Raw genomic sequence first — 72,089 nt, 5'->3', positions numbered from 1 at the left:
GATCGCAGGCGAAGAAGACGGTTGGGGATAGAAACGGGTCAACAAAGCATTAGCTATGATGAGGAAAAAGGGGAATGCAGAAAGAAAGATGAAGAGACCATTACCATTTTTAGTATAAGGCGAAACTTGTGTTTTCCAAGAGAGCGTTCTAACTGCTAATATAAGTTCAAAAATTTATTGCTAGTCCGCGAATAGGAAACGAATGTGAGATGAGAATGAGATGTGTCGTCGGAGCGACAGGATGAATGAAAAACACGAGAGAATGAGAAAGAAAGAGAGAAAAGCGAGACAAAGTAAGAGAAAGAACGAGGCGTGCCTGAAAGAATAATGAATAAGAAAAGAATATGTTTGAGAGAGAGAGAGAGAGAGAGAGAGAGAGAGAGAGAGAGAGAGAAAGAAAGAAAGAGAGAGAGAATCCATAGAAGAGAACACTTTAATGAAGAAAAAAGAAAAAAAACAAGAAAAACGTCATCTTTTGCCTAACTTTAGTCTTTCCTAAAAAGAAGAAAAAAAGAAGTCTAGTCTAACATATTATAATCGTATATCTAAGCTTACTACAATACTTACATACGTCTTACCTCGAGTAAACCCTTTGATTATTAATTTACACGCAATTTGTATAAATTATCTAGGATTTAAGCGCGCGTCGCCTCCCAACGACGTAGGACGAAGAATTAAAGGCGAATGCTATTAATTAAGCTCGTTGCAAGAAAATTATATCGAAGAGAAATGGAGTGAGAATTTACTTTTTAAAATCAGTGAAAAAATTTTAATCTTGTCTCCATCTATTAGCATATATTACTTTCCCGGCTCTGTTTAATTCAAGAATCAGAAAATCAAGTTTTTGTTCAGAATCGAGATACATATAATATTAGGATAAATTTCGAAGAGAACAGAAAGAAAAACAGAGATCAGATGATTTTTCGAAGAAACGAGTTCTCCTCTCGATCGACTTTACAATTCGTCCAATTTCTTGCAAGACTTCGGAGATAGGCGGGAGACGACGCGAGGTAAGATTTCGTTTTCGTGTACATATCTTCGGTGTTTCGAGACAAACCGTTTCTCCGTACGTACGTGCACAAGTCCGTTGTGCTTCTCTGTCCGCTAGTGTGTTCCGCGCGATGAATCGAGGATAGCCTTCGATACTCCCGAGTAATTAAGGTCGGGAGGATGTGCGACCGCGTGTCTCCGATACGAGCGAATGCATGAGCGATTATGTATTCATCACGAGTGAAGCTTCAATTTGTCCGGGTCAAGATATAATTTAAGATAACTGAGAATACGCGTTGTAGATCGAAGTGATTCTTCTTTTAATTTCTAAATTTTATTTTTTTATTTTAATACATCCACCTACATCTTATCCACGTTATTAATTCGGAAAGATCGATCATCATGCGCGCGCGCGTCGCAAAGTAATCCGCGAAATATCCCAAAGTATCAAAGAGGCGCGACACGCGACTGCGATAAAACGCGGAAAGCCATAACGCGGAATGCTTATCGATTGCGCATTGCGGAACAATCAAGTATAAAATGCTACCAGAAGTAGTCGGTTTATTGCGAGACGCGCAATTTGAGTCACGCAGCAGACGCTTTTATTATACAAATAACTTTTGTTACGTCATGTACTTTACGAATATGTGTCTGCAGAAGCAGGAAGTATTATATCTTCGCGTTGCGTTGTTGATTGCTATGCTATTGTTTCGTTCATAACGGAGACACGCGTCGTGCATACTATTCGACATTCGATCGTGCATCTTCCAGGCGGGCGTCGATGCGTCGCGACGCATCGTCGCTCGAACGTTGGGCAAAGTCGTTGGCAGGTACGACGACCGCCCCCCGCGATCGCTTTCGCGAAATATTTCTTCTCGTGTCTATACTTACTTTCGTCCAGCTGCTCCGCCACTTTTACTACTTCGTTATAGGACGTATCGTTCGCATTTCCGTGTGCGGAAATCGTCCCGCGGCTCTCGAGTCGCTCAACATTCCGCGTCCCTTTCCCACGTGAACGACGAATTCGATAATGAAACGACAACGGGGAGGATTCAGGGTGTTGACGATCGACAGATTACAAATTTCTAACAAAATTGTTTTACAACATTATATTATAATTAGATTACGATTATCGTGCAGTAAAATGTTAGGGAATTTTCAGGGAAATCAAGGAAAAGTCAGGGAATTTTGCAAAATTTTCTAGAAAATTAGTGTGGTTTTAAAGAAGTTTAATATCACACATCTTCGCAATTTTGAGATACTATCAACTTAAAAATTAAAAGCATCAGTAACATTAATTTATATTATTATATAAAATTCATGTTTTAACAAATTATGTAATGATTTCCAAATCAAAACGAAGATACGAAACATTTCTAAATATTATTAAAGTTAGGAAAAATCGTGAAATTTTTTTTGGAAATCAAAAAAGGTTATAAAATTTTATGATAAAAAATTGTGATAATTCTGAAAAGAGAAAAAACAAACAGGAAAAACAAAAAATTCTGTCACTTATGTGCATGTGCAAGCGATATCCTTATTACATAAATTTGTTTAATTTTTATTACATAAATTTGCGTAATTTATACAATATGGCTCATTTATCGCACCAAGGGCAAAGTTCAAAGCCGATCGTTTACCCTGATCCCCCTTTAGTTTAGTGTGCATGGGTCTCTCAGCGGAACCGATAGGATCCTGATTAATGTCGCGAGGAAAGAGGAAAAATATTATATATATATATACACACACGTATATTCTCTGTGATCGAAACACTGTACATCTCTAATGACGACGATAAATTCGTCGATCGTTTCGCGTTCCAAGCGTAAAATTGATTCGAGGATCGAAAGGGGAGATACTCGACACGCTACAGGGGCAGGTCGAGAGCTTAGTTCTCGCTTTTTATTCTCTACATATCGATCGGAGTGATCTTTTCACACATATCAGTCCTGCACACATTCGCGGAAATGTCGCGTGATCGCGAAGTTAGCCTACGCCGCCGCGTACGTCGACGACGCACGTTCCGCAGAATACGTGCAGCACTTTGTTATACGTAGAATACTTTGTACACGAAACTGTTCGATTTTTTAGGTGATACATATCAGGGTGGTCATAAATTCGCTACGCGATCACGATGATTAATATTAGTTTGCAGTTCGTTATCTGAAATGAAAAAAAATCGTACTTTAGCTCTTTCATCTGAATTCAAAACTTCATCTAAATTCTACGGACTCAAATTAAACTCTTTAGTAAAATTTTGACCTAATTAAATGGAGTTTTGACGCGCGCGTAAGTTAAATATTAAAATATGTAATACTTAAGAATTTGCGCGAGAATTGCGTCTGAAATTAAAATTACAGTTGCATTAAGAGAAAACTAAATAGCCAAACGCATATATTGGTCCGATTTTACTAAACGGAGCGCAAGCGCAAATTTTGCATTTGCTATGTATCCGTTTCTTTTCTTTTCTTATCTTGATCCTCTACCCCTGTAATAATGTCGCGGATATCTCAGAGAACTGCTTAATTGCACTGAGCTTACGTCACCGTGAAACGTTCTGCGAAAACTTGGATCATAAATCTTATATGATTTATAATTCATTTAATATATTTACACGACACTTTCCTGAAAGGAAGCACAAACTTTTGCCGTTATGTATATACCTACTTTGTACACGTATAATGAATTGAAAAATATTGCTAAGCAACTTCGAGGATATTCATTCAATATACTCTAAAAGAGACTTGCTTCTGAAATAAAATGAGCGATTAAGAGATAAGATCGCACGCCGTCTCTCAGTGACGTAACTCGTATTGCGATCTGCGAGCAAAATTATAGTGCTCTGGATATCCGTTCTGTCAATCGTAGAATCGCATTATCGCGATCCTCGACGGACAGGAGTTTACTCTGTGAAAGAACAGTGCCTGTATACATCTCTCCAGACGTTAGACGAGACGTTAGAGATCCCTTCCTTAAAACGGACAAAAATACATGGTGGTTGAAAGGGCGAAGTTAACGAAGGAGTTATGTCGCATTTTTGGAAAATTTATTCTTTAATTTAATTTCTTTAATTCTTATTTAATTTATTAATTAATTTAATTTAACACATTGAAACTCATTCAAAGTTTACGGCTCATTTTTGTAAAAATTACATTCCGAAAATGGAAAAGAATTTGTTTTTAAAGAACAAATTAGGAAGTAACATATAAAAATATAATTACATTTTCATAAATCTGTTCAATCGAACTTAAAAATCGTTAACGTTAAAATTTTGCATACGACATAGCTTCCTCGTATTCTTTAGCCTGTCAAATCAAGTATGCTACTTATACGAATAATATTGTTAGAAAGCAGATTCATTGAGATTACGTCTCGATGTATCTCAGGAGAATAGAACTACACGCGAGACAAATAGCAGAACGACGAGGAGGACGCGGCGTTTTACTCTTTGCTCTTTTAGTTAGTCTTTCGTATTCTTAGATAGGAGAAAATGGCCTATTGCACAATGTGACGGGACGATGTCGGTCGAGGTACAAATTGCAAAGTGAAATTTAAGTCAGAGAGTCTCCAGTAAACAAATTTCTGTTTCTTAATGGCAGAGCTGAAAGTGGAAGAGCTGAAGCAAGCCTGAACAGTCTGAGAAATATCCGTGAGAACATTCGCAGGATATCCGAGGAATACCTATCGTTTTTCGTGAGACTTTTAATTCGATTAGGTTTTGCATCAAGACCGGCAGATCCCGCGCAGATGTCACGTGTGTACCTTGAAGTCGCAGTAAACTCGCTGCGAATATCTTGAGAGTTTCGACGGCTGTAAGTTGAAAGTATTAGCTCTCCCGCGAGGAGACACAACGCGGAGAAATATCGCACTTTCAGTCGAGGAAAGTGACAACTGCGAAAGCGCTGCGAAATCGCCATTAGTTCTTTTTTTTTTAAACAGGAGACAAATATCTTCAGGGCTTCAAATTTCCACCTGAGTGTCCAGGTATCATTTTATTCTTGTTCACCAAATGTTAAACAAGAATAAAATATCTGGGGAGCACTCGTGTGTGGGATTCTGAACGCGCTCCAATGTGTGGTATGAAATGTGAAAACAATGTAAACGGTGGCATTATCGTTGTGCGTATACTTGGCAATAATATAAACAATTTAGGTAATTATTTTCTTCCCTTTACGATTTGCGAAAAATCGACTTGTGATACTCGCGATAATTCGTCTTCTTCTTTTCCGTTGGAAGTGCGATATATGTAACGATAGGATAAGCGATCAGCAACTGCTGAAGAGCAATTCGTCTCTGGATCATAATTGCGAGCGCATACTCGTTTAAATGTACGAATGTAAGGCTAACGAAGATGAACGTTCCCCATAGAAGTGAAGCATTAAGAATGACAGGAATGTAAGGGTCTTGTCTTATAACAAAATTAATTTAATAGAATACAATAGAATATTACAATTCTACGAGTGTCGAGCATACAGCATTGCAACGAGTGAATTTTGGTGCAAAAAAAAAGAAGTTATTTATTTTCTATTTTCTCTTCATTAAAACCCCCCTCTCTACGAACAGATGAAAATATAAGAAGAGTGTATCATGTTCTCGTCATTCTAAAAGTATGCGATTATCTCGTACGTGTGCAGCGATATATGACGGTGTCGATGGAATTTGAGGCTGCATCTGCGTGACGCGCTGAGCATTGTTAATATCTTCGACATGAATTTACGGCGAATATTGCGAAGAGCGAGCGTTATTAATATTAAATTAACTGGTAGCGATTTCAATCTCCTACGTAAGCAATTTCACGAGACGGCGTGTAACACGCGCTTCGCACAAGTCCACGTCGCCTTTAACGCGACTCAACATCGGATTAACAAGAGTGCAGTTTTCCTGCGTCACTTCGGGCGGATTGATCCGCACTCGCGTGGGAGGACGTGCGAACGACCCGAGTAGATGTGAGATTACGAGTCTCTGAGGAAGAATGTCGCACCGACGATTAAGGTGCGTCGTCCGAAAAATGGTAATGTAAAAGCGTCCTTCAACGTCGGAAATTCCACGAGAACGCCATTTTTCTCGTTTGCCGGGAAAGAACCAGACATAAAAGAAGAATGTTGCTTGTCCTTAATAGAAGCTAATAGAAAGAGGAAAGCGATGGAGAGAGAGCACGAGGGAATGAGAATGAAAAGACGAGTGTGAGAAAGAAAGAAATAAAGAGAGAGAGAGAGAGAGGGAGAGAAAGAATGAGAGTGAATGTCATGTGCGTGACGATATACTTTTTTCTCTCGGGACAGTCGGGTGGTGGGCACTCGAGGTATCTCGGGAAGATATATGCGCACGAGGACAGAATTTTCCATGTAATATATATACCCTTACGTAACTATATACGTTGTTTAATATTGATAAGGATAAAAAATAAAAGTGATTATTCAAAAGCTAAAGCAGTAGGGTACATTGTCATTTATTATTACCTAAATCGTGTATAAAATGTAACGATTCAACGATCCTCGTCGTCATCGATATAAATCATTTCTCTATCTGAATTGAGAAGACTCGCATAATTTTTATTCTTTTATTGTTATTTCTTCTCTTAGGTTTTTTTCGCGAATTTATCGCGTGATACATTATTTAAATGTTTTCATGTATTTTCTTTGCCACATGCGGTAGTAAATATTTAACTGCATTAATGAATACAAAATTAGAAATAAAAAGAAAATAAAGGCTATAACGTACAGAATAAACGCATGTTACAGGCATGATAAAAACAAATACTTCGATCAACAACAGAGAAGGCAAGTACAGCATATATATATATATAATCTATACGACATATTCAACTAAGAAAACAATCTATTTTTAATCTCGTGGCGCTTGCATGGAAAATTATGAAAGAGTTATATTACACAATATTCCGAAAGAACCGTGGGATGTTCGATCTATACACTAGATATCAACATAAAATGCATAAATTGAGATTAAGTGTAAATAATATAATACAATTTTTTTTGCTTTGAATATATTGAAACTATTCCGATATCTCTGGTTTAATTCACTAAATCAACGTAAGTATGAAAAAAACAATATAGATAAAGCAAAGTAGTAGTGTCTGCTAGTTGTCAGACAATCCAGTAGTTACTGGCTATTATTAGACGGACGATATTTCTAAAGCTTTCATTTTAGATTTAATATACATATAACTTATAATAAATTTACATGTTTATTATTTGAGTTAGATTTTTATTCTAAATTCTGACCCGATTTATAGACATTATTTAAAATTGCAGTTGTAAATATGTGAAATAAAATAATATAAAAATCTGTAAATAAATCAAGTTAGATTTTTATTTTATTTAATGTGACACGGTTTATTTATAGCTTTTTGTATTTTATTTTATTTCATTTACTTCATTTTCCTAAAACCTCCTATATCGTGAATTTTAACTATACTACATATTTTTTAATATTTTATATTCGCGTATATTCTGATTCTTTGAATTTGGTGATTGAAGAGAATACATAAAATTGGAATAAATTATAGTTGTAACGTTATAAACTCTGAATTATAAATTGTCTAAAATAGACGTCACACTGAACTCTTTCCACAATCAAACATCAATCTTTACTCCTTTGTTGACTAATTGATTTTGCTAAAAGAACGTTTTCTCAAGCAATTCTGACTCATCAAATCTAATGCATGTTATATTTTGCAATATGCGGAATTATCGCACAAAGACACGTAAAGTATTCAGGGAATTACCAACAGTATTTTGACGTGATGTAATCAGATGTTGGTTGCGCGTGCAGTATGAGGTAAAAGACCATCAGACGTCCACCTTCCATATTTGAGGTGACTTGTTCTCGGTACGAGGAAAATGTCAAGGCTCCATTCTCGGAGCGACATTATACTCGTCTTCTGAGATAGGCAAACATTCGTATTTTTTGTCTGTTTTTATGACCCCAAGCAGGAAACAAAAGAGAAATTAAGAGAACATTTAAATAAAATGTTATTCTGTTCTTTCACAGGAAAAATTTCATTTGATTTTTTAGAAATAAAAATGTATAAAGAAAAGTAATTAAGACGTATATCAAAAATATATTTTTAATAATTATAATTAATAATAGTAATAAATCCTCGATTGTATTGTAAAGATTAGAATTCAATTTTGCTATTTTCTTTTTGCATAAAAAGATAATTTGGATCACAACAAAAAGTATCATACTCGAATTACGTATTCATGTTATGATCTCATTGAAGTATAATAGCACACTCAATAATTCTTTATGTAAATTACACTAATCTGAGCAATTATTGCTTATGAATTATGTAAAAAAACGCAGTATGCCCGTGAACGAAATGTTTAAATGCGACGTGCGTTGCTCTTTATTGAATATAAAAGAAACTTCTCGGCGATTGCCATTCTCGTTTCGAGAAGGACAAGACTAGTTACAGATGACATTTATCTCCCTTTATTCTGACATTCAAACTCAAGCTGGCGCGTCTCTAGTTCCAAGATATTGTAAACGGTTACAATATATCGATTATTAAAGTACTAAACAGAAAAATGAAAGTATTTAGAAAACGATTAATTTTTATATGTGTCTACGCGTCGATCTTCTTTCCTAAAAAATTATATATATAACTTATATACGTTTAAATTCATATTATATATAATTTTTATTATCAGAATTTTATTTTGACTCGTCATAGGTATGGCGCGATTAATTAATTAAAAACGACGGATCACGCAATGATGAACAGTATCGTGATTGTTTTCTAATTCGGTGTTAAATATATAATACATGCCAAGTTTAGACAGTCTAGTCAAAAATGATAATGAAATTGAGAGAGACGTTGATTCAATGTCGAAATCATCAAACGGACATTGAATCGATGTCGATTCCATTATCATTTCTGCCTGGGAGACGACACGCAAGATGAATGAAATGGAGCGATGTGTTGGTTTTTCGGCTATGACGGTCACGATCCTTTTACTTCGAGAAGAAGACGATTGCCATCGGCGAATGAAGACGCAGTTATCTTCTCCCGCTCTCATCCTCGCACGAAGATGATAAAAGCATGCCGGGCAGCGGCAGCACGTCGTAGTCTTCCTTTCGGGATCGGACCATAAGGAACGTGGATTTCAATGATGACGATGGCCTCGAGACCAATCGTCCATCTGCTAATTGCCTGCGGCATTCTCGCCGCGACGATGTGTGAGTAAAACATTTACTGCCGTGTTCTTTCGCATGTTGAAGAAAGTGAAATAGTCGTCCGTTCGCCAATCACTAAGAGCGGATAAGGATTATCATTATTGATGTGCCACTTTGATTCTAGAAACAGTGATGTGATTTTTCTGACGGTACAAATGTGCTTCTCTCAAATTCTCTATGTGTACGATAAAAAAGTCTCGACTCGACGTAAATTTTCTTCTGTGTGCGACACGAATTTTTGGGTAACACTATAATTCTTTTGCCTTTTCTTCTTGTTGTGTGTTAACAGATCAATCGTTTAAAAAATATTTGGCTGATATTGTTTCAAAGCAATTTAAACAATTTGAACAAACGCTGGCAGAAGAAAGTCAAAGTAATTACAAAATAAAAGGCACACGTTAAATTTTTGTATTAAATTATAATCAATGTTCAAATTTGTTTCTTATATTTAAACTTCTAATATAGTATTGGTTAAATTTCTGTTAACGGAAATTGAATTGCCTGTACGAAATGAGTACATATTTCCAAGCTACGTTATGTAACATTATGTAATATTACACAAGTAAAAGTAATTACGATACGTAATTCAAAGAGCTTAACAAGGTTGGCTAAACTCCAAGGTGCTTAGGAAATTTGTGTACATTCAATTTTATAAATGCAACGCGGTTTGAATAGCAGTTTACTCTCATATATTACTATACGTATGCTTAGTCACGAGCGCATAGGTAATTTGCATGCGATTCGCTGGTAAACTGCCAGAGAAATGAATTTTTGAGCTTAAAACTTAGATATACGCGTGAATATTAATTCTTGGCTGTCGTTAGATTTATAACGGCCATTATTTGATACAATCATGTTATAAGTTAACAAAAAAATAGGTATTCTTATCCTCCCGCTTTTATTGCGAGAATAGCTCGATTAATGCACAATGCGCATTCCAGTGCCTCTTAACCAGAGAAACTCTTTTGACCTTCGGACAAGGACTCAATAGGTGGGATTAACGCTCAGCCTAACGACAGATAATCGAGTTTGTAATCAGCGAAACTTTCTCTCTTGTTGTTTGCACTCATTACCTTGCGCAATTTCTGCCCCGCGGAAATGTCTCGGGAAACATCTCTGGGAATAGCCGCTGGTTTTCGTGCGCAGAAGTATCGTTACACAGAAAGAACGATTTTGCTGAAGAATCTAAAAAATTAGCTAGATGCAAATCTAAAATTAATTTTGTTAAATTATCAAAGTAATCATGTAGAAATCTTAAGTTGATGAACATTTCTGTAAAAATGTTTACGCTTTAATAACCAGAGCGTTTTGTATGACTATTTTGTGTGATGGACCAAAAAGTTATTTTCAAATCTGTGAAAAAAATGTTTTATATAATATGAGACTTAAAAACTCAAATTTGGCAAAGCCGTTCGATTCATATATCATTCCTCAGTTTTTTGTAACGTCCTGGAATTTAATTATTATAGTCAAGTCAGCTTTTCTGGGTTTCGGCCAAATATATTTTATTTTATTAATGTTAAGAAAGGATACAGCATTGAAAAACATTCTTCGCACATTTATGTCTATTTCTCGTTATGTTTTTTTTTAAATCTTAGAACTAGAAAAATATGCAAAGTAAGTTAAATCGAGAGTTCATTTATGGTATATTCATTGAACATCAGTCTTATTTGTAGCGCGATTATTTCTATTCTATTCTTTGGAAATCCTCGTATTTTATTTATTGAAAAACGTTCTCAGACCAGCTGGGTCAAATTCGATATTGCCTGGAAATCGTGGTTGCAAACGCGTTGCGCAAGTGATGCGCATGTAACATTATATATGCAATATCTTTGTAGAGGTCGAACATCGGCAATCGACGAACTTTCGCCGTGCGATAATCACATACACTGCATTAACGTTACTTATTAATACTGTCTGGACGGACTCGTTTGACGAGTTTTATGCGCAATATTAAATTATATTGATATCTTGGAATCGTTTATTCCGCGAATTTGGTAGCCAGATTTTTATAGAAGAGAAAAAGTTCTCTCTACAACTAATCATTAATCAAGCTCGATACATGCAAACGCAGTTAAAGAAACTAATAGTCAATAATATGAGTTAGTTAAGACTGATAAGAAGTTAATTAAACAATATATATTTATTATAATGTCATAATAATAAATTGATATATTAATAATTAATGTAACGTGAATTTCAGTTGTACTATAATCTTCCTCGGCATGAAAATTTTCGAAATAACAAAATAAAATTATAAATTAGATTAGAATATAAGTTAAAATAATGTGTCATTAAAAAAAATCTCTTTATAACATTTTTTGTTTGCATATAATCGATATGAAAATATTTTTATTACAGTTATTTGTATTAAAGTAAATAATAGTTTAATTTATATTCATTGCAGTTTAATTTATGCTTGATAGGAATTACGATGATTGTTCAATAGATGCGAATTACTATGCGATAAAAAATGTACTCTGTATTTAAAAGTAAAAATTTTCTTAAAACGATAATTATTATTTCAGCGCTTAATCAAAACAGCAGATTCTCGAATCAACTTTTTGACAATCAGCTCAATCGCGGTCTGCAACAATTCTCGCCGAAACGTGGCTCATCCGCGTCATGTCCGGAGAAGAACGGCCGTTTTCCGGTACAGAATCAGTGCGACGCTTACATTGAGTGCATCGATGGAATTGCCGAGGAAAAGTTATGTCCCGAAGGTCTATTCTTCAATCCTGAAGCTCGTTTCAACTATCCCTGTGGATATCCGATCGACATAGACTGTGCAGGCAGGCCGAATTTGCGTGAGTTTCTCGCAATACTTCGTTATTATAAATTTTTATTAGAAATATTCTATCATATAAGATTTTAACAAAAAAAACATTGAATAGTTATGCCTATTGTACAATGTGCTTTTTCTTTCCTATTTCTTTCTTTTTATCTCTTGCTTTCTTCCCTCTTTGCAACCGTTTTATTGATAATTATATTTCTATTTTCTGGTTTTTTTTATCTTGGGCGGCACAAAACGAAAAACGAGATGAGAGACAAAAAGACAAGATGTAAAAAGTACCAAAAAAGGAAGAAACAAGAAACAAAATGCACATTGTACAACAGGCTTTAGAATCATCTTGCCCTTTATTTATTTAAAATTGTTGGAGATTCAATGAAAAGAAATTCTGGTAAATTAGGTCAATCACAAACGAGAAAGAAAGATAAAATAACTAAATAAATTAAAATATATATAACTAAAAACTTTATTGATGCAGCAAATCTACAGACGTAGGTAATAGGTATATAAATAAGTTCTCCCTGATAAAAGTTGTACTTTTGCGTACTTTTGCTGCTGTAATGAAGAAAATTTGTTGCATTAGCAATTTTCATTAAAGAGTTAGCTGAGTTGACGTACTAATAATTATTGCTTACAGATATAATTTCTTTGTTGAACTTTCAAATATTTTGAGTTGTAAATGTAATTGAATTTGTACAGCAAGCTATATAGCTTTACCAAATTATACAATCTACTTTTTTCGTGCGTCAAGACACGATTAAGTGATAAAATAAATCATTAAATTTTCTTTAGAACCGGCAAACCCGTCCAACGATTGTCCTCATCAATACGGTTACTTTAAGATCGGTGATCATCAACACTGCGGGCAGTTTATGAATTGCGTGGACGGCAGGGGTTATGTGTTTGACTGTCCGGAAGGTTTGGCCTTCAATCCGCAGACCTATCGATGTGATTGGCCGGATCAAGTGCCTGACTGCGACGCCGAGACCTTCCTTGGCTTCCGTTGTCCGGAGGTAAGGAACGACTTCTTCTTGGATGCTGAGATTAAATTTTATCGTAGCCCCGCTGACTGCCATCATTATTATATTTGTGTAAACGGCCGTCCGAGACTGCAAAATTGCGGCATTGGAAATGCCTTCAACGAGCTCATCGACACTTGCGACGCTGCGGAAAATGTCACCGGCTGGTGAGTAATATTTCAAAACGTTTTTACCACAGGATGTATTTTGTTTACTCATATTTATTATACAAATAATATTTGTAAATAAATAAATATATACATATATATATGCTTTAATAAATACTTAAAAAATATTAAAATAAAAAATCTACGAAAAATGTAAAGTACCTATACTTGTTAATTAAAAAATAAGCTAATTTATTGTCATATGTACTGTAAAATTCTTATCCTTTTCTTGATGTTATCTTATTAAATAGAGAATATATGTTTAATTTAATTTCATGTACATTTTTTAGCGAACACGAAGCAATAGCGAGAACCACTCCATCTTACAAACAGGCTAGGCTGTTTTAAATTCTGGTAGAATTGAAGAATGAAAATAAAAATTGACGGCATAGTAATTGCGAAAGAACTGCAATCAAGAATTTTAAACTTCAAAATATATAGTACAATTTATTTTTGACATGAGAAAATGCCAATAAATGCAAATAATAATCATGTATAATAATGATTTAAAACATTAAAACTGTTATGTTATAATGAGAATAAAATAAAAATCGAATTACGATGCCGTGCGCTGATGCCATAAATAATGTATGTATATACTATTGCTTAAGTTGCCTTAAGAATATGTATTTAATATAGGATTGTAGAAAACTTTTAATAAAAATGTAAAAAAATAAATACCCATTTCCCAGTGGACACCCTATGATATGTTTTACAATTAGGAAGGTCAAGATTACAAATTGGCATAGTTTTATAGCATTGAATTCTGCAATTGACAATTTATTTTAGTAAACTTTATCCAATAATAATTTTATTAAAAGTTTTCCTAATAATGAATTTCTATTTACGAGATTTATTTGCTACATTCAGCACAGAAGAGTAATGAAGCATTTAACGACTGCAGATAAGTTTGCACTTTAATATATACTGCTTAATTTTATCAAATGGTATTGTTTCAAGACGTTTAGTAACTGAAGGTAATGTCATCAAGTTAGTATAATTTTTCCAAGGTTGTGCTGTATATTTCAAGATTATGTAAAATTTTTACCTATTTTTTTCATAATAATGATAAAAACAATGTAAAATATGTAAATTATTATTAATTAAACAACACACATTACAAACAAAAATAATTAAGTTTTATGGCCGTTAATTTATATTATATCTGACATTAATATTGATAAAGATATACAATAAGCAAGAAAAAAGCTTTAGTACAGTTTAGTGCAACGGACAAAAAACATAAGTTTCGATGCTAATCTAAAGCTTGTTTACATAGACGACATGTGAAATGATTTATATAGTTTACATTATGTATACATGTAGATTATCAGACATATTTTATGCGTAAACGCATAACTTTAGTTTCTCCTTTCAAGAAAGAAAAGAAATATTAGAAGAAAGTTACCTGGAAAGTTAATTTCAGTTCATTAAATAAAATTATGTTTTTAATAAAACATATAAACACAAATTATAAAGAAGGCATGTAGTTTAGTTTTAAATGTACACGTAAAGATGAGGATAAGCGTAAGGAAATTTTTAAAAGATAAAATAAATGTACGTGTACATATAGAATATACAATTATTATTGACATGGTACAGTTACTTAAAAAATTTATAATAGATACAGATTTGGACGTGCGTGTGTGTGCACGTTGTTGAAACGTATACGCGCAACGTAAATACACACGCGGTAATTTTATTAACGAGTTACACGCACATTTGGCGGCACGTACGAATTTCCTAGATTCTATCTAAACTAAATCGCTAGACAGATATTTCGGAGAAAGAGAGTTCGCAAAAATATATGTCTACGCTCTATCTACGGCTGACTCAAAGGCGCACTCGTTTCCGCTCGTAATTAAAGCGCGCTAATTAGTAGTAGGAAATTAAGAGCATTTACGAGATGTAACGCGAATTATTCGACCGGCATTACGTTATGGATATGCCGCCTGTCGCACCTGATAGCAGAATGCGTATAATTGTACATACGAAACAAATTATGCAAACAGTAAGCCGCGATCTCTCTTCCTTCGGCTTTCTCGCATATATCATTGTAACGCATCCGTTAAATCGACTATATGTCTTGCACGTTACTTCGAGATATCTACATTTTATCGAGCTACCTTCGTATCTAGATATTTGAGCAATGACGTTTCATCTAATTGCACTTTTTGATATTATGACGAATTAATTTGACGAATGTCTTAAACAATACGATCATCTGTGCAATATTCACTTCAACATACTCCAATATATACACGATAATTAGAATTATTTAAATTAAAAGAGAATAATTTCGAAAAATTCTTTATTAAAAAAACATTTTATACGAAATTCTAAGATTTTTCTATTAAAAATATTTTTAGATATACTTCACTGACGTGAGTGAAATTTATAGTCGTAAATATTTTATTAAAGATATATTCGACTTCATCTCGATAACATTATTAGTTCGACATACTTCGATATGTACTTGTCAATTAAAATTATTTAAATTTGTAAAAAATACAGTTTCGAAAAATTGCTTTATCAAAAATATTTTATACGAAATTCTGAGAAGATTCTTGTATTAAAAATATTTTTAGATATTCTGTACTGTGAGTACAATGCATAGTCGCAAATATTTTATCAAAAATATACCTATTCGACTTTATCTCGATAAAATTATTTATTCGGTCAAAAAGACGGCTAATTCATTATCGCGCTGCGTACGAGCAAGATGCCAAGAGCACGGATAAACCATAGGGCGTAGTTTCTTCGGCAATATTCGGCAACGTTCAGAAATTCGCGTTTGGCGGATCTGAATCATTCGCTCGACGAGTGATTGCGATATATAATAAATCGCTTCACAGTCACGCGACTTCACTATCTTCGCTTAATGTCTCTCGCGCCAATATGTCCCGAGGACACAACGTAGGAACCGACTTTTTCGCTTTCTTACTTAACGCTAACGATAAGTGTGACTTCTTTTCTCAAACGAAACTGCGCCAACGATGTTTCCTCGCTTCCCTCTTTGATCCAATCGATGATCGCGAGTCGATTAGAACGCATTAACTTTAATAAGTGTGAATCCAGCGCGAAGCGCTATGGCAATGGGCTTAGGAGAAGAAGGGAGCCCTCTTCTTCGGGTATTTCTTACGTATTGAGTGTTAAAAAAAGGAAGGAAGAAAATATAAATACACTAAAGAGTCCTAAAGGATTCACGAATTACCAAAATCAACGGAATCGAGGAAACACGAGATTCGAAGAAAACGAAACGGTGGAGCATCCTTCATTTCTCCTCGTGGACGCTCACCAGGAGCGATTTCGGCACTTCCGGTTACGCACTTCATGACGGCAACTCTGCGTCACTTCGTCAAACGCCGTGCCCTCCTCGCACACGAACCGGAAGTCCAGCACCTGTCGCGAGGTAAAACCGGGCGAACAATAATGGAACAATCGACAGTCCCTGAAGTCACCATAGAAGCGATACATTTCTTTCTCGAGGCAATTAAAGCTCGGGTGCTTCCGCGGTTTTACGAGTTTCCGGCTGTTTGATCTGAGGATCGCAGTTTCCATCGACGCACCGGGATCGGAGTCCTCCGCTTTAGGCAAGATGGTCGTCAAGACCGAGACCGACGTCGCACGTTCGGGAATCGGAGGGACCGAAGAAACCAAAGAAGTTTTCTCCTCATAGATTTTAGAAGTGGGAGCTGCGGTGGTCTCCGTTATTTCGAAATATTTCTCAGTACTCGGCGTAATCTCAGCATACTCGGATTTTTCGGACAGCAACGTCGTCGGTGGAATAGTCGTCGGTACGAGAGTATCGATGTCCTCCGTCGTTTCCTGCGGTTTAACATCTACTTCCTTCGTGGTCGGCTCAATGGAAGGCGCAAGAGTGAACAATTTAGATAGAGGATAAGGAGTGGAAGCTTCGATTTTCGTGGTCGTCATTTCTGGATCAGCGTTTTTCGAAGAGTTGGTCGAAGTATTTTGCTCAGACGGGTTTGGAAGTTGATCCTCCTTGTTTGTTTGATCATTATTTGCTGAAAAGAGAGATATACGTTCGTTCGTTTCCAGTTTACTCTCGAGACCGTTCTCCTCGCTTCTACTCAACTCCGTCGTCGTCGTCGTCGCTGCTGCGGTCATTGTTGTTGCCTCCGTTGTTGTTGTTGTCGTTGTTGTTGTTGCCACTGTTGACGTCGTTGCAGCTGTTGTCGTTGAGGTTGCTGCCGTCGTTATCGCTGCCGTCGTCGTCGTTGCTGCTGCCGTCGTCGATACCGCCGTTATTGTCACAGGTTCCGTCGTCATTTCCGGATTCTCCGTATTCAACATTTCTATTGTAGTAGTAGTAGCTTCGGTAGTGGTAGTGGTGGTGGTAGATTTTCGTGTAGGTAAAATTAGCTTCCTGATAGTTGGTTTTGGCACCAAGTCATTATAAGATTTAATCGGTTTCGCCGGCTTCGGATTATATAGACCCAATCTCGGTTTGATCACAACCGGATTCGGAGTCGTCGAAGGAGGATTGTAAGCATAAATCCTTTTATTCCCAGTAGGCTTAAATAGTTTCGGTGGCGTGGCACGAGGAGTGGTAGTCTTTGGTCGACGAGTGGTCGTCGTTCGAGGAGTTGTGATCGCAGTTGTGATCGGAGTCGAGCTCGATATCGATGTGGTCGACTCTATTGTGGTTGAGGTTGCCGCGGTCGACGCCGTTGTGCTGGACGCTGTCGTAGTCGATGCCGCTGTGTTTGATATCGTCGTAGTTAATGCCGGCGTTGTAGTCGACAAAGTCGTAGTTAAACTTGTGATTTCCTGGAGATCCTTGATCTTCGTGACACCGGCCACGTGATCCGTCTGCGTTTCTACTTCGATGCTATCATCATTCTTCTCTATATTCTTCGTACGATTAGGATCTTTCGCTGACGTATCTTCCTTCTCTCCATCGTTTTTGTCCTCACTCTTGTCCTCTTCAAATTCTTTCGAATTTGTGGTAATTTCTGTTTTGTAATTTTCGGGCTCGTAATTGTCGTCGACGTAATCATGCGCGCCGCTTTCGTTAGATGCTGACGATTCTTCCGTTGTTTCCTCGTCCTCATTATTATCCGATACTGGCAATTCGTCTGTAAATTTCAGGACACCCTCAGTACTACCCTCGCCATCTTCGGTCGAAGCCGTGATATCTTCCTGGGAATCGGTGTACTCCTCGGTATTCGTATAATCCATCGTGGAACCCTCAGTACTTTCTGAATACTCTCTGTAATCTTCCTGAATGCTATGCGTACTCTCCACGGACGATTCCGTTATATCCTGATAATCGTTCAATTCTTCGGAATTTACCTCTTCATTGTAATTTGCCGTTGAACTCTGCTCTTCGTCTGACATATCAGTGCTCGATTTCTTGCTTACATCTTCGCGATAAGCTGATTCTTTCTCCAAGTTACCTTCATTAGAAATTGTAACTTCGTCGGAAGAAATTTTGCTAGATCGGTTCTGCGAGTTCTCTTCGAGTTCTCCTTCATTTGTGTCAACTTCATCATCATCCGGAAATTCGTACTCCTTGTAAGAATCTTCCTCTTCGGTGGAAGACTTGTTCTCTTCAGAGACGTGTGTAACTTCTGTCGATTTCACTTCTTTTGCACTACTCGGATTTTCAGTGATGGTTGTATCTTCTTCTTCAGTATTCTGCGTATAATCTGGCACTTCAGTTTCCTGTTTTTCTTCCTCTAGTTTATCAGTACGTAGCTCCGAGCTCTTTGTATGATCTTCCACAATCTGGCGATTAAACGATCGTTCTATGTTCTTACTTCTACTGGCATCGTAACTTTTATCGTTCTGTAAGCTCTTCGAGTATATCGCGTCTCGTTGACCAATCGCCCTTGTATCAAGTTCTTTAAAAGTGTGTGACTCTGAGTCTCCGAAAATGTTACTATCAATTTGTTCCGCAATTTTCTTCTCAAAAGCTGCGATGGATGGAGTCATGGTGGTAGTAGAAGTAGAAGTAGTTGTAGTAGTAGAAGTAGAAATAACAGCATCAATAATAGCAGTAGTAGTAGTTCTTTCCATTTGCTGAATTGTCTCTGGTTCGATGTTTTCCATTCTTTGCTGCCTTATTCTCGAAGATATACGTCTTTTCGATGATCTCGGTCGAGAACTCTTCCTTCTCGGACCAGACTTTCGTTCTCCGTCATCTTTGGCACCATCATTTTGTTTAATTGTTTCATGCGGAACCGCGAATTGTCTTCTCTCGCCGGTGACGGAGTTCGATCGCTTCTCCGGATCATCTTTTATCAGGGATTCTGCGATTTGTCCTCTGTGCGCAACTTTCCCATCAGTCTTCGAGTCGTTGTGCGTGCCAGATTTTGTTTCCTCCTTGATGATAATCTCGATAGATGCGTCAGTCTTGGCGGACGTGGCTTTCACTTTAGAATCATTGTCGGAATCGAGTATTATTAAGTCTATAACGTCTCCTTGAGATTCATTCTTTCGAGGATGAGCAGTCGTAGATTCGAAGTGAATTTCAAGTTCTGACGTATCCTTAATGTGTTTTTTCTCATCAAGCGGTTTTTCAGCTTTAACTTTAATATTTGGAGATGAATAATCATTTATTTTCTCATCTTCTTCTTCCTCATCTTTATCCGCATTTTTATTTAAATTAAAGTGTTTAGAGGCTTCTGTCTTCAAGTCTTCTAAATAGTCTACTTTTTTTATCGCATTGTCTTTCACTTGCTTTATAGGTATTGTATCAAAAGCCTTGCTGTCTATCCCAACACGTTCGGTATTATTTTTATTTTCTTCAGCATTATTATGAAAAGAATCTTCGTTTACATTGTCGCTAAATAAAATGTCTCTAAATTTTATTAGACTTTCTTTAAGAGCTCGGAAATCTTTGAGGTTAATCTGGACATGCGTATTTTCTTTATTTATCGCATTACCTTCATTCTTACGCGGCTCGTCCTCTCGTACCATTTTGAAATTCTGACGATTGTCAACTCCGTAAACGAAGTGATAGGGTTGCTCGAGTGATCGTTTCGCGCGCAAGAATCTTATTTTCTCCATCGCGTTCTGGCGATTTTTGCGAATTTTTGGAACGTCGCGATAAAAGGGATCGAAGGACTCGTCACCCTCCTTGTAATCGTCATAGCTAGCCGGTATAGTTGGCAACGGCAGTGTCACCAATTGCGTAGTGTTCAGAGGTCTACCAGATTCATCGCTCACGCTCGCCTTCGCCGTGACAATCACCCGAGACTGCGAAGGCAGCAGAGGCGACGGGTGCTGCACAATTCTCTGGATATCTGGTGGCGGCAGATTTATGGTGATTTGATGAGGTTTGAGCTGCGGCACGTGAATGTGTTGAGTAACCTGACGAGTGACTGACTGCGACGACTGCGGAGGCTTCGGAGAAGGCCTCGGTGTCGGATAGAACGATCTCATAGTTGTCTCGACGATGGTCGGAGTCGGCAAAAAGTTGCCAGATATCCTCTGCTGCTGTTGCTGTGATGTTTGACTTGTTTTCGTCTGTACTGTTCGGGACGACTCTTGCTGGCTTGGCACCGGAGATATTGTCAGCTTAGAAATCTAATATTAAAAATAAAGAAATGTAAGAGAGTTTGAATAACATTTTCCATCAAGTCAGCTCCGCTAAACCAGAGACTGAAATGATTTTTAGCGCGACTGCTACATATATTTTTATTAAATAGTAGAGAATAGCAAACTTTATAAGTCGTGCTGGTTTGTTTGTTCCGTCGTGTCCGTTTGTCCAATTGTCCGTCTGCAAAAAATTTCTCAAAAACGACTTAACTTTTTCAAATTTTGTTTTCGGTAATAGAACCAAAAGATCTTAACTTTGTAGGGGCAAAATTTGTGTCAAATCAATTAACTATATAATGATCAAAGATCAAAGTTTAATAAGATTTTGAGTAATGTAATGAGCTAGAAAGATTTTAAAATGTTCAGAGATTGTAATGTATAATTATATTTTAATATTTTTAACGAAGGTTCTTCCAATACAGTTACAAGTTCTTTGTTGTACCAAATACTTTATTAAGTTTATAAAGAGTTTTATTATACAATTTTACGCGCTTATACAAAAAATTACATACCTTGCCCTTGTTCGCCGATTGTATCGCTTCCAATGCTCTTATGTCTTGTTCCTGATCGCCATCATCACGATAGTCAATAGTCTCGCGTGGATTGTTGCTATGGACGGAGAATTGTTCAGTAGTGCTCGCGATCCCGTGATTGTGAAAGATGGGGTTAATCAAGGCCGCCGGGTTGTTCGCGTTGCTGTTGAGCAGCGTCTGTATCGTGGAGGATGTCGCGAACAACGGCGTCACGGTAGACGGTTCGCTGTGAATGATCTGCGGTGGTGGACCCACCGTCGAGCTGTACCTGATCTGATGAATCTGCGGCGGGGGTGGCGGGGGTGGCGCCGGCGGTATGGTCGTCGAGCTTACAGCACCCTGATTACTGAACAATTGATAAGACGTGGCCTGATTGCTGGTGCGCTCGCCGCCATTGTGAAAGATGTACTGGTGATGGTAACCGCCGTTCTTATCATCGTACAGCGACTTGGACTGGCTCGTGTGTACTTGTGGGAACGGTGGTTGCGGCTGATAGTGCTGCGGATAACCGGCTGGGTGCTGGAAGGAACCACTAGCGGCCGTGGTGGATGGTTTGCTAGGTCGGGATGTGGTCGTGCTAGTTGTGCTGGTTGTGCTGGGTCGCGCCGAGGTAGTTCGCAGCAGTTGATGCTCTTCTACTGGATCAATCGTCAGGTCGTCCTCGTCATCACCGTTCAAGCTGTAAGCGACGTAAGAAGCAGATATGCGATATTAAAAGCGATATATAGTGTTCAGTAAAGACCGTAATTCATGCACTGAGAGAAATGTTACGTATAACCATTATATTAATGAATCTAGTTATTGTATTCATAAATTAATTGGGCATTAAGTTGAACATTGATTAACGATCATTCGTTAGGCCAAAGTTTTGTTCAGCGTAAGTTATTATAGTCTTTACTGGACACCTTGTACATCAATCGTAACAAGTTGGACATTATCTCGCGTATCTGTGACTCCTCTCGGTAGCGCTTTTACATGAGTACACGAAACTAGATATTATACTAGATATTACGTTACATAGAGCATGTATCACTGCCTGGTGATTTATAGGCTGCGATCTCGATGTCTGTCCAGATACGGCGAGCAAATATCTTTATCTGTTCACAGTGGTCGTACATTGCGTCGCATTATAAATTCTTAGGAAAAAAAATCATCGTCGTTAGCGGCTGCTCGTGTGTCATATCGTACATTCCCTAGCGTCAGCGGCTCGCAAGATAACCGCTTCGAAGTAACGACCGTTAATTGCTGGATAAGACTGACGGATGATAATAACGTATAAGATGCAAGACGGGCGGGGAAGAGGTCGGGATGTTGGTTCCCGAGGGTAAAATGAACGGCGCGGGAACGAGATTTACTGTCGACCGAAAATAGAAGTCGTCTTGAGAAAAGATGACTTAGCCTCCTCGTCGAACAGCATATAAATTTCGTTTGTCGTGACAGTTAATCGTTATAATTTTTATCTGCATACGTCCCGCGGCCATAGGGGGAGGACGCCAGCATTCCTGGGATACCGAGCGGAGGAAAGCCGTTGAAATATTTATGGGTGTACGTATATACGTACGGATAACGTATGTACGTGCCTTTTACGTGACGATGATTTCGAGACGCTGAGACCCCGAGGTGTGCAAAAATACGTACGCATCACGAGCCATAAAGCGTACGAGTCTGGAAATGCGAGCCTGAGATACCGAGCTGCATCGCGTTGTTTTGTTTTCGCTATGGGAACATTATGCGATCATATTTCTGAAAGCATTGCTTTGGACTGCTTTGCGCAAACGAAACGAAGCAGGAAAAATGTAGCAATCCGCGAAATGCCAGCAAGAATTTTTGAAATGCGGCGACTCGATATTACCTCGTGTACGGGGTGTCCGTGAAGGCAAATAACAAAATTATACTGTCACCTTTCCTATTTTGAATAAAAATCCGATGTTTCAAAAAATCTAATTTTACTTTAACGACCAAAATCTTAAAATATGAGAAAAAAAACTATTTTCCAATTTTAAATTAATTTGATTAATATAAAAGTTTATCTTAAGTGACAAACTTAAAGATTAAGAGTTTAAGATCTTGTGGTCGTTAAATTGAAAAGTTTGACTTTTAAAAAATTCGGATTTTTATCCAAATCGGGAGAAGCAACAGTATATAATTTTGTTATTTATTTACATTCAATAATTTCCGCTTTCAGTAATTTTTATCGATATTGTCATTATTTATATCCATGTAAAATTTTATATAAACGAAAGATAAATTACATCGAACAGAAAAAGTACGTTGTATATGTCTTCGGTGCTTACGAAACGTAAAGTGAACGTCCGAGTTTGTTAGGAATTGCGGTCGTATTTGACACCTTGTATATGACCAGCGAAGCAATCAGAATGTGCAACAACTTCTTTCGTTCGATAGTCAGTCTCTGTTCGCAGCAATTTGCATCAATGTGAAACCAGAAAGTAGATTAGCGACCGACTTGCCGTGTCATTAATAAAATTTCCAGAAAGTCAGAATTATTATTAACCTTTTGACAACACCTATTTTCTATACGTTTATGTAAATCGCTACCTTCTGTAGAATGTAAAACGAAAACTGGACTTTATAATCACGTTATTAAATATAGCAAGGTATAAGGCGTGTCCTGATAGAATTACCTGAGTGTCACAGCGTTATTGCCATACAGCTCTAGATTCAGATTGTAGAACCGCTCACTCTTGCTGCAGTCGACCTCATCAACCCTCTCGCAGACTCTGGTTTCCTGGTCGAAGACGGTTCCGTTCAGACAGAGGAATTTTATGTCCATAATCTCGTCTGAAACCAAGTCTCACGGTGAAGAAGAGGGTCATTATTCGGGGATGCTCTGGACTCACGGGGCGTGCTTGTCGTGATTTTAATACGACCCTGACTTTGAGTTTCTTGATGCGGATTTGCTTAATTCAATCGTTTTCCGATATTAACGTTACTTAATTCAATTAAGAATAATCATTACGCATTCTCTCAGAAAAAGACATATCATGATAACAACTATTATGAAAGTAATATATCTGACAATTTTTATATATAGAATTAATGTACATAGTTGAATAAACTACATTATGGTTATAATTAATTAAAATTAAATAATTACGAAAATTTATTAATTCTTGTAATCATTAAACGTTAATTGCAATAACTATAAAGTTTATTTAATTATACCATATGCATTAATTCTTTAAGTAAATTATATAACTGTTACATATACAGAGTTGCTACCACTATAAAAAATGCTTTCTTTTTCTTTGAGTGCGTACCTCGTAAATTACAAAGGTATATTTTATATACTACTATATTAATTAAATTCAACAAGGTTATTTCTTTAAAAGAAAAACGACTTCATTATATAAATATATTAAAATTCTTTGAAATTCTTCGCACTTGATTCTTTGAGTATAATTTTTCACGTTGATCACTCCAGACTTGCGTCTCCATTAAGAGAACGCAATAATTTATCTTTGGTGAGACGCTTCTCGCATATTTCGGAGACGTTTTCGTTCCATTCTCCTAAACTCCCGGAGAAACCTACTACAAGCGTCGCGTCCACCTCGAACCGATCCAGTCCATAAAGTTGATTTTGTACAAGCGATTATGCAAATCGTTTTATATGTCAAGTGTTCACGTGGCGCGACGAAAGAGTCTGAGCCGACTGTTTGGATCCGGGGCCGAGAGCCAGCGATTTATCAAAGACAGATCCGGATTAGAGCTGGAATTAGTAGCGATAATTAATAGCAGCGCGAACCTATTTAAGATCGGCACGTATCGACGGTAAGTAGATCGTTTCGAAAGCAGCTCGAATGAAGGCTGCCCATCGAAGTTTTGTAATCGATCACGGGAGATCTTTCATGGCGAGAATGTCACGGTCGTCGAAGAACGTTTACTGACCTAAGCCGAGAGTCTGGTTGCGACTCGTCATGAGGAGTCTGTCTCCCCATTATGTGAATTTGGTTTTGAGAATTCAATTAGTGATTTATTACTCAACTGAAATTTTGCTCTTTAAAAAAAAAGAACACCAGCAAAATAAAGCAGTAAATTTTATTTTTATACTATTGATTTATTTAAAGGATCTTAATTAGTTTGCAATTTAATTAATGTTGTATTAATATCATATCAGACTGCAACATATTTTTAATACAATTACATTTCTCTTCATAATGTCATCGATTTCGTCTAGTATCAATTATAATGTTTATACATTAATTTATACACACGTTATGTAAATTATTCAGATTTTTTAATTAAAAATACTTGGTACGTGCTAAACCTACCGAAGTGAGTAATATAATTCGTTTAAAGTTTAGATTCGTGTCTCCATAAGTTTATTTAACGAATCTCGCGAAAAAAATCAAGTTTTAAAATCTCGAAATTTTTTTTGTACGTTAAAATATGAATGATTTAAAGCATGATTGTGCAATACGTGGGGATCTCGCTTTTATAATGCAAAACTACCTTTCTGGCCGATGGTGCAGACGTGAAACATTTGACAGCCCGCTTCGACGTCCGCGTAGTATCCGCCGATTACTTTTCCTTGACATGAGAAATTCGTTTCCGGCAGATTGTCGAAGTCCAGATACTTGAAAATCAGAAATCGACGCTTCAATGGAAAGAAAATGTAGCTGCTATTCGCGATGATATTTGTTCGAACTAAAAGCGTCAATTAGACTAAAAGCATTAATTTTTTCTTCCGATTTATTCAATCAATTTTTTGAACACTTACGCCAGGTTCCCCCGCGCTGCATAACAAACGGCCATGACGAAAGTCGAGAATCGACACGAAAACTGAAAAAGAAAAGACAACAAACGGGACATGAAAAAGTAGAAATTGCATACAAAAATTGTAAGCAGTAAGCAGATCAACATTTTGGATCCGTTACTTCTTACGTTATCGTTTTACGTTATTATTTACGTTCTTTCCTTTGTAATTGGTCTGTCACTTATTTTCATAAAAATACATAAAAGTCAACAAAAAAATCAAAATAACTAATTTTTTTAACGTCGATAAACAGTGAAATTTTGTAATAAAAATATCTCATTGTTTTGACATTTATAACATCAAAATAAAATCATTTTAACTTTCTCTTGACTTTAATGTGTTTCTTGGGTTGCTTACGACCTTTTCTTTCTTACTGCTTTTTTCTTACTATATATTTCTATATGCTATAGACTTATGTGTACTTATATTGAATAAATAAAACAACAAATAAGTATACGTGATCAGGATATAACTTGCAATCGCTTGAAATGAGTCGTTCTGTTTTTATATCTCTCAATAGATGATCAAAGAACAAATAAAGAATCTCCAATCAATCGATGTAACTCTTATTGAAAAATACGCGGCGTTCTTGAAACTTTCTAAAAAAACGCAATTACGAGTTTATTCTTAATAAGCTTATTTCTTTATAGTTTAATTTTCATTTGCAATATGTAAGTTCTCCCACGATATTTTTCAAGTTGTGGATGCATCCTGTTCGATAAGATACGAGATAACAAAAGTTATCTTTTGCCGAAAGGAAAGAAAAAGAATATTTGTGGTTGCCGCGCCGTCTCATTCGATGCAGCCGCGTCGTGTAATTTACGCGGAGGTAATTTATGCGGTTTCGCAATCGGGCCCGTGGTCCACGGTGGACCCCGTTGTACCAGTTGCAGCTATAATTATGCACAACTATCGTTACGCACCGGCGATAGGTTAATGCACCAAAGTGCTCCATAAATTCGAGATTGCTAGTTTGATTTGCTACCGTTATAAATACAACATAATCCGGCGTAACTGCAGTGTTACATAAACGCGATCGGATTGAATAAAATGTTACTATGTCAACGAAAGATTAAAGAGAAAGAAGATTGGATAAAAATCATTAAAATAGATTTAAAATTGGCTGTAATGTATGAGAAAAAAGAGGTGAGAAAATTAAAATAATTTATACTTAGAAATAAACGTGTTTGTCTTGATATAACAGCATGTATTTTTTGCTTTGCCAAATAAAAACGGTATTATGAAAAATCGGAAGATACAATATAACGAAAAAATAATAAGATAGTGGAATAGGCAACTTTCACCTTATCTAACACGTGCCAGACAGGTGTTAATTGTTACCGTCAGATTAAATTATATTCTTCGCCCCTACTCTGTCTCATAGTTCGTGTGGTATGCTAATAGCGCTCTGTAGGTATTCGAATTACAAGCTCTGTACTTTTTGTTCATAAAGATTTATGTAACGCGGTTATAATTGATTTATAGCTTATCATTTTAATGACCCATCGACACGTTAAAACACGAAATCATAATATTACAAGCATATATGTATATATATATTTTTTTTTAAATTACAACCTTACATATACTTATTTATTATTTACATAAAAAATTATATAAATTTATACAATTTTGCTTGACTTTTACAATCAAATTAAATATTTAGTGCAATTAAATAGCATTTAATGTTTACGTAACTCTATAAACTCGTACTTTTAAATTCTTTAAATAGCGTTAACATTCTTGAGTTTATTGATGATATGGCAATTAGTCTACTAATTATATTTCCAGCTCCAGCTGAGCGCCTATACTTTTATCCATTCCATTCTATTTGACTATGAAGCGCTATCTTGTAGTAGTCGCACCTGCTCTCGATAACACGATCGCGATACCTTGCAGCCGTTTCTGTAAAACGAGTCGAGACTTTATCGAGACCTACGGGCGACTTTTAATTCGCAATGCGCAAAGACGGGCCTTTCACCGTGTGGCGTTTGTGTAAAATATGTTCTCTCGTGTTCTCCTAGCGCGAGACCGTTCGCTCTCGATATACAATTATGTAATTCGGATAAAAAGGCGAAGGGATAAGAGTATAGGAGAGAAACGTCGCGCAATGGCATGGCGTAAGTCGACACGAGACAAAAAGCAACGCGGCACGTCGGATACGCCCGTCGTCGGACGTTTCGCCAGTTATTTTTTACATGAGCTGACCTTTCGTTCAACTCGACACGATGGCCCGGTCACAACGTTATAGCTTCCATCAGTTTCACCGCGGGCAACGTCGTTATTAATCCTGCATAGCTTTCTCGAGGTGAAAGAATATTCATCTTCGTCGATTTCGTTTGGATCGGGATACAAAACAGACATGAGACCGTTTGAATTAAACACGACTATACCACTCTCGATATTATATTGAAAAAATTGATTACTTAATACATTCCACTCACGTTACAAGGAATAATATTTTTCTGTAATAACAGACACAAATAAACAATTATCTTCCTGTATAGATATTATTCTCGTTTGAAATTTCTCCAGAAAAATACTTCTACAGGAAGATAATTTTCTGTTTGTATCTGTTATTACAGAAAAATATTATTCCTTGTAACGTGAGTGGAATGTATTAAGTAATCAATTTTTTCAACATAATATCGAGAGACCCGTGTGAAGCTGGCCCCCCAATATTAAAAAATCGATGTTTTTCTTCATGCATTCGTTTGCTCATCGTTTGCTCACGAATGCTTAGTTGGAATTTTCGTTTGCTCACCCTTAGTTCAAAAGATATACGAAAATTATGTTTTGGGGGGCCAGCTTCACACGGGTTCGAGAGAGCGGTATAGTCGTGTTTAATGTAAGCGGCGGCTGTATGTCTATTTTATTTCAAATTAAACGTATCAAATGATTGGTGTTTCATAGCTTCACGTTCATGAACTGTTCATGAACTTGAGGAGCGGCTTAAACATCCTGGAAATTTAATATAAACTGTTCTGTACTTACAGAAAAAAATACAATATGATTAGAGATGCTGAAGGGACGCGAAAGGGCTGGCTCGAGCCATGTGAGCGCGCATCTCACGTACAAGAGTTTAAAAAGGGAAAGGAGGAAAAAATGGAAAGTAGTCGCGGCACACGTCAAGATTTTACAGTAGAAACCGAAATTTCATAAATAATTCCTCGAGCATACCGCGCTCGGCCGACTGTGACGAAGTTCTTTGAAACACTTCTTGGTGTTCTTCTCCGACATCGTTCTGCACTGATCTAACCGTCCGGGCATGAACTTCTGCTTACATTTATCGCGAACGATTCGAGCCGATATTCTCATAACCCTTACAGAAATTGAATATCTCTGAGCCAATTTATTACTGACAGACAGTAATTAATTATTTTCGAGTGCCAAAAATGCTAAACTACAATGCCTTTAATATATTTAAATAAGTAATTAACTACTATCTTTTAATTAGTATTAGATTTTTGTAAGAGAATCTATTCTTATTTCAAGACTATCAAGTAATGTCTTAAGGTACTAATACAACTCTCTTGATTTCTTCATTAGTTTATCTTAAAGCTGCACTTAAAACGGTCTTAAATATAAGAATCGATTATAAATACCGACCTCGGTATCCTATTCTTCCCCGTACGAAAAGAATTCGAAGCGATTCTCCTCTTGCTCTATCTCGCCTGGCATCCGAAGCATTTGAAAACGCATTCCTAATTCAAATCGTTACAAATACGGTTTCGTAATCGCACCGGAATGTTACGGACTTATTGCTGAGAAATATGCAATGTTGGTATTAATTTAATAACTTAATTTGAAAGTAATAATCCATTACGCGAGCAAATCTGGAAGAAAAAAGAAATCAAAGGCCTATAACTCGATTTTTATATCTCTTTTAGCATACAAGAATCACAGCTTGATATTATACAAGGAATGCAATTGCAAATGAACATTCATGTGGGCATATTAATCTAGCATTAAAGAGCCAGATATGAGAACAAAAGTAATTTGTTATGATTTACGAATGCATGATACTTGCTACTTTAATCCGCTTATTATTTCTGCTCTTATTCTTAATTCTCAACTCTCCGTCTGCAATCATAATTTTTAATCCCTCCGTTTGTGTAATCTAGATCTATAATATCCATCTTTTTTGTCCAACCTAAGTTTCTCTTTACTATTCTATCAAAGAAAATTCATAGTTACTTTGAAACATTCCTATTACATTACAAATAGTTTTTTAATTTAAATGTTAAAACCTTTATTTCAAAAAATTCAAATTTCTGCCAAAATGAGAGGTTTGTGACTGCAAAGTTTGGCTTGTATTAAAAAAGACCCAAATTGGAGACGGATTAACTATTTTCATCTGTAACTGTATTTTATAAACAAAAATTGTATTTTTTCAATTTTATGTTTTTTTCATTGCATTTATTCATTGAATTCGATAAATTTGTCTTGAGATTCAAAAACTTTTCGGACACGATTTTCCGGAAGATAACATCGTTTTATTGATAAACATGGAATTCACGTACTCATTTACAGAGATAACTTTTTGCGGAAAAAGTCCAGATTGCGACGACGTGTCTATTCAGCGTCATTGCGATTATTGAGGTTAATCACCGCTACGTTTATTTCCTGATATCACGATGTATCGTGGACGCGCGTGCACGTTGCATCTCCAATGACGACGTAATATCGGGGAAGCACGTGGCGCATCATGCATTACGAACAGCGCATCGTAATAATCAATCCGGCTTTCGTTATTGCAATTTTCTCTTAATGACGCTTGGCTCGCTTACGCGGGAGACGAGATTCCGCCATCCACTGAGCGATCGTATCGCCGTGTCGCGTTTTGCGTATATACACGTATAATAGCCCAGATGCATACGGTTGCTTACTTCTTTTCTCACTGTGCGCAATCGAAGAGGCGTATCCGAAGAAGCATAGAAGCCGGTGATATAATCCCTTAACGCGTAACACCTGTGTGAATCTCGTGACATTTAGAGCTGCCAGCTTTAGTCGGTCTGTCGCTCGTCTTCGCGCGTGATTTTGTCAATAAATTATCTCTTCCTCGGTATCGTCCTAGCATTTGCCATCGCGGCCGCTGTCCACTGTATCTTGAACAATCTTATACGCAGGAAAATGGCTAAGCCTTGTGGGTTTTCAACAGTAAGATGTTCTCTAAGCTATAAGTCTTAAGTCATAAGAAATTGACCAATCACAGTCGAATGTGAGAAGAACAATCGACTATAATTGATCAATTTCTTTTATGGCTTTTACACTTTTTCTCCAAGTGTCGTGCTGATAGAGCATAGAACTCTGCCAGTACTAAGTAGGACTGACGTTAGAACTGTTATAAACAACCAGCACGACACTTTTTCTCCAAGTGTCGTGTTGTATTTATATTTAAATGTTATAATTATTAGTAATTCTTGGAATTTTGTGTTCATATTATATATTTCAGTAGAACTCGAGTAGTACTAATTAAAACTGTTGTCAAAATTGATAATATTTGTCGTTTTTTGGTACTTTAAAGGAGAAAGTGTCGTACTAGATTCCCGAAGTTAGCACGACATATTTTCATTTTTAATGTTTTAGTATTACAAATGCGGAACTATTGTTTATTTTTACAAGGAACTGTAGAACTGTGAAAAGTGCTACTGGAACTGTTGTAATTTTTTTGACAACGACAGAATGTCGTATCAACTTCACAGATCCGCGCGAATGGATCTCTCGCGAGCGACGTGAAAGTGTGCGGATCCTCCCACACGAACGGCCGTCCTCGACACGAGGCGAGATCCTATCGATCTTTATGACGCTTTATTGCCAAGCAATCAGGAAGACTTATATATAATTGGGTAATCTGTTAATTAGACGAGATAGCGATCGTTTGAGAGTCTCAGAGACAAACGATCGTTAGAAAAGTAACAAGGTGGAATTAAATTATAAGAGCGTGTTTCTTCTGTTTAGTGAAGCGTACATTAATGTCAACCAGCAATATAATGAATCTAATGAATAAATATAATAGAACTGTGTATTATGCTTCGCGATTAGTCAGTTAGATATAAAAATGACAAAGTACGAACAGCAGCTACTAATTTGTTTTATTTCTGTTTAAAGATAAATAAGAAAGATACTCGGATTGCTTTATGTTTAGAAGTATGATTGAAAAAAGTTAGATTAATTAGATGGAACGTTTTTTTTACATAATTCCTGTATGCAATGCGTTTATGTAGAAATTATATCAAAATATCAAGACACACCATCGCGAACGGCGATTACTATAATTCGTTTTCTTTACGGATAAGAAAAATGTATTGTATTGTGTTCAAAAATATGATTGGATAAATTTGTAGGATTAACTAAAGTGTACGGTGTATTTTTTTTTCTTTTACATTGTTCTCCTATAATACATATGGAAACCGCGCTAAATAAAGTATCAAGTCGCACCATCGAGCACTCGAACGACTTAATTAATATCGACGAGATATTAATCGTGTGGATCGGCGAGAAATCGAAAGTAAGCGGGCTCAGTCAGTCGCTTGAAATGAACCGTAGCTCGATCGTATATTAGGAAATGGTTCCGCGATTGAAGCGGACCAATGAGCATACCAGAAACAACGCTTTTGTTTGCGTCGGCGTGCTGATAATAATCGGCGACTCCGCGGGCGATAAATAGCGATTACATGCTCTCGTTCGCTTGTTCGCGGCTAATTAACGGTTAATCGATCGGTAACGTTAGTCGCTCGCGAGTCCGACGGCGAGAGATTCATTTCAGCCTAAAGCTTCCGCAACCCTGACGCGGCGCACAGTAATTAATTCCGCTCCCCTTCCTTTCGCGAATATTAATTGCGCCTGCATGGAACAAATCGCGGATTCGCTCGGGCATCAGCGAGTATTGCCCAATCGACCTTACATACGTTAGTTTATAGGTCGTTCGCGTAAATGTTAATTGAAGTCAAAGCTCAGCTAATTTTCTGCGCCTTTTTTTAATTATTCCACGTTCAGAAAGAGATAAAGATGCACCTTAACTAACATCATCTAATGCATTTACACAGGACGGCCTTGTGTGAAAGAGAGAGAGAAGACTTGCGGCAGCAAGATTTGTAGCAGTGCATTAAAGGTAACTCTTCTCAAATTATCCGTTTGCATTACCTACAGTTAACAGAGACAGCGACGGACTTTATTTTATACCCTTTGCATAATGACATTTTGATAGTTTTAATTCACATTTACGTCTCTCTTCGATTTCGCAATCCACAACTTTGTACAAGCTTTGCTCCCCCGTTTCTCCTTCTCCCTTTTTCTTTCTCTGTCTCTCTCTCTCTTTCTCTCTGAAACGAAGACGTCTCAAACCCCGATTATCGCAATCTAACCGTCACTAGGTACTATTACCGTGATATTACTGCTACAGTAGCGTCGCTCCAAACAGCGTTACTCCATCAGACAGAAATATTGCTTAATCCCCTCTGGCGGCTCATCTCGGGGAGCCAGTTTTCCCCTTCCTCCCCCTCGCGATCTCACGGCTGCACCATATACTTTTTACTCGCGCAAAACCATTCTTTACGCTGATTACTGTGATCGAGCGAGAAGGAAATCAAATTATTACCGGCGCATCGACGCCGTACCAATTATACGCGCATCTTGCCACCCTATCTGTTTTGTATTCACGACGTTAGCGCAATGTCGTCATAATTCTCGATATTATACGAGTGCGCTCGAGGTGTCCAGTACTGGACCGATTGATGTTGCTTCGTTAATTAGCACCTCGCTGTAATTGGATTTAACGCGGACACACTCGATCGATTACGTTCCGCTCGAAATTATTGCATCATGATTTATCCAATATTTATACAGCTCCTTATATTTTAAATATCTGTATACTTATATCCCGCCTACACAGAAAGAACGTTTGCTAAAGTATCTAAAAACTTAGATATAAATACAGATCTGAAAATTATTTTATCAAACTAACAAAATAATTATAACGATGCTCAACTCATGCTAAAATGTCAAAACTTTCTGCTTGAGTTTCCCTATATAATTATTTTGATGCGATCCGACAAAATTATTTTCAGATTTATATTATATCTACCTATATTTTTAGATACTCTTTAGTAAAATCCTTTCCATGTATTGGTTTGAAGTCGAGAACAATTTTGTTGTCGGGAATTATCAATTTCTTAGAAGTTCGACGATCGTGGATCGCTCGTCTAGAGTCTGCTCTCTCAGATCGCGGAAACACGACGAACGATGCGTGAGTGCCATGTATCTGAGCATCTTAAGGATGACACGTACAAGGAAGAACCGCGATACGTCCCCCGCGTATTTTACTGTAGCCTGAAAGGGCACGCTGATGCGCATTGCGGAATCGCGTAAGAAGAGCACCTTTCACCTTCCGCGAGCTCACATAGATCGCCTTTATGTCGATACGTCCGCGATTACCAGCGTAATTTACGTCCGTCGGTGCGGGTATTCAACGAGTATCAACGCACAAAAACAGATGTTCTTTACTCGTACTTACAGCGGTGAACTCTGATTACCGATTTCCATATAGAGTCTCGTTAATTAAATGTCGATCGAATTCTTCAGAAGATTTACATTAAATTTATCTTAAAGTTTATGTTAAGATTTGATTGAGTAAAACGACATGTGATTTTGTCGTCAAAAAATATTTAATGCTGGAAACTTCAAATTTCAACTCTTTATCTTTTTCTATTATATTATATACTCGTATAATAGTTCTAGAATTTAATTAGTAATCTACCAGTTGGTGAAAATAAACATTAATTCATGGAAAGAACGATTTTGCTGAAATATTTAAATATTCAATTAGACACGAATCTAAAAAAAAGTTGTTAAAACATAAAAATAATTAGATATGTACGATAGAAAACTTAAACCTGATGAGCAAATGTTTCAAAAATTTTAACAATATTCTAGCAACCAATTTGAGTGTCCTACATAATTATTTTGATAGTTGAGTAAAATTATTTTCAAATGTGTAGTTAGATAAATTTTTAGATACTTTAGCAAATTTGTTTATAATACCTTCCGTGTGTGAAAACGATTAAAATATCACTCCTTATATTTTTAATCGGCAAATCGCATTTTCGACGTACTGATTAGACGTAATTTGACTAATTTCGTTAAGTTAAATTTTGTCGCTAATACGAAACTGTTCTAGTGCACATTGCAATATTACGTCAATTCCATCGATAATCTGCGATCCGCGCGATGAGCATAATCCACTACGAGAAAGTATTCTGAAAAACCGATTCAGGAAATCGGTCAATTATAAAACGCGGATACTGTTCTTGAATAATTATACGCTGAAGCAGCTAGTATCGTGGATGAATAATTTTCCTGAAAACGATCGCCACTCGAGATGCATAATTTCGAAACATTCCAGATTTGAGAGAACAAATCATGACCGTCCAACTCGTAGTAGAGCAATACTCTTCATTTCAATCTAATTAAATTTAAAAAAAAAAAACAAAAAAATGCAAGAATAAAGTATACATTTTTATTTAAAAAATACATGGCATTCGTAGCACATATAAAACATTTTATTTGAATTAAAGTAAATAATTTGGCAATCAAAATGCAACGTGCATGCAAAATACATTTACACTGTTCTTTGTTTTAAAATAATTTGTATAGATATTTAAGACATAAATGCTGTAAGTGTCATGGTGAAAAAGATATTCGTAATATTTAATTTAGCAACAATGTTGAATGCGTGCACGAAGGAAGTCGGATCCGGAAGCAGCTGAAATTGAAAATCACCGCGAAGGCGTCCTAGACGAAATCGTTTATCCAATTAAGATGTTAATAAAGGCAGTCAAAGATTACTTTGTTTCCGCGTGTTACTCATTGGTTATCTTGCTCCTGTTTGCAAATGAGCAATAACATGTGTTACAATATATATTAAATAAAAAAATACTATATTACAAAATATATAAAAAATATCATTGGACGTAATAAATATAGATACATATAAATAACACACTTATATGTAGCGTAAAATACGTTTCAAAGATAATAAGACCTATATGCGAGTCAGAGGTTGAATCTCTTTACTAACTATTTTATTTTAAAAACGTTGCGAATCACCAGTCATTCACCGGAGCGTAAAAACGGAAAAAATATGGTAAAATCAACGAGAACGAAAGTGAAGGTGAACAGAGCGCCGATGAAGCGAACTGTTACAAAACCGAGGCGTGATAGTAAAAGGATGAGAAGGTCGCGGATCGGTTCACTTTCTAACTGTCATAACATCCTGAAATAGCAATGAAAAGAGTACCCAACTAGTCCCCAAGCAGGTAGAAGACAGCCCGTTGTCTTTCGTTCTGAAACAGCAAAATTTGTAATAAAGGTCGGCGCGTCTCGAAAGGTTACAGTGCAAGAAGATACAGTGTAAGATTAAGGATGTATGCAAAGTGTGTCCAAGTAATTTATTAAGAAATTCAAGAAGTATTTACTTTATTCATAAAAAAAACCATGAATTCGAGGTAATCAATCCTTTTAATTTCTCAAATATATAAAGATAAATCATTACGTGCAGAGGCTAGTTTTGCTGTCCTATCTAAAACCTTATATAAATTATAGAAAAGAAATAACTTCGGTCAAATTGATTGAAATATTTTTTTATTGTAACATGTTATGAGAGAAAATTATAGAGAATACTTAAAACTTCCCTTAGTTTCCTTATCTACTTATCTATTCATTTTTTGATAATTGTATCTTAATACTTTTTCTGTACAGAACAATGAAAACACGTAGAAAACACGTAGTATTTTAGCTAGATGAAGATTTGAAAATAAATTTGTTAGACCATAAAAAAAGTAAATATATAAAATACTCAAAATAATTGCTAAAATGTCAAAACTTTTTCCGGCACTGCTTATCACTACGATTCATACGTAATTATTTCGAAGATTCAACAAAATTATTTTTAAATCAGTACCTATAATCAAATTTTTAGATACTTTAGCAAAATCGTTCTTTTGATACGGATCTAAAATATTAAAGTTGTTAAAAACTGTTATTTTCTCGATCTTTAGTTTTTTTTTTATAAAAGTTCTGTTTCTGAATTTTCTATTTTATCGTAAAACATAACTTTGTTTTTATAAATGAATCAAGTTGCCTTGGTCATCGTTCCGTATTTTTTTGCTTATAAAAAAAACATTTTATACAAGTTTATTTTTGTTTATGGAATTTCCATGTGTCTTCAACTACACGTCATCGCATTGCGTCGTCGTTTGCAGTCGCCTGATGCAACGGGGAAATGGCACGCAAGAAGAAAGAGACGGAGGAGGAAGAGGAGATACAGTTAGTTTCTTTAGCGGGATGAACGAGCCGGTATTTAAGGTCGAAGAAAGAGAATAGCTCTTGCGCAACTGCACGTTTGTGTCAGTCGCAAGTAGGAGGTCGTGTCCGACTGAGAAGCAATAAATAAGTTCCGTGATATAACGAGGAAGAATCACGTCGCCCGTTTATCTTTGGAATATCGCGTCTGAGGCATTAAAATTTCGTATCATATAATTGTAACAATTATAAAAAAGTAACCGAGTAATAAAAGTAAAATCTTTTCGTAAAGAACTCGCAAAAAAATTGTCTACTAAATAATATTATGTAAAAAAATAAAATTGTAGAATTGTTTATAATATATAGGACGTTTCGTGTCAAGGGCCACTTCTCCTTCCAAAATTTGGCGCAACGGAAAAAAACGTTTAAGGTCTCAAAATATTCGTATTTGTGTACTTTCGAATGATACTTTTGAAGGGAAACCTTTTGAAAAATTCAATATGACCACTCCAATATGGCGTCTGAAATCCTCAAAAGTCACGAATGTTCTTACAACATCATCGATTTAAATGCGAAAACTTGACAAATCGGCTTGAAATGATTACTATAAACGATTATTATAAATAAAGAGAGCCGCGCTTCTTCAGAGCTTCTTCAACCTGTTCTTCGATCTTTCAATCGCTCTTTGCTGATTTTAAGCCTCTCGTCCCAAGAATCAATGAACAAGCAAACAAAGAGAGAAGAGGATGAGAAACGTCGGACGACCTGTGTGTAAGAATTTCAATTGTTAAGCAAGCCGTCGTCCTGCACTCGAAATTCCCCACGTAATCGTGATCGGCAGAGACATATCGGCGATGAGTCGCACAAAAGACAAACTCCAAGAAGAAACGCTGCGCACGTATTCAAGGGCCGCGTATTAATACGGTAATCGCAATTTGCATACTTCCGCCATAGCCGTCGTTGACCTCCGTGATTGCAGCATGCGCGCAAGAGTGTCGGGAATATCATACTCCCTGGTAGACGGATAGTAGAATTGCATACCTTCCTTGTAATGTCAAGGTTCAATTATTTACAAGGCGAACGTTAAGGCACGAATTAATAAGCCGTACCGTTGCACGCGGATTTATCGCTTCGCCGTACTCGAATTCGCATTAGTGCTTGATCCGGCACTCGCGTGCAGGCGAGACGTTCATTTATCTTTGTTGTCAATCCTCGTTTAATATATAGTATGCTAATAAGAAAATAAGAGAAGAGATTTTTGTAACAATGGTAATTTTATTAATGATTTATGTTCGCACGTACAATGTTTTAATTAGCGTATTTCAGTATTTTTCAACGAGTCTTTAACTCGTGGCATTAAGTGTTCTGATATATACACACTGCCAGTATAATTGAAAATCTATAATACATTATAGTTTACATTACGCATACTATAAATATTTTGTACTATATATTTGGATTAATTAGAATAATTTTCTTTTATTACATATCATATAATTTTATTATTAGTAATTAATTTTATTGTCATAATTAGGTCTCTTAGAAAAAGAAATTAAGTTCTTAAGAACATTATTAGAGGACTTTTCAATCATCTCCAGTTATTAAAACGTACGATGACTCTACGGAAGATTTTATCTCAAATGGTATTTACTAACCAGCTTCAATCCTTTTAAATGCGCTTTTATTTTCGTAATTAAACATACCAGAAAATAGTCGACCGAATTCCACAAGTTAATAGAAGGCTCCATTAAGTGTCTCTCGGGAGAAGTGCTCTTTGCATTTTTAATTTAGAACGCATCAAATAAGAAGCTATTAGCAGCGGGGAAAAGTAACGACGGTAGGAGCGAGTTCTCCGAACGGTTTTGGGTGAATCAGCTCCTGGCATTTAGAAAAAGAATCAATTTTTATACAGTTAAGGGAACGGAAAGGAGGATCGCGCGGACGAAGAGAAAAACCGGAGTCATGGCGGTCCAATTGGCTGTTTAAATATTTATGAGGATGTTCTCCATTCGAGACGAGAGAGCCTAAGCAGCACCACCCGAATTCTCTTGTCCTTTGTAAACTTTCTCCCGAACACTTCACAAACCGCACTTTTTTATTCCGTTCATTTTTCTTCTCAAATTAAAATGTTTAGAGACGCATTATCCTTCAGTGTTTTTTAAATCTTTCCTGGAACGCATATTTTTTTAAATTAAAGTACAAAATTGCATTTCAAATATATCTTAACGTCTAAATAAATTTTAATATTTAATAAGATTTAATTGTATTAATAATATGTATCTAATTTAATAAAAATTTGAAATTTAACTAAATACGTCAGTAATAGGTATACCTCGTTACTCGATAATAAATAAAAATTTTGTAGAAACGCAACAATACATTTTAATAAATTTTAATAAAAATAACAAACATAGAGAAATATAATCGTTATTTAATAAAAAGTATTTTACATAAAAACAAAATTTAAATTAAATTATTTTTGTGATAATTCTAGCCGTTCAGAGGCACGAAAAAAAATAGAAGAAACGTCGTCCTCTATCGTGTTCTTCCTTCTTTCCAGACATTGTCTTCTATAAATAAGAGCTCATTAGCATAATTATATATCCAGGCAATCAGGTTGGAATGCTCCTTGGACGGAACGCGCCGGGCAGACGATGTCAATCCAGGTCAAACGATATTTATCTAGCGTAAACGGGACGATATATGTGCGCAGATGGAGAAGACATCGCCCAAATCGCACGTATCCCCAAACGACCTCGAGGAAACGCAAAGAAAGCGCTCGGTTCTTTTCGCTACGAGGGAGCGTGCGAATCACGTAACAACATTACAATGCGGTTACACACCTAGTCATATTTTCGCGTCGAGCGGCGGCTCTATCGCGATTTTGCACAATATATATTTCAACGAGTCGATACGCGGTCGCTCATGGATCTAGATCCGCAAGGATAATTAGCTCAAGCTGCTACAATCTATCTTCCGCGCTCTTACACGCGCACGTATCGTATGTTAGTACCTTCCTCCCTTCCCTGCCGATTGTATTTCTCGCTCGGCAGTCCACTGCTAAGGCGCGACTTCCGGCTTGATTTGCGGCGGGAATTATATCGGATTTCTGTCCTTTCCCCGTGCACAATCATCATTAGTTTCCCGGAGTTGCTCGAGAAGGATCAATCAAAACAGACACATGTTTACGGTAAACATTCTCGCCGGCAGATAAATCGACTGCTACGATAATTACATATTTCGGGAAGAAGAAAAAATCGCGAAAGGCAGATAGATTGGGCAAATTACTCGCCTGCGGATATCTCACGCGGTTTGCTCGCACATAATAAAAGATACTTTGTATATGTATTGGAAACGACCCACACAAAAAGCTTTTGTTAAATGTGTTGAATTTTTAACATATTCGAGTGTTAATTTAAAATCCATAATGGAAGTTATCTATATTATAAAGTACAATATTACATATAATTACAATAGACATTTCGACCCTAAATGTAGTCATCTTCAGTGTACAATAAAATTAAAACAATGCGAAACAGAATAATACAAGGATAAAATGAAATTGTATGTTAAGTATTAGTCCTTATAATTATCTAAAATGTAATAATTTTATAATGTCATTACGCAAGTTAATTATTATTTGTTCGACGTATAAATTCTATGAATTTAAATGATGGATAAATCGTGATTTTATTCGTGATACAAAAACAGTTTGTTGGAATAAGTCTTAATTCTTGCCTGAGTTGGATTCATTAGTTTACAATTCGTCTGTTCCTTATAAAAAACAAGGTTGTTTTGTCCGTTTTTGATTAAGAAGAATTTTATGCACTTGACGTATATTCTTTCTTTTTTTAAAAAGGTTTTTTTAAAGTGCAATACAAATCTTCCAACTGTGGCTGCGGTCCATTTAATGCTCGCAATTCTTACGAGTATTAATATTTTTCCTTGTTTAACATTTGACAACAAGGATGAAATAATTTCATGAGCGTTGCGAGCGTTAAATGGAACGCAGCCTGTGTGCGGCGCTCGCGGTAAATTGAGACATAATAATTCGCGATCCGCGGCAAGGCGATGACAGGCGCCGATATTGAGAGGGGAGGGGGAAAAAAAGGAAAAAAGAAAGAGAGAAAAAATGTGGCATTCCGCTTCCCGATTGCCGCTCCCGCTCGATGGGACGCACTCACGTCGCGCGCGGGAAGCGATATCGCGGCGCAGCGTATTGCACGAGAGGGGGACACACGTTGCACATATCACCGATTGCGCTCGTGCGAATCCTGCGTAACACTTTCTAGAGCCGACATTACACCCGGCGGTACCCGGACGTTATAAGACCGCGAGACGTTGGAATAAATAGAACTTTGCGAACGTGTTCGAAATGTCCCCGGTCACTTGCGCTACCGGCGTGACGGCGACTCTCGTTCGCGGTGACTCTGTCAATCAATGCGCATGTTTCCGCCATTTCCAGTTCAATTCGTCGCAAATCAAATCAGTACTCATTAATCGTTTTAGTAATTTTATCACGGTATCATACTACTTACGAAAACGAATGTCGCATATGTTTTATTGACTATAATAAAAATTGCGTACACTGGAAAAGAGTTTGGTTGCGTTATAGTTAGAATTCTGGGAAGAATGGACAAAATCAGAATTTTTTGGGAGGTTGAATTTATTATAAAATTTTACTTAAGATAAAAAATAATTATTATAAATTAGAATGATAAAAGTAAACCTAATTGAAAAATTCTATTATCGGTTAAAACGGAACTTATTGTTAATGTTGAAATATTTTTTAGACGTAAATTTATACACAGTAAAAAATATTTTGTAATTGTGTTAGAAAATGGTTTTTACTTGACAAGCAATTTAATATATAATTTAGTTAAAATAACCAAAAATCTAATTGATATTATATGTGATTAGAATTTCTTGGTCCGTCTATGATTTTTAATCAGAAATTTTCTCAACGTATGTCGCAACATTTCAAAGTTTCTTACCTTTAATTATTAAAAAATAGTAAGTATTTAAAAATAATTAAAAAATTTTAATTCACACACACACACACACACACACACACACATAATTATTTTTATAATAATTCGGAAAATTCGTCTCATCTTTCATCGTTTAAAAAATTATTTTAAAAGCAAACGGATTATCGGATGTCGTATGACTTCCTGCTAGATTTTGCGTCGGATTTCGGATTTAGATTCTCGTTTCACGTAACAAGGCGGAATCGCAGAGATCGTTGCACACACACGCGGCTGTCTCACTAATACGTGCGAGTGTGTGCGGGAACGCGAGAACGAAGTCATTGCTATTCGCGGCCCGCCACGGGAAACGGAAGCCCTCCATTATTCCCCGAGGCATCGGATACGCCCGTATCGCGGCACATTCCGTTTCAAACGAGACGTCGGCGTCGAGTGCAAAAATTTCCCTTCTTCCGGACCTCCAGGCATCAATCTCATTCCGCGAAGCCGTGGCAAACAGTCTCCGGCACAAAGCACGAATGCAGCGAACTTCGTTGGAGGCTCGTTGGATAAATAGCTGACACGTTGCTGGCCGGTACGCAAATAACGTAATAAGTAAAATCAAAAGTAATAATAATAACTGCGTTATAAATGCGCGGGGTTCTTATGTTTTCGAATCTCACGCGGTAAAGTCTTCACTGTCTTATATTAATCATTTATCAAACTGACCGCTACGTGAAATAACGCAAGGAACGAACGCCGCTTCTTTCCCATTTTGGCCGACGATATTAATGACGCGCCGCCGGTTTGATTTGTTGCGCTCCGTTCGATGAAGACAGCAACGATTTATAATACAGTAATACGAACTTTTCCGCACGATAAGCAGCGAAGGTGGATTCCTACGCAACTGGAGAAAGAGAGTGAGAGAGATGAATGAGTCTCAAAGATGCGGCTCTCCCGAGAGAATTCATTCACTCGCTCATTCATCCGTGACGACGCGACGCGCGTTGCTCAGAGATAAACAATTGCGTGAAAATACGTAGATTGCGATTGCGTATGCAAATGCGCGCACTCATGTTGTCCGCGAACATCTGATGATTAATTTTCTTTCGAGGAGAAAAAAAAAATCCGGTGAAAACGATCGCTTCGTTCCTCGTGAGTAAGATTTCCAGTCCTATATTCTTCTAAAAACATGCATATATCCTTTCTAAAATTATAAACCAATTTACATATTAATTAAAAGTTTACATTTAAAAATTATATTATAATATGTATATTTTTTTTAATTCCTGAATTAATTTCGCTCTGACAATAAAAACTTTTGCACGTGCGTGCAGTGTATTGCAAAATCCAAACGGTAAAACCCACGGTAGATAAATTAATCCAACAGATCGAAATTGATAAAACGATAGAAGTAAAATTGATGAATGAATTAGCCAACTTGTCGTGGCGGGGTTTCGCGACCCAGCAGTTGGCGAAAACCGTCGCGCGAATGTCCGCGACGCGTGTTGCATATGCAACGGGTGCTCGAGATACGGCACACGCGTGAAAGTCGAACGACGGCTCCTGCCCTCGGTCCGCTTTAATTGCAAGAAGCTCGTGAAACCGATCGTTTCTAGCGAACGCGCGCCGGCCGTGCGACGGTTTATCGCACGGGAGGAAGTGGATTATTACGACTACACTCACCCGGGCACTCCCTTTCGACGGAATGTCCTTCGCGTCGCGTCTGTCATTGTTCCCCGCGTTTCTTGACCGTTCATTTCCTCGGCCACCGCGAAACGCGGTGCACACTCATTGCAAAAGACCGATCGTTAAACATGATAGAACTGAAATTGGTAATGATGAGAAGAACGAACGAGCGTGGAAGTTCTTTTGTGTCTGTTGTATGTGTAACGTACATTACACTTTATTTTATATTTCATTACAGGGAATAAACAAAATAATATGAACACTTGAAAAATATACTATCTATTTTCTACTAAAAGAATACAGTCCAACATTCTATTATAATATTTAAGTATGTTGTATTTCTAACAAAAATATACCTAATATATAGTAAATGATGAGTCAGCCTCTTATTAATAAAACAAATAGTAAAATAAAAAGTATATTTTCTAGGTGTTCGTGTCATTTTATCTGTTGTGTGTATTACATTTATTACATATAGACAAAAATTAATTTATTTTCATGTATTATACATTATTGTAAGATACATGTAAAATTATTATCACCAGTCCTTTGCAATCCTCGTCGTTGTTCAATGTTCATGTATCACAAATTATTCTCGCTCATAATATTGCCATTTGATTACAAACTTTCGTTAAACGCGAAATTTTTCTTTTCCCTTCTCTCTTTTTCTTTCTTCCTTTCTTTCGCGCAACGTTAATCGGTATATTCGCGGAAAGCGGAATTTATGGCAAGGTGGAATCTATTACAAGAGAATACGGTGATTTAGTACTACGAAAGGTGAACATGCCTTTTATGGCAGGCAGTTCATTCCGCAGGAATGAGAGAAAACGAGCTTATATCAGTGCACACGTATGGTGCGGTACACGTGCTAATACACGCAATTTTCATTGTAATCCGTGCATCTTTTCCGCTGTCCCTCTTCCTCTGCCACGATTAGCGGCAATCACGTTCCACAAAGCAGCACCCTTCCATTAATCGGTAATGGACGCGCAAATTATTCTCAGGAAACGGCGTGGAAATGAACGACGCGCCGCAATCAGCGATGGCGAAATTTTCCTGAGATCACAATAATCGCTGTAATTAGCATCGAATCGATGAAGTTTTCCACGCGGCGGATTCCGCCGACCGTGAGACATGAAAATCAAAGAGTTCCCCTCTGAAAAAAGGGGAGGAGGAGAGGAGAGAGGCTAACAATCAGCGGAGTCGCGCGTTTGCGGAGGAAATCACGTACCATTGTCTTTCTTTCGGACGTTACGCATTAATTAAGATTGTTCGGGCATCGAGGATATTAATTAAAACAGTCTTCCTCTCGAAACCATCGATACGCGACGGTGTACATTTCGCTCTTAATGATGCAGCATCGTGTGCACAATAAGAATTTGCATAGGATCCTATTGTTCGTGTAAATCTCAGTCGGAGATCCCACAAACAATCTACATTCAGATCCAAATGATTGATTTGCGTTTTAGAAATCTGAATATAAATTTAAAAATATAATTAAAAAATTTTCTTATTAAAAACAAAACGTCTAAGCATTATTGTCACAAAACTGGAAACTTACTTTTTAGGGAAAATTAAAAATCTTGCTTGTAAAGAAATTCAATACTATTATACACATCACATTTATGTACATAGTTCTGGAATACTGTCAACTTAATAATTAAAAATCTTAGCAATGCCAGCAAAATAAATAGTAATTTATACATTGCTATTATATTGATCTCTATTAAATATTTAATAGTTTCTAAATCAAGACAAAAATATATAAAAATCCAAAATATTAAAAGTTAGAAAAAATCGTAAGATTTTGTTTTGAAATCACAGAGAAAAGTTATAAAATTTTATGTGGAATTTGTGATAATGTGATAAGATATACATATATAAAGAGTTTTAATTTTCTGTAGAGAAAAAATACTTTATTTATTTTATAAAATATATATATCTCGAAAATATTCCATCATTAATCGTATCGTAAACAAACAACGCTTCGAGAACTGTAAATAATAAAAAAAAAAAATGTAACACTGAATTGAAAATGATGATATATCACTTCTTCTTTAAAATTTATTATTTACGGCTTTCAAAGTGTCACATTCTGTCAGTACAATTAATGGCAGAGTTCTCGAGATACGGATTTTAATGAAATATAGAATGGAGTAAAATGTAAGCGGGAACATATATTTTACTTACAGCGATCGTACTGACAATGAGTCATGAAGGATCGGCTGAAAGTAGAGATTTGCAGATCGCAGTAATTGAACATATTCTGAGTGATATAAGCGCAGTGGCCAGCGATTAGTCAGATATACGAAGGAACGTTTCGGAATTCCATCAATGGTATAAATAATCGCCGTGGGATATTGCAAGGTGGCCAGAATACAAAAATCACGAATTAATCTCACGGCAACAGTCACATGCAAGACAAGGACGCGTCAGGCATAGCTTTTCCCGGCTAACTCTCGTTAGCCGGGAGTCAGACGTTATTACGGCAAAATGGAAAAAAAGAAGAAAGAGGGGGATAAACGGAACATGGAAGAAATTGTGCGCCTGTAAGCGCGTAATGATAAAATGCAATTTCCGAATGAGGACAGCGTCCCCTTTCCCTGCACACAGAAAAATCCTATTTCTAAGAAAAATGATTACTCAATTTATTTTCTTTCTTTTAAATAACGGTTATCTTTGAAAAAAAAATTTTCTTGATAATAATCTTAAAATATATTAAAAATTATAGAAAAATTCATTATTTTGTGCTCAAAAAACGTGAATTAATTCTTTTTTTTATGAATATTACAAAATTAGAAGCGATTTTACAATAAGTAAATTGACTTTATTTGGATCTAATAATCTTAATTGAAGTATATTAAATTCACTAGAATTCAGAATGTATTTTGAATAAATTTAATGCTTGTGATGAACTTGTGATTGATTTACAGATATTCTATATAAACTTTTGAAATGCTTAAAACAAGTATTTATTACTTGCGTAAAGTGTGTACTTTTCTGTGTATCAACGTATTTGTCTCCATCTCATTATCGAAAATGTAAATTGGCGAAAAAACGAACGAACATCCGACTTTTAACGAAACTGTAAAGTTAAATTAGATTGGCAAAAGTTCAACGATTTCCTTCGATAGCTCGTTGGTGCTGAAGCGACTTAACTTCACTAATTTCGAAACGTAATAACAGCGAAAGCGGAAAATTGCGAACTTTCTGTAGGATTTATACATATATTAAACGCGCACATTTAAAAAAATTTAAATTTGTTCTAAAAAAGGAAATAAATATATATATAATGGACTTTAACAGAGATTTCTTTGACTTGGAAGTTTCTGTCGATTTCGCATCGCTGCCGCATCTGCATGAGATATGGGAGATGTAATAGGTATATGAGTGAAATTTTGAAGAGAAAAGCGAATGAAGAAAGGTCGCTGTGCGAAGTTCAGACGCTTCTTTCGATGAAAGAAGCTATTGTGTTGTCGCGTCGGAGGATATTAATTAGCATTAACGAGAGGAAGATGAACGCGTTCGTGCGCGTCGTTTTCATTTCTGCTATCTTCTTATCTTGCACGTGAAGATGAAAAATCACTAAATGTGCATGGATCGATTTAGGATGCGGATAGTAAAAACATATTTAAATAAATAATCTATGAATTTCTCCAATTTTTTCAATAAAAGTCGACTGTTACAATTCAAAAATTAGGTGTTATAGTTTTATAAAAGAAAACAATTATCTTTTAAAATTTAAACATGATTCTTTTTTTATTATAACTTACATATATAAAAAAATAAGAAAATTAAATTAGATATCTCTTTCTCTCGCTCTCATTTCTTCTCTATAAAAATTAATTCTACAACGAAGATATATTTAATTTTCGCGAAACTAAAAATAATTCTTTTATTAAAGAAGAAACAAAAAATAATTCCTACTAATTTTTATTTCTTGTGAGCAAATTTCTAAGTCCTAACTTTTCAATTTTTTGTCTTCGAGGAATTACATTAAGCACGTGCCAAACGAGAGGTGATCGACCCATCGTGCTCGCATCTGATCGCCACAGGTACATGCAGGCAGATAGATTATAGTCCATGAATTACAGTCTATCTATTAGATACTGAAAAATGCTTTGCAACGTGATTGAAGAAGAAGCTTCGTTCTTTATAAAAATTGCCGTTAAGTATCAATTTTGATAAGGAAAAAAAGCTGTATTTCGTTCTTTGTATAATTACATATCCTTTCTTTGCAAAGTTACAACTAAAGTTTAAAAAATCCCCGATGTTTTCTTTTAAAAGTAGTATATTGAGATAAATTATGTATAAAAAAATAAATTTTTTTTTAATTTAAGGAAAAACCTTTTTTTGTTGAATTGATTTTATGTTTCGTTTCTTAATATTTACATGACGTGTTTCAATGATATATTGTTTGAACATCTAAAGACTTGTGTCTACGATAATAGAAATCACTTCGAGATCTCAGACGAAGAATAAATTAACTAATCACATTAGTCAAAAATGGGAATTGTTCAAATGGTTCGTTAATACTTTCTGAACACAACGTTTAAGAAAAGAAACGACGATGTAATACTAAAAATATTTTTCTCAACAGATAGAGAAACTCTCACCAAACTTATTATTTCGCAAAGACTTGGGCGTTGCTATCGTAACTTAAGAACGCGTTTTATGGATTGAGTCGATTGACCTACATATTTAAGAAAGTGCCGCACAAAGGTGTCAAGAAACACTTCGTTTATCGTCTTTGTACTCTAAAACTTTGTTATACGTATTCATTATGTAAGGCTACTATCGGTTTTTGTGAATTATCCCAAGTATGTGTCATACCAATGAATTTCCTACATTTACAGAAGCACTAACTCGAAAGGTCGACGCGAGGAAAGCGAATTTTTGCAATTACTTTCCTCCAGTCGTTAGTTTGCGAAAGTTTTCCACGTACGAGGAATGTTTCAATCTCGGGGATTTCGATAGTTTGTTTGGCATGACTCTCGATGTCCCTGTGATTTCGATAGAGCGACGTAACAATCAAGGTACACAATTACGCGAACGAATTTTTCTTTCTCCTTGAGCAATTCCGCCAGTGCACTGCGTGGTAGAACTTGTTTTTTGTGAAGGTAAATACCGAATCGACTGAAGCGTATACGTGCGAAATCGCGACGCGCGTCACTAAGCTGGTATTTCCGCGTCTTGCAATTTCGCGAGTACCACACATAAAAAGCCATTGTTACGATAAATTACGGCAAATAAATAATAAACCTTCATAATCATTTTAGGCGAAATCATAAAGCGTTCAATGCTTATTAACGTAATATTTAAGAAATGTGTAGAAAAATTCAATATTGGTTTATTTTACATTAGTTAATGAATAAAATTTTTTTTTTTTTTAGCTTGGTATTTGTTGCAAATAATGTGATAATTTAAAAAGATTACATAAAACATTATTATATTAAACCTAAAATTATTCTAACACTATTATATTAAAAACTTAAACTGCCGTATCTTTTAGAAAGGAGAATATATTTTTATTAAAATCCAGATAATTACGTTTCTTCAACGTAATATATAACTACATAAAAAGTAACATAATTATGTAATAATAATCACTATTACCGTCACGCAAGAAATAATAAATAGCGCTACTTATGGGGCGATGAAGATAATAGGACTAAAAAGGATCCCCCCTCCCCTCTCCATGTCGCAATAATTTTGGACAGCCGATTTAAAACCACTCAATAATTGACAGGTACACGTTGCCTTACAAATTGCCAGTTGTACAGCACTTAATATCACATGTTTCAAAAGAAAACAAAATGGAAAGGGTTTGATATTTCTGAAGCATTACCGATGACCGATGAACCTTTTTTTATTACACTTTAGCTGCGAATCCAGAACAAACAATTAAACAATTAAACACAAATTTGTATCACTGCGCTCTTTGTGCAGAATATATCTAGATACGCAGCATTTTGTATTTTTATTGCTAAATTCACAAGATGTATCTTTATATCCGACAAAGAAGCTTGCATTTCCGGTGAATAAAATTTTCGTCATTTTCGACAGCTTGAGTAAATTCAAGTATTAAAAAACTCAAAGAAATAAACAAATTAGAGGAATCAGCTGCTCAATTGGTGATCGGCGTAGTTTGCAAATTCATTTACGTAGGATTGCGTAATCGCATCATGTGTGTATCCCAATTAAACTCCATTGAGCTGGAAGAATTTAATTGCATTTTGCGAATAAATTGGGACAGTCCAGAGGGGAGTGCAAAATGCGCGGTCTCCACTCGATCTCTCCCTCGGTCGCTTTTGGTTTCCTTTGATTTTTTTCCAGGACCTGTTGACACCGGTACCGCCAAAAGTATGCGTGGCGCATTCACGCGTGGTGATCGTCCGGCCACGTGAGAGAGTGAAATTAAGATCGTGACTGACTAATGTGCGTCTTACGTGACATCGGGAGAGAGACACGCTTCGAAAGGTCTAACCGCATCCTTGCGCCGGAGTTACGCGATTACATAAGGAGAAAAGTGAGACACGCACGTACACACAGGTCGAAGGAGAAAAAGAGAGCGAGCAAGCGGGAGAGAAAGAAAGAGTGAGAAGTCTGAGGCGCGGGACAGAAGTCGAGGAAATGTGTATCAAACGGTAACTCGATCAACTGTTATCATTCGCCGATTTTTGCAACGCTATTATATGCACCGACATTGCATATCACTTGAAAAAATAAAGTAGAAAGGCTAGACTGATCAATGAAACGTAATTATAACGTTCGTGTGGCTTTTATCTTCAAAAATGACTGTGATACAATCGATTTTATATATGTGCTTGCTCTATTAATTAATAGCACATAAAAAATTTGCGACACAATACTTATGTAATATTATTATGTAATTAAATTTCATATTTTGTAATTAAAATTTCGTAATACCACGGTTGATTTTTTCGCACGCCCAAGTGTTTCTCCTGCGAATGATAGTGTTTTTGCACGATTAACGAGACGATTGTACAAAGCAAGAGCTAGAAATTACTCGTGAATTCTGTATAATTCATATCTTACCTGAATACAACGCTAATTCAGAGACACAACGAGAGTTCTGTTGAACTTGTTGTGCTCGGAACAAATGTGAATTTTCCATTATCGCGCGCGCAACGCAGCACGATGCATCAATCGAATACGAGCGGAGTGAAAGCCAATCGCGGGCATTGTGCGCGAAATGAAAAGCACATTAAAGAATTGCGCGAAATTACGTAAAAGAAATTCATCTTCGGCGTCGCCGAAGCGTCGCGTCGCGCGAACTTACGAACGTACGGTCAGTTCGCATAGGAAGCTTTAAGATTCATTATTTTCTACCTTTAGGCGCCTTTTATCCAACTTTTACACGATTGCGTAAGTAAATAATGTCAATGAGAAACGACTAAGCCTCCAAGAAATGCAGGATAATTCTTTTATTAAATAGCCTTTCATCGGACAATTAAGATTTCGGTATTTTTCATTTATCTTTAGATGCTTCAAATGCTTCACATCGTTTGTGGAAAAATGACATAATAAAAGATCGAAATACCATGAAAAATTATGGAAAATATCATAGATGTAATAAACTGCATTCCTATGAAGGTGTCGCTGTCGATTTAGAAAGACTGAAGCAACTTTGTGCTTCTCTCTCTCTCTTTCTCTTTAACTCTTTATCTCTTTCTCTAAAGTATCAAGTTAAAGAGAGACGCTAATACGATTAATGACTGCGTTTCTTTTCTGAGAGTATAAATGCTAAGATCAAGGAATGCTCAGTCTATACCTATTACATACATCTATAAACCAAACACGAAGATGATGCTGAATGTTGAAGAGCAAAATGAGATATTAATCGCCGAAGCTATTGAACGCGCAAAGACATTTCACCAAATTGACGGCGATGTCAAAGATTTGCCGCACGACGAGTCATTGATACGTAAATGGCGATGTAAATATTATATGTACCTTCTGCGTTGGTTTACGCTCGCGAATTACATTACATGCTTCACAGTCGCAGTGACTTTCTTCGCGCCGACAATGAATACCTGGTGTAACTAGACGTTAAACGCGGACGATACCAGTGGTAATCGATCCGCATCTCCGACGTCTCCTCCCGGCGACTATTTGACCCATTTTATGTTTCATCTCTATGTGATCGTAGCCGCGGCTTTTTTACTTTCCCGCGGTCTTTCGCCAGTCGTGGGCTGGGAATGCAAGACGGCCTCTCTGCGAACGGAACGTTCCTCGCGCTTTCTACCCCTCTCGCGTTTGCTTTGCATTACGCAGGCAGAACTTTATTGCTGCATTTATCGCCATAGACTCCTGATTCCTTCCTATTTCGTTCTATTAATTCCGGCACTTGTCACATTAGGTAAACGTCCGAGTGAATGGACGTGTACTTATGTCTGGGCATATTTACTCAAAATTTATTATTATTGATTTTAAATGCTTTTTTAAATATAATATTATAATTTAATTATACTTTTTAAATATAATTAGATTATAACATTATAATAAAAAAACATTTGAATTTAACAACAGTAATCATGCTAGTAATAATATATTCATAATGATAATAATTACTGCGCTTATACCAAAAAGAATTCCCCTTTTATTTATTATACAAGATCTTTTTTTTCATCATTACTCGAGTTTCAAGTCAGCATTCATCTCGGCACAATGTTACAGTTGAGAAATATAAAATGATCTTTTTGCATCTCTTCCATAATTTGATATTTCCTATTAGTACTTTCTCAACGCGAGTTCGTATATCCCAAATGCGCTGTTCTGATTACATTAGAAATCTCATCTCAGATCAGTTGTAAGCTTGAGATTCACGTGGCGAGCGCAGTAAGTGCCGGAAGACACGCGGAAACGCGAGATCAAGCGGTGCAACGCGCATACGTGTTAATTAAGGCAGAAACAGACTTCGAATGAAAGTCATGGCTACATAATGACGTGCTTAGCTTGCTATTCTGCGAATCTCGCGTAATGGAATCTCGAGTTACGGCGAATCGTGCCGCGCGCGGGAGAAAGCGAACGAATAAGATCCCTTTACCTAAATTCAGAAAGATTAATTTTCTGTTAGATTGTTCAACACTCGAATTCTTTTCAAAGTGCGATATTACAGATACAACTCGAAGATGTATAACTCACGCGAAACATTGGCAAAATTTGCGTAGCACATCAGAACTTTGAGTAAATTGAGGACACATATTTTTGGTTTTTTTAAATATTTTTTTAACAAAACCAAAACTTGTATTTAAATAAAGTCTACAAGTACAACAATTCAAGAGGTTTGAAATGAATTTTAATTTATGATTATATACGACTTGTTTCTAGTTCAATAAAAAATCACTTTTCTCTTTAAAATACTGTAATGTTGTATATATTCAGAAGAATTTTTTGGTGAATACAATGCCATTGTCAGAATTGGTGGGGCACATCAGAATTTTTAATGAATTGAAGCCAAAAACCATCTCAATTTATTAAAAAATTCTGATATGCCATGCAAATTCTATAACATCGTGTTTAACGCAACAAATCTTTGTGGTATATATTTTAACATTTCAGAGAGAAAAAAAGTAATTTTTGCCAAACACATTGACTGCGATTAATTTGTAGATTATGTACGAATACAATGGTATAGATTTCTGAACCAAAAAGAACAAATAATGGACCTCTCGCAAAAGAAGCACTGCTCCTATCCTTTTTATCGGCAATTATTTGGAATTAAAGTTGACTTATCGTCAAATTTGCATGTCGGCGTGTACCTGGAAAGCGTCCTTGACAAACGGAAGCTCGTAAAACATCGAGGATAAAGGTATCCCGCGGGCGGGCCGCGATAAAACGCGCAAATGAGTGACGATGCACGGGCATCCCACGTGTCGCGACCGCGATGCATACATACGTTCGTCGCGCGGATATCCCACGAGGCCGCATTCCGTCCATCGTCGTCGGGCTTCAATAGACGGTGTTTTTTATGCGGAACGTGTAGAATCCGCAGATAAATCGGCCCGTCCGGTGCGTCATCCAACCGTAGTCTGAGTCTCGATTATTACGACCCCGTATTCGCATACGTCCCATATCTAGCGCGAAGTGTAGGCGTTTGATTGCACCTTTTATTTGTCTAGCTTCGAGGAACCGTTGCATGCAATCTGATTGCAGCTCGCGAGCTAAGCGGCCACGTCTGGCGCTGTCTCGGTGATAAATTTAACGAAGAACGCGGCAGGAATCGATAAGAATCTTCTTCGCGGTAGAGATTACGGTTAACAAACGGCGCAAAAGAATTTTTGTGTCATTTGTGGAAGGAAAAATCTTCTTTAAAAGCAATTTTGTTCCCGAACAAAAGCATGTCTTATGTCTTGTAATTACGCAAGGTTTGTATCTCAACGTGTGCCTTCAATTTTTCACGATACACACTTAAGGATGTATACATAGAAGCCTAACACAATAAATCGCTAAGAAAGAGTTGCGCAAATTATCGCAAATTCAAACCACGCTTTGTTCCTGCGCTTTCTTGAATCCTATCAATCGCTTACGAAATGTTCGTTGCAACCGTGTGTAAGGCGCCCATCATCCGGCTACCCTGCTGAAATGTGCGCCTTGAGAAAACTCGGGATTTACATTTTATACCTCGCGAACGCAGCTGGTGGTCTGACGAGGCGCTTACGCGCGATTTGCACAGAATGCCCGTATCATCCTTTCATTCTTCAATTCCCGATTCCATCCGGCGCCGATTATCACCGGTGTTGACACCTTTCCACGTCGTTCTCTTGTGAATTTATACTTTACGGGCCATGAGCTCTTTGCGCTAACGTGATTACGTTACAGCGGCATACGCTCGGTCTTTAGAAATTATTTCCATCTTTCAGATACCGTCATAAAGCGGTATCCGGTATCACACAGATGTGAAAATATATATGATTGAATTTTTATATACCTCACCAATTAATAACATCATGGATTTTGCGATTTGGACATCTCTCAAGTTTCACTCTCGTGTTCTCAAATTTCTGTGAGTGAAAGAATAAATGCCACGATATCTTTTTCAGCTTGCGCATTAATTTTCCTTCTAATTAATTTATTAATCATAGAATGCGTATTTGATTTATATATTCTAAATTTATGTCTCACGGAATAAATAAATATTAATATTTTTTTTTACCCTCAGGCGGAATTTTATACATGGAAAGAACAGTTTTGCTGAAGTATCTGAAAGTTTAACTACAGAGCTGAAAATTATTTAATTTTGTTAGACTATCAAAATAATTACGTAAGCTGTTCAAGCTGACTGCTAGAACGTCGAAATCTTTAGCAGCTCATCACACTTGAGATTTTTACGTAATTCTTTCGATATAATCCAACAAAGTTATTTTTAAATCTGTTCCTATCTAAATTTTTCAATACCAGCAAAATTATTCTTTCCATAATAGTAATGCCTACATGCTTTTCATATTTAATGATTCTGCGGTCCATGCGATAAAAACTTGAACGTAAGAATAGCAATTTCAGAGTTACGTTTATAGTCAACGTAATATAGATAACTTATTCGTCGACTTGTTTCTCGTTATATAAAACTTTCAAATTTTATACATCAAATAATGTATATTATATTTCATACATTCTATTTTACTTATTTATTTATTTCGTGTTATACACATACACATATCGGTATCTATTTATTTATTAAAGTATTAAATTTATTATACGTTTATATATCCATGTCCTTTTTTCAACGATCTCTAATACTGATTGCGCGAGACGATTCATTCGCGATTCTCGCGGCGTGTTGCGCTGTTAGCTCGTTCGCTCGCGCGATTCATTTGCGATTCTTGAATCGTACCCGATCGCCACGCGCGTGTTTACATCTACGTAGGAAACACCTTGGTCTCGGCACGAAAACCTAGTTAGCGAGCAAGCCGATCTGGGCGTCTTTCGAGGACGTCTTCGAGATCGCGCGCACGCAAGTCAAATTGTACTTAATCCTGCTTAAGGAGATGCTGGAGTGACCAAATTATCGACGTCACAGTCGTGTAAAAATCTTCGAATTGACTGAACAGAATAAAAAATCCTTTTACGGAATTAAAATCAGACGCAAAATTAGAAGAGAGAGGTGGTGCAATGTACTTTATATTAAAATTTAAAATCGAAAGAAAGTTAAGTAAGATTTTAACTTTTTTATACGATTATAATATCGATAATTTGGTCACTTTAACATCCTCATAAACCTCAGAAACAACGAGGGAGGGGGGGACTGATTGCTATCGTAAGACGTCGAGTTTTATGCGTCCTGCACCGCGGAGGATGATCATGAAGAAAGTGTCGCCTACATACGAACGGGATGAATCATGGAACCGGGAAAAAGCGGAATTATTATCTCATCGTATATTATTATATTACATTCCAACGCGCGCGATATTTAATAAAATTTCAAAAAATATTCCATGGAAATTTTGAATACTATTCATTCTTTTTATTTTCACTTGTAATGTATAAGAAGATTATGTAATTTAATTAAAATATATATTATTATTTATATGTTACTCTTATATTTAGATTACTTATATATGTATAATATTATATATAATTATATTTAAATAATAAATTTAATGATAAATAAAGTTTGTGCTTTATACATATTTTATATTTTTCCAATTTGAAATCGGGAATTTCTTATAATTTAATTCGCACATCGGTTGTAAATTTTACTTGTCGCTATCAAAACGATAGAAATATGAAGAAACTTACCTTGCAGCAAAAATCCATGCAGCGCGAGGTTCATGGCTACGATATGATTGATTTCTTCAGCCTGAAAAAAAAGACATAAAATCGTTAATATCAGACGGTTGCTGCAAAACAAATTAAATATTAAATTTCATAATACATACATTCATATTTACATCATTATCACATCGCCATAATCGCGTATATAAATTTCCATTGAATTTAATAAAATATAAGCATTAAACATGCGGAAATATTTGCATATTTTTAATAGTCCACGTAACAGAGATAATAAAATTATCTTACAAACAGAGAAAGCGCTTCGTATAACGCGAATGTAACGTCGGGAACACGACGTCAACGTCAGAACGTTAACGTTATTCTAACAATTTACTCTCGGAGGGTAATAACTAGCTACGCTAATTGCTACTAAATCGCCGGAGGCGTAAAGGAATTAACCGAGGCAAATAAACTCGTTCCGCCAGTCCGTCGATCTTTGTATGCTCTTGCGGACGGTCAGTAGCTTCAAAGGACGTGTGACATCTCTATCGTCAGTGTCAATATTTGCCTGGAAACCTCGGCACAAGAAGAGGAACAAACGCCGTCCGATACCGCAATACCGCATTCAGTGCATGTCGATCTATCGAGTGCCCCGATTAGCTAGCTAATTACCTGTCTATTAATTAACCGTAACTTAGGCAACTCCTCGAGCGAAAGTCCTTGGCGGAACAGTCAAGAACGCAATTTAAAGAGCGACTATATTGTGTTTTGCGACTTTACAATCTCATCGCGATCGGGCAAGAATTTCTTACAGCGCCTTATTACTTTTCCTTATTTTTTTTTCATTTTACGATATGCTTTTAAAATACCTCATATTTATTTTGCTGTAACAAACTGTAATTAATGATTCATTATTATAATGTTAAAGGTTTTGAAAGAAATATTATTATATGAAATGGATTTATAAGAGACTCTTGTGTATTTTATTTTTATACTGTCTCTCGTTATTTAATATTGAAAAATAAGAAACACAATAATCGTTTAGAACATTTTAAATAGCTTTGTCGTTAGAAATCGTGAATTAGTGTGCATTCTTATTTATTTTATTTCAAAGATTTATCGAACCTACATAGCTGCGGCGCTGCATTATACCGATTTCGTACGTGCGAAAAATGATAAATAAGATCGCTTGTGCATACAGAGAGAAGAGAGGGGAATGTTCGAAAGTCTATAGGGAACAATGACCGGGCTGCGTTACAGGCAAAAATAATTCAGGTCGCGCAAGTTAACGTTATAACGGCGTGTTCGTCGACGAAGAAACGGCCGATGGATTTCGCGACCCGAATTATTGCCAAACAGGATAATTGCACGGTCAGAAAAACGAGTCTTGTTTGAGGAAATGAGAGAAAAATAATGTGAATCTCGCCTTAGTGAACGGAGAAGGTTTACTTCTTTATAATTCTTCGATATTTTCATTGCCGAAATTCTTAAACACGATTTGTTTTTATTGTGTAATGTAACTTTCTCTATGTTCCTCACGATTCTTTATTTTTAGATTATCGGTAAAAGTTACTTTCATCTTCATTGTAAAACTTTGATACGTTAACTCAGAAGCAATATTAATTATCGTGTTGATGTTTTAAACATCATTTATTATCGTGACGGTTATGAAAAGTATTTATTTAGTTTCATAACAAACTATTTCCATGGTTGGTACATTAGCCTTTATATAATTACGTTATCTTTTTTATATATTTTATCTTTATAAAAACATAATTATATAAATAAAACAACGTATAAAAAAAGAGCGAAAGAATAATAGCTAAAATAAAATAGTGTTTTCATGTTTAAATTTCGTTATTAAAGCAGTACATTGAAAAAATGTTTTTACTGAAGTATTTCCAAATTTAGCTAGATCTAAAAAAATAATATCATTGGACCATATTATCCAAATAATTATGTAGAAAACTCAAGTATGACAAGTAATACTGCAAAAAGTAATGCTTTAACATTCTAGGACAAGATAATATAAATTGTCCTACATAATATAAATTATTTTAATAACCCAATTACTTTGAGATCTGTATCTAGTTAAATCTTTTAATATTTTGACAGAATTGTCCTTTACATTATCAGAATAATTAACGAATAATATTCGCAATTTTGCAATTCTACGATTATATCTCTTCTCATGCAAAATCAAGCATGATGAAAGTAATAACGTTTGGTAATTGGTAATAATTACGCACCCAAAAAGCTGAAGCAGCCATAAACTGTCTAGACATGCGTCGTTTGCAAAACGAGCGCACAATATTTGGCAATCTACAACTCGAATAGCATATGCTATCAAGGTCACAAATTGCACAAGTGCACAGCTGCAGCGGTCTGCGTGCATTTTATTGCAGTGTAAAAGCGACGCGACGTTAATCGGATCTCAATTTATCATAACGAATCGTGGCTCGGCGGTTACTCGATAAATATAAGTGCCGATAACATGCGGTCCCGCGATCGGCGCGTTTCTTCAATACGTTTATGTGGCAGTTATGAATGATCAGTGCGATTTAATCATTCCTCGCGCCTGCTTTCCAACGCGGGGGCGTATGTATACGTTAGGTCCATCGACGCGGACTCAAAACTTCTTCCGACAAGTAAAAAAGCGAGATAGATATCTCCACGTATATACGAGCTGAGAAAAATCGCAAGGTGGTCTATCGACGACTTTGGAGCACAAGTTTTTCTCCTTAAAACCTTATTGTAGATACTTTAAAGGGATCCAGAAGTTATCTGTTTTACTGATTCAGTAAGACTTACACATATACGAAATGAAGATTGTTTTAGACATAAATTATAAAATATGTATATAAAGTAAATGTTATTATATGTTGCGACGCTAGAAGTCGATAACAAAACTAATTTTCCAATATTTTTCGTTTTTAACATAACATTGATCGGTTTAGACTACATTATTATTTATGCTTTAATTGTAATATAAAGGTGGTTAGAAAAATACTTATTTGAAAAAGAATCGAGTAAAACAGGCTCTTCTCTTCTTAACTCGACCACCGCGATACAATGGAGCATCCGTCATCACTGGAATACATTGTAAATCAATGTAACGATCCTCGAGCGAGAAACGCCGCGGTCATAAATGTACGCCGATTGACAATTTCAATAATACCAAGATTACCGAGTGCGATTTTCGAAGGCATTTATAGTTTCTCTGTCAGCGTGAAAACCCTTTTATTACACAAGTTTCTGTAAGTGGTACGTGCAGTAAATCGACGTCTTCGTCTTTACTGCTCGTTCAAATAATCCGCGCGATATAATGAGCGCGTTCCTTCTCCATTGTCTTGTATTATTTCCAGTAACGGAGGTCACAGCAATATTCACGTGAAAATGTATTGCGCTCGTAAAAAGTATATTTATCTTCGCAAGATGTATTACTCGTTTGACAAGCGTGTTGTTTACGCGCGCGATTCGCAAGACGTCTCTGCTCATTTCGGCGCACTTTCCTCGCGTCTCTCAGCACTCTTAAGAGACGATTTTCACTTTACGTAAAACCGGCACATCGGCCTGGCCGTGGCTCGTTTCCACGGCGAACGACTTTCCCCCTTCGATCTTGTATCGCACGATGCATGCGTTTTGTCGATGACGACAGTGACCGCACCCTCAGTCGTATCGAATCTCGCGATTGATCGGCGGATTCTCAATCTCGCATTGCCCACAAAAAAGAAAATCATAAAATCGTAAATATTGATATAAATCTCAATCACAAACATAAAAAAATAGACTGCGTACTTTAATTAAGTTAGTCACTATTTAGAAGGAGAGAGATAGCTTAATACAAACACGAACAATTTTGATGAAGAGTATTTGAAAATTAAGATAATACACACAGCTCTGAAAATAATTTTATTAAACCATCAAAATAATTATAGGAAATTTAAGGGTTTATTGTGTAATTCTTAACGATCATAACTATATCGTTACAGTTGTTACAGAATAGACCTCAGCATGATGAGCAATTACAAAAAAAATTATTGAATAATTTTTACCTTATCACAGACTAATAAAAATATTCTGGCTATTTTATGAAACTTTTGACAAACTTTACTTGACTGAAGATAAAAATATCGTAAGTATAAGGTATAAAAAGTAATTAAAATTTTAGTAAATCCATTAAAGTAATTATTATTTTACAGTAAGATAAATTGTATCACAAACAATTCTTAAAATTTACTTTACAAAATGTAAAAAGTACCTTACAGTATAACTGTACAACGATTGCTCACTTATTAGAAAAGTAAAATAAATTATACATAAGTAGGCGAATGTCATTATAATATGGACTTGCCAATTCCATAAAATTTACTAAAATTCTGACGCATATTATTATACTTTATATTTATCTCCGTAATGTAGCGAAAAAATTTCACATTTCAGCTGATTTCAACAATTAGCTTGAGCGTTCTATATTATTATTTTGATATAGTCCAATAAATTTATTTTCAGATTAGTATCTAGGTAAATTTTTAGATTCTTCAGCAAAACTGTTCTTTCTATGTGTATCGCTCTCTTTCTCTTTAAAATATCAGTAATAAAGATAATGACATATAAAGTTGTAATTCGCTCTTCTATACACATGATTGCCTTTCCTATTCTTAGAAGATATTATACATATAAGTATAATAATTGTAAATCTCTATTGCGTTCCCCACTCAAAACGAATTAAAAAGAAATATTATATTCAGCAGATAAATAGATTTGACACCATTGTAAATTTCTTGAATATGATTGGTCTTGCTCTTAATTTCATTCACTGGATTTAAATGTATAAATCAATCGTACGTATTAAAAAAATTTACAACAAAAGCTACTTTCACTATTGAACGCAATCATTGATGTGTTTCAATGTTACGTTTAATGGAGCACAGATGCTAAGATCAGTTAAGATAGAGAATATACAGTCTTATATCTATTACGTCTATAATGTCGATATTGCACTATTATTTAACAGCGAAATCTAGAAATGCTCTTTTATTCAATACTTTAATGATAATCGTTACGATAACCTCAATCTTAGACGTAATTTATACTTCATGTACAATGTACATATATCTTGGACGATGATGATTTGAGATAATAGATGAAATATGCAGTTTCAACACTGCACTGAAAACAAGCAACTTTTGGCATTAGTTGAATACCGAGAAACCAGGAAGCCGTTTTCTCATTTCTAATTAATAGTCCTCGATTCGTCGCGTCGGCTCTAATTTTACGCGGAAGAAAGCGAATTCGAAATCGTCCGCTTCGGAGACGCGTTCCGCATACATTAACACACGTCGCAGATTCCACTTTTCCTTCCGAAAGTAAGAAACTCAAGGTCGTGCGTTCAGTCTAAACGTTCTAGCAGTGTAAAACGAATCGCGATCAATTTTCCGATTTGCGACGAGAATCACAAACACGTTACAAGAAAATAAATATGCACGAGAAAAGAGAAACAACGCCGGAAGCAATGATAATTTATAATTTACAATGTCATTACAAATTATACCGTATCGTATGATTGATCTTTTCATTAGTTGTGTATTTTCGCCGCCACCGTTCGTACACCGTTATCTTTGAAAGAGATTTAATGTTTTCGCGTAATCCGTGCATCTCTTAATATTGAAAAACGAAACCTCTCGCGGATCAGAATAAATTACTTCTCATCGATTTCTCGGCGTAATGAGAAGCTCGTAGAAATATCGAGCTCCGAAGATGCATGTGTGTATGTGTGGAGTCGTTCAAGCGATACTTTCTTTTTAATCTCTAATTATTAGATAGCACACTGTAAACATGCGTCACTTCTTTAGAGTCGAATCTGATAAACTTTCTACATTGAGAGAGATATTGATTTCACTGATATATTTTATGACAAACAAATTTTTATGTCGCGAATTTATCTTCCATGTTTTATTATATTATATATGTTATATATAATTATACATATTTTTAATTGTTAATAATTAATAGTTTTATTACATATTTAATTATGTTAATGTATTCAATATGTTTTTCTATGAATATGTTTGTGTATGTGTCTCTTTTGTAAAAAATTCGTTAGCGCGAATTCGCGTCCTAATCGACAAGGCAATTGTCGTAGATCGATGGATCCTTCCACACACATCACATGTCATTTCTATTATTACATTATAAAGCTCGAAGCATCCTCATTATCCAACTTCGACAGCGAGGTCGAACAATATTTCACCAACGAAGATCGAAACTCGAATGATAATGACGATAATTCTGCGATTACATAAACGCAACGTCGCGAAACAATATGTATACTCTCTTTTGCGATTCTATCGTAGGATTTATTCTGGCCGTGACAGCTCGGAATTAAGACAGAGCTGAACGGCGCGTTCGTGCGCGAACCGAATGAGAGAGCGAGAGGATGCCTCGTGAGCGCATCCTGAACTTTCTAAACCGATCCACAGTGAATCCTCAGTGATCCGATCGTGCGGTCGCGCGGCTTTATTCCCTTTCGTGGCGAGTCACGAAGCTGCCCGTTTCTTTCCTCTCGAAGCTCCACGTATCGAAATAACTCGTGTGACGTCGATTCTACACTGAGAAAATATGAGGAAAATTTTGGACACGAACTTTTTTAATCAAGATACGGAGATTCGAATTTATAGGACTAAAGATTTTCAAATGATGCAAAAGAACAATAAAGTCGAAGCTATACAAGTAAAATTTAGAATCTGAGAACCGAGGAATTACAAAGATGTGTAAACTTTTTACGTTTACGAAAAAAGAAGAAAAGAAGAAAAAAATTTAACTGCATAATTAAAGCATTAATTGCACATTGCAGAGCAATTTTTAAAAACAGTGCATTATATAAAATATAAAATACATATTTAAAAATATTTTTGTAACTAAATTATACATTTTTTTCCTCAGAAATTTTAGAAAATTTATAAAGTAAAATGTTTTAATATCAAGTGTTTTAATATAATATATATCGGACTCGTATATATAGTCAATTAGACGTTTCCATAAAATACGAATCTATTGATCTAAACACACATTCGAATTAAGCTGTTCCGGGACGCAACGTTCAGATGAAAAAGATTACATTGTCCTCTGGCGGCTAATTCACTCGGGCGATTACGCGTCTCGACGTTACGTGGGATCGATCTCCAATTACGTTCCAGTTTCCGCGTTTCAGATAGGCCGGAAATTGATCGGAGGTTCGCGTGTCGATCGGTCGTTGCTGACGATCTGGATCTCTATTTCACCCCTTTCCTGTATCAGCAGGAAGTTACGAATTTCCGACGAGATAACCGAGATCAATTCCAGGCTCAATTTAGTGTCTTTAAGCAACTATGTACAAACTGGGCAATTGTTTAGAAGCATTTTTTCTGACACGGAGTATACGAGTTTAAATATTTAACTTAAAAAGAGTAAACATTTTATATATTTATATTTTATACGAAACAAGTAGCATGCTTAAAATTGAAAGATATAAATTAATTTACGTTTTGATATTTAAATTGCTAAATCACATGTTATAATCCATATATCAGATTTTTCCAGTAATATTGCAGTAACATTATGCAGCGTTTAAAAAATACTGCAAAAGTTACAATCATGTCGTCATACTGAAAGAAAACTGAATTTCGATAAACATTTTTTTGAATAATTTTAAGTAAATATTTATACTAAACATAAACATACATTTATTTTGATACAGAAATTATTAATTTGATTTAACTATCATTTTTTATTGAGTAGATATTTATTTATATCGTAAATGAAAAAATATTTACTTAATACCCAAAGAAATATGTATTAAGATTTAGTAAATTATTTTTCAGTATGCAAAAACTTGTGCGATTTGTATAGAAATGTAATTAATTGAACTTACTAAAATAATAATCTGATCGAGATATTTCTTTTTCCTTTTTATTAAAAATCTTCGTACTCTCTCATCTTTTATCTATCATATATTTCATCGAGATTAATTTATCGGTTATTTCCACATTAATCTCATCGCGGTATTATTTGAACCATCCGATGATCGAAACCGTAGTACATCGTCGATGGAATATTCGCCACGCGTGTCTTCCGCCTCCGCAGATTAATACAGAACTTTCCTACCGATCACCTTACGTAAAGACCCAATTATCCGGACGATCGGCTCGTCAGCGTGGTAGAATAATGAGCGGCGGCGCGCCGGTAGACCGTGCGATAAATCACTGTGCTCCGAAAAGCGATGAGATCGATGCGACTAAACGGGAATAATAATTTCGACCTCACCTCGACAAAAACCGTCGCTTTCTTTTCCGCAGACACCTGCTCGATTTTAACGCGTTAATAATAATTGCATTTAACCTTCTGAATAGGTAGGTGTCTCAGAACATCTCGAAAAATTTTATTTTTATAATTATATTTGTTAATAGTATGTATAAATTTACATTAGTTATATGTTCTTATAAAGTAGAATAATGTAAACATTTTAAGATTTTTATAAGAATTTTAAGATTTCCGGGAAATATTTTTTATTTTCCTTTTCCAGAACAAGGTTTTTAAAATAATTACATGTGGGATATGCTGTGTGTGAGGACACACCTATCTACTTAACGGTTAACGGGATACACAGCGGTGTATAAGTGCTACTTGAAAAAATTTCCGGACTGAGACGCGATCTGTCCACAAATTCATAAATCAATCTTAGCTCGCAAATGAGATCGCGGCATGGATGGACGATGAATCCATGGAAAACCGTCAAAGACTCAATCACTGTTTTTAATTCGTACCATTCGCAAATACACGATTGCCTTTGAAAATAATCCACTTTTCTCGTTATCGCAAAGTTCAGCGCGACAATCTCACAGAGAAAATTTCAAGTATCGTGGCGCCACGCGAAGGATCGTTTGCATTTCACGGTTGGCTGATTGGATCAGTTCTCCGGCGTTATTCTGCAGTGGAGCACCGTCAATATTCGACGTACAGCGATATACAATCGACGCGCATTACATTACACGTAAGCCCGGGCAGCAGACATTCTCTCTAAACGTTCACCGTCCGGTTAACCGATTGTATTTTGCTCTTTTTGCGGCTTTCGCGCAGCCGTAACGAGCCGTGTCATTTGCCCGCTGAATGAACCACTCGTGTTGAAACGTTCCCGCGGCTTTAAAGCAAAGGATCTTTACCGTGACACAATGCAGTGATAAACAGCGTGACATCCCCCTCCGCAGAGGTGCAAAACACGCGCGCGTAACGCATCTTAATACATCAGCGCGATAGTCCCGGGTCGATTGCAAAAGACGTCTCAATCGTTCCGAGATCGCATTCATGAACAAGCCGCAGAAAATGTCGAAAGGTCCGTGTAATAGGCCCTTAATTGACAAGGTGACAAGCCGATTAAAACGTACAACGATCCCGTAAAGCTGTATAATCTCGTCATTTTTACGGAGATTTAATCGTCCCATTCACGTGGTGTAAGAAGAAAATTATTTAAGAATTTTTTTGTATGTGGATTTTACCACAAATTCCTTATCACAAATTCCATAATTTTTCCTCAATCTCCATCAGACAAAATTCACGACTTTTTTCTGATATTTTCAATAATATTAAAAAATTTTTTGTTCTTTATCTCCCCTGATTTAGAAACTGTCAAATATTTAGTCGAGAGAACAATTTAAAACAGCAATGTAAATTACTATTAATGTTATTTACATTGCTTGCATTTAATTATTAAGTTAGTACTATAACAAAACACTACATAGATGTTTATATACGAGAGTTATAATTTTCCAAAAATTTTGTAAAATTCCGTGATTCCTCAATTTCTCTGATCTCTCTCAAGTTTCTGACATTTCTCTGATTTTCTTGATTTTTTATTTAGCGGCAATTCTGTTTTAACACGATTATGTTAATTCGATACGTAAATAACATTCTGTACAATAAGAGATTATTTCGAAGAAAGAAAAAAAATACTGCGAAATGTAGACGCTGCAGATATACTAATTATACTAAAGTGGTGAGAAATCTATTTCACATTGATATCTGAGCGCTATCATATAATAATTCACACCGCTACCTGAAGCTAGGAATCAGCAGTTTCATTCTGCTGCTAGTAAGAGGAAGGTCAGTTACAATATAAAATATACGTCTGTCCTTCTCAACCTTTAAAACCACAAAAGAGAGAGAAAGGGATATCTGTCCCACTGCCAAGTCAATGACGGTGATTACTGGTGGTACCAAGGTTCACAGATGGTGTAATATTTTCACCAATTTTCGTAATAAAGGAGCAAATGATCCGTGAAGATATGTACGTAACGTCAAGAATTATTATTTAAAAACTATTGTTGTTTCAAATTATGCGCTCGAGTCACATAAATTAAATTGTTACGCGCGCGACTACCATTTTGCAGAATTTTTAATAGATAAACGTGCATAGGTGACCTTCATCTCTTGCAGAATGTAAACGCCCTTCGATCATGGCGGTTCCGGCGAAAGGGTCGTTGTCGCTCCACGAGTTCCATTATTACGTCATTACACCTACGCCGCGCAAGTCGCGTAAGCGGCAAGCGAGTCGCGCGTGCATATTAATTTGCATTTTTCTTTTTCTTCTTTCTCTTTCCTTCGCGCCCCGGACGCGCATGAAACGCCACGCTCGCCGGACTTAACATAGCCGGACTCCTTCGCCATTATCCGATTATATCATTGAGAAATCGGCGGCGGAACGAACTCATAATAAGGGCACGCGCGGGCCCCCCTGGTGGAAATATTCACAGTAATAGCCGCCCGGATAATCCACCAGCGGGCCATAAACAACGTGGGATGAATAAAGTAGAACGGATGAAGACGTCGCATTATGTAAATTTACTAATGACGGTAATTACATTATAACGGCAATAACACGGCAATAAAAGGCGGACTGCCTTTTGTATTCGATAAATCGACTCTGATGTGTGTCTAAATAATCATCTCCAAACGGAATCCAATTGGAGAGAAAAAGACGGAGAGAGAGAAAAAACGTCTTAAGCCGACGGTAAGGATTTCATAAATCTTCGTCGTCATTCAGTAGCGTCTAACGTGTCGCTTGGTAATTGAGCTGTCGCTACTATAATGAAGCAACGGCGCTATTATAACAAAGCCATAATAGCACCGTTTTCGCTTTCATCCGTTCTGTTTACATCCCGCGATTATTAACGTTAATCAGATCCATCTGGCTCTCATCGACATCGTTTGACATCGGCGAAAACGACCGGGCATTATCCGACAATCCGAAAGTCATCCCACGCGACGACTCGCAGGTCGCAATCGGCCGTGAAAGTGAAAAAAGAAAGAGAGCACGTCAGCCCCGTCGTTTTGCCCAACCTCGTTATCTCATTATCCTCATTATGTTATCCCTTGCGATTTACCGTCGTCGCAAATCGTCGACGTAGAGATTTCACGAGCACCGAATATTTCGCGATCATTAAACGAAAGTTGAACGCTTTTTCATTTACACTTTCTTTCACTGATCTTAAAGCAAAGATCACATTTGTTTATAATTCTTTCATTCGTTTCTACCATTTGTAAAGATTTAGCTTTTAAAAATTATACCATTTAAAAAAAAAACGTCTTATATATATTATAATATATTGAAAGTATTTACAGTTAAAATTTTAGCAACGCGATTAAAAGATTTGAAGGATTTTGTAAGATTTGAACTGACTCTACTGAAAGTAGAAGTTAAGATATAAGATTGACTACCATCCGGCATATCTAGAATGGTTTTTAAGGTAGAATAAGATGAATTATGTATAAAAAAATAAAATGACATATCCATGCATCTCATTCCATCCTAAATATGGTGAACCACACAATTAAAAGTTTTCTAACACGTAGCCAATTTTTTACTTGGGTACTTCTAACTCAGAGTATAAAATTTTAACAGGTATATTATACAGAGACAAATACATCATATAGATCTACATTACGAGTATATTTAAGAAGCAAACATAATAATACAATGGATCAAGCTGCACTAAAGAAAGCTAAATTCACGATGAAAGCGTGGACGTGTTCACGTAGTTGTCTCCGGCATCAATAATCTATTTATGTCTATCAGATTCGATCACGTCAATCGATCACGCGGAACCAAAGGACTTTCGAAATTCAGTAAGAACGTTCAGAGTATACACGTTGGAGAATTTAGCAGTTATTTAACCCTCAAGGGTCTCATTCCTTATCCTTTATCTTATATTTGCCCAGTCAATTGATTAAAGATCCAATCTCAACACATTTACAAAAATGTAACTCGATCAATCTTGTCTCAATTTAATAGTGTAAATATTTTGATACGTTGATACAATACAAAATTTTTTCATTTTTAATTATACAAGATATTAAAATTAAAATTATTAAAATTCTTTCACAAAATTACATTCTGCGCGTGCACTGGAAAAAATTTACTAAATTCTAATAATATTTCCTTGAATACGAAATAAATGTATTTTTATTTACTTATTGTAAATAAATATTTACTCATTAAATCAAATTAATAATTTTTGTATCAAATAAATATATATTTACATTTAGAAAACGTTTACTTAGAACCATTTGAACTAATATTTATTAAAATTTAATTTTTTTAATGCATACACAATAATAACAATAAGAGAATTATGAATAGAATAAAAATTATAAAAATAATGTGAAACTGCGTGGGTTCTAGTAACATAGTCCACTTCACGTACCTACTTATACGTGCGAATAGTGCAATAAGACAGAGTGACAGTGGCGATCTCGGAGGAAAATAAGAGCAAACGCCTATTCGCGCCCGGCGATTTACACTCCTTCCGTAACACGACACACTCGGTAAAGGTTTAACAATACATTTCGCGCGTGGGTCGTGTCTTAAAGGCATTCTTGCGTAACGCGGTATCGATTATCGTTAGGGAGTTATCGATTGTGCACCTGGGGCGACAGAGAAACAGGGATTAAGAAGAAGGGAAAAAGAAGTGAGACAAAGAAAAAAAGATTTAAAAAAGTGCAAGAAACAATCAACTTTTACGATGGAAGAGATTACTGATGGATCTTTAACAAGAAAGAGATCGACCGCGAGAGAGGAGATACTTATTCCACGCGTACTAGATACAATAGTTCCTTATAAGTTATATATATTTGTCTTTAATTATTTTATTTTCTGTATTTATTTAATTAGATTAATTAATTAATTTTTAATTTAATTAATTTTATTAGTTCGTTTAATTTTTTATTTAATTTAATTTAAGTTTTAATTTATTTTTTGAATGTAGACATTGTGAATAACAACTTAATGGACGAAACGCTTTACATATGTGTCTCACGTACGACTGAAAAAATTTTGAAACGGTCCCTTTTCGGTATCGCATTTTTGTTTAAAAAGAAAAGAAAATCTGAAAGAAACAAAAAAAAAGATTTTACAACTTTAAAGTTCGAAGACACACATTTCTTGAACTTTGCAAACTAAACTTTATTTTTAATGTAAATTATACAAAGATATTTAATATTTCTTAATCCCTTATACATTTCCTCGCGTCGCTAAAAAAGGACTGAAAGTTAATTGGCTACGGTTCAAAGGGTCAAATATCTCGTTGGAAATAGAGCGAATTAAAGTATCAGTCAGACAAGTAGATACAACCGGAGGTGGTCAGCCGTTGCGTTTAAAATAATCGTTGAGCGGCGATAGTTGCAACGCGTGGCTGGCTGACTTTCATTTTCGATAAGCAATTTCTTTAAAAACACGATAACATTTCTCAAAAATGTTTACGCTTATGCGTGAAGCTCGTTTTCTGGAAATTAATAGCGAAAAATTGTTATCTATTATAAATCACCGCTGGATTCACTTATAATACATTGAGGCGCACGAACTTGCTACTTTGTTTCACTGTAGTCAAGATGCTACTCGACGGGATGGAAAACTCATGAATGAAAATAAAAGAATAACAATCTTTCGTCCTTGACGCTTCTAATCAGGCCGAGGGAAATGAACAAAAAGGACAAGGCAATGGTTCTCGCTCCTTGCTTTCTAACAATTATCGCGACCGACAAGTGGATTACGATGAGAAACCGCGTCTCTGGATATCTCCGTATCTAATCTACCTTTTCGACCTAAATTGCGAGATATCTATCCGCGACAGGAAATCCTCTAAAAACGCGCGCATATATTTCTCCTCACGTATGAAATCTGTTGTAGAAATTATACCGATCGATTAACTTTACAAAAATGGGAAAGAAAGTAATATTAACGCGTAATAATAGTCTCGCGTGTCACTCTCAGTCGCGATTGTACTTCAAATATGCAGCACGCTTATATATTATTTAATTTTTATTCTTTCAACCCCGAATTAAACATATACAGATCATGTTTCCGCGCATAGTTAAGATTCCGATCATCGTCTGTCTTATTCATTTTACTTTTTGTGCAGTGCAAGGTCTCATTACACTTTTAGATCGATTATAAATATAATAAATAATTTCCCTTCTCAGGATTCAATGGCTGAAATTACACGCACGGTTGCGCAGAGAAGAGATTTTCTCTGTTAAAAATTCTATCGCGGGATCTCTCGCGCTAGAAGTAGAAATTGCAGATGTGGCGTGCGGAGCGTGTCTTCTGTAAGACCGTAATGCGTAGCACGTGTGCGAATGAAAGCGAGAGAGTTTCCCGCGACGCCTCGGGAAACGCCGGATTCAATCAACGATTCGACAAACAAGGCTAAGTGAATCGAGCGCAGAACAAGGAAGTGATCTTCGTTTCTTACGTTTTTTTTACGAGTATCTATACACTGAGAGAAAGGTTTTTGACATTTGTGACTGCAGTTACATGTCACTATATAATTATGATTATTACTGCTATAATATTAGTAATAATAACTACAGTTTTATGAACAAATACATATGGTTGGCTCAACTATAACTATATAGCTATTGTTACCATAAAAATAATTAAAATTACTATTTGTATTCATTTTTGGGACACGTATTATGTGATTGTTCCAAAAATATATTTAATTATAATTTATAGTAATTGCAACCATTTTTATAATAATAATGACTATGTTTATAATTTTCAGGTATGTTGTCAACTATATATATTTATTTATTGATAGATCTATACATGTTATTATACTAATATCATAGCAGTAATAATTATAATAACATTTAATTGTAATAAATATCATGTAATTATGAATACCAGAAATTTTTCTTTGTGTAGCTAGAATACGTTCGCGTTTTTATTATTAATTTTTATCAACAATTTATCGATGCAAAGATTACAAAACGACGATTAAATAATTCGATTCTTTTTAAAGTTTTAACCTGATTATAC

General features: G+C 36.0%; 2 protein-coding genes across 2 annotated transcripts; one reads left to right on the top strand and one right to left on the bottom strand.

Moving 5' to 3' along the window:
- Nucleotides 1–9,108: 9,108 nt before the first annotated feature.
- Nucleotides 9,109–13,629, top strand: LOC108771782 (uncharacterized). The gene is made up of 4 exons (XM_018537144.1): nucleotides 9,109–9,192; nucleotides 11,718–11,996; nucleotides 12,773–13,166; nucleotides 13,457–13,629. The coding sequence occupies exons 1-4, from the start codon at nucleotides 9,123–9,125 to the stop codon at nucleotides 13,512–13,514; spliced, it is 801 nt and encodes a 266-aa protein (XP_018392646.1). The 5' UTR covers nucleotides 9,109–9,122; the 3' UTR covers nucleotides 13,515–13,629.
- A 2,290-nt stretch (nucleotides 13,630–15,919) lies between these two features.
- LOC108771780 (serine-rich adhesin for platelets) lies at nucleotides 15,920–56,817 on the bottom strand. Its single transcript, XM_018537141.1, is given in 8 exon segments — nucleotides 15,920–16,753; nucleotides 16,815–16,835; nucleotides 16,838–20,723; nucleotides 21,248–21,947; nucleotides 23,911–24,067; nucleotides 25,739–25,862; nucleotides 26,007–26,068; nucleotides 56,762–56,817. Coding segments are annotated over 8 exon segments (5,277 nt in total). The 5' UTR covers nucleotides 56,796–56,817; the 3' UTR covers nucleotides 15,920–16,460.
- Between the last annotated feature and the right edge of the window lie 15,272 nt (nucleotides 56,818–72,089).

Source organism: Cyphomyrmex costatus, unplaced genomic scaffold (genome assembly GCF_001594065.2).
Source record: "Cyphomyrmex costatus isolate MS0001 unplaced genomic scaffold, Ccosl1.0 scaffold1640, whole genome shotgun sequence".
Classification (NCBI taxonomy): domain Eukaryota; kingdom Metazoa; phylum Arthropoda; class Insecta; order Hymenoptera; family Formicidae; genus Cyphomyrmex; species Cyphomyrmex costatus.
Note: the sequence above shows the minus strand (reverse complement) of the source record. Positions and strands in the feature narration are given on the sequence as shown.

What these genes read in the sequence shown, in the direction of transcription:
- LOC108771782 (XM_018537144.1), top strand. Translation starts at nt 9,123, where the DNA reads ATGATGACGATGGCCTCGAGACCAATCGTCCATCTGCTAATTGCCTGC. An exon ending in TGCAGGCAGGCCGAATTTGC is followed by an intron (nt 11,997 to 12,772) that starts GTGAGTTTCTCG and finishes AATTTTCTTTAG; the next exon opens with AACCGGCAAACCCGTCCAAC. An exon ending in GCGGAAAATGTCACCGGCTG is followed by an intron (nt 13,167 to 13,456) that starts GTGAGTAATATT and finishes TACATTTTTTAG; the next exon opens with CGAACACGAAGCAATAGCGA.